The 72089-nt window shown below is 47.8% G+C and overlaps 1 long non-coding RNA gene across 1 annotated transcript; it reads left to right on the plus strand.

The window, feature by feature from the left end:
* Positions 1-6086: 6086 nt before the first annotated feature.
* Positions 6087-41036, plus strand: LOC135037950 (uncharacterized). Its single transcript, XR_010232397.1, has 3 exons — positions 6087-6208; positions 8097-8193; positions 40942-41036. It is a non-coding gene; the product is annotated as an uncharacterized LOC135037950 (long non-coding RNA).
* The last annotated feature ends 31053 nt before the right edge of the window (positions 41037-72089 follow it).

Genomic DNA, 72089 nt, shown 5'->3' on the forward strand with positions numbered 1-72089 from the left:
GCACATCTGCAGAACAAAGTTCCAATTTCGTCTTTATTATAGATACAACCATAGGATACACAACACACACATGTCGAACGACACAGATTTATATGCTTTAGTGTCAGTGAAGCAGACAGTGCAAAAACAAGATCCGTGCCATTGTATATATAAAATGTGCAAAGTTGTGAAATAAAATATAGTGCACACGTTTCTATAAGCTGACAGATATTAATACTAGTACATTGCAAAAATTTTGCTCAGCGTATACGTGTACCTGGGGTCCAGTGGTGCACGCAGAGGGGGTTCCGAGTACCTGGAACCCCCCCCCCACCCCCCCCCCGATGACCCGAATTTTATATTTTAGAGACAGAGACAGCTGTGTCTCAGTTTCAGCAAAAGCCGCTATACGTGATCGCAATCGCGGGGCCCGCATGCCTGCACATGCTCAACCACAGCAGCTCCCTCCTTGCTCTTAGTGGCGCCTGTCTCCTCTGCCATGTTACAGGCTGTGTTTGAAAAATGACAGGAGCTAGTTGGTACTTTATCTCCGTCCAATTTATCTCCATCCAAGGCTTAGGCCCTCATTCCGTGTTGATCGCTCGCTAGCTACTTTTAGCAGCTGTGCAAATGTATAGTCGCCGCGCACGGAGGAGTGTAGTTTCGCTTTGCAAGTGTGCGATCGCCTGTGCAGCCGAGCTCTGCAAAAACAGTTTGTGCAGTTTCTGAGTAGCCCTGGACTTACTCAGCGCTTGCGATCACTTCAGTCTTTTTGGTGCTGGAATTGACGTCAGACACCCGCCCTGCAAACGCTCCAACATGCCTGCATTTTCCCTACCACTCCCAGAAAACGGTCAGTTGCCACCCAAAAACGCCCTCTTCCTGTCAATCTCCTTGCGGTCGGCTGTGCGAATGGATTCTTCGCTAGATCCATTGCACAGCAACAATGCTCTTTGTACCCATACGACGCACGTGCACATGCGCAGTTTTGCCATTTTTTTAACCTAATCGCTGCGCTGTGAAAATCTGCAGCGAGCGATCAACTCGGAATGACCCGCTTAGTACACAGATCTCTGAAGCTCTTGGTCCGTAGATTTTCAGAATTATATTAGCGTTGTAATTGGATTGCTTCATTTCAAAGTTTTTTGGCAAAACATCCGCCAACCAATTACAATGCATCACCATTATGTTCTGGAATATGTGACAGTTGGTGAACTCTCCCGGAGCACCTGCTGGGTGACCTGGAATATGTGATCTGCCGCGTGATCTGGAAACTGTGACAGTTATTTGCAGCCACCCACTAAGTAGGGATTTTTTGACTCCTAAGTGGGTGAAAAGGGGTAAAACGTTGCGCCCAGCAAACCTTTGCCAGGTTGATACCGGGCACATCAGCTAGTTATACATAAATAGCACTTTTATGACAAGTAAATGAAGAACTACTATTTTTAATGATCATCGTTACTGTATTTTGCTTAGTGATTTTAATTTGTAATGATGAATTTTCTTATTTTACAGAAAGTCACCAGTCACACAAGCCGCCCCCCCCCCCCCCCCCCCCCCTCCCTTCCCCAGGACTCTCTAACATGCCCGGGTAAAGAGTACCCACTCCCCTCCGCTCTCGGCACCACTGGCAGCACTTAAAGTCATAAGTGCCGACGCAGAGATGAACGCTAGCCAGTACTGCAGATATATTTTGCATGTTTTACACGTGTGTACACAATTACTGGAGCTGTAGATAGCTCAGTTGCGCCACCACTTGCAGGTGGAGTGTAACTGGGTGGCAGGCATCTGCTCATAGGTTAAGCTTAGTAAGAGTCAACAGAATTGCGGGATTTATGCAGTTGTGCATGTGCATAAATATAACTGTTTGCAGCTGGGATGTGGTCAATTTACCTACAATCAAAATCCCGATGGTCAAAATAATGACAAGATCAAAATCCCGACATGGTCAAAATCCTGACATTTAAAATACCAACAAGGTCAAAATACCGACATTTAAAAATGTCGACTGGTCAAAAAAGTCGAAATTAGTTTTTCATGATTTTTTTTATTGAAAACGACTTGTTCATACTTAACCATACCAGTGGACATGGAGGGGGAATATAATAGTGTGCCAAGCGCAGGGAGGCACCGTACCCAAAGCATGGGGAGTGCAGCGAGCGCAGCGAGGGAACTCGGTACACTTATACGGTGTCCATGTCGACACACAATAAACAATTAAAACCTCATGTCGACTTTTTGACATGTCGACATTTTAAATGTCTGTATTTTGACCTTGTCAGTATTTTGACCATGTCGGGATTTTGACCATCGGTCAGTTGTTGTCGAATTGTGACCTTTGGGATTTTGATTGTAGGTATTTCATACTAAACCCCTGCAGATGTATTGTTTACACCAAGGGTACGGCTTAGGGTGGCCAATCCCGGGATCGGGATCGTCGGGATCCCGGGATTTGGGGACAAAAATGCCGGGATTTGAATCCCGGGATTGGAGCCTTTAAGCCCGGGATTCACGTGCGCATGCGCACTACTGATTCTTGACCGGGCAGCGCCGCTGAGCACTAGCGCTCGGCTCAGCCTCAAACGCTGCCCTGCTGTGTGCGGCGTGACGTCAGCGAGGTCACGATGCACAGCCCCTTCAGCCATGGCCGCTCCTTCCACAGCATCCGCCCTCCAATGTGCCTGCCTGCCAGCCAGCCCTCCTGCCCGCCATAATTTGAAAGTAAAGAGGACTCTAAAGCAGGTGCACTGTAAGTGATACTCACGCTGCGCTTCCCTGCTGCCTGCCTCTGGACCTCAGTGACCCCTCTACTCCATAGTGAGTATTATATATATCTATATATATATATAGAATTAATTAATGCTGCAGCACTCTGAGTCTTTTAAACATCAAAGGTGTATTGGAAGAATCACATCATGATTTTTTCAGTACACCTGTGATGTTTAAACAACTCAGAGTGCTGCAGCATTCATTTATCCCATTGCTTCCATCACTTTATTCCCTGAAGCAGAGTGCCAGGCTGTATGTACCATAATATATATATATATATATATATATATATATATATATATATTATACATACACAGTCCAATCCCGGGATTGAGCATTTTTCAATCCCGATCCCCGGGATTGGAAAAACGGCCCGGGGTTTGGCCTCCCTAGTACGGCTGGTCCACGGGGGTAATTCTGAGTTGATCGCAGCTTCAAGCTTGTTAGCAGAGCCGGCCCTAACAAATATGATGCCCTAGGCAAGATTTTGGCTGGTGCCCCCCTAGCACCACCGCTAGTTCCACCTCTGACTCTACACCCCTTTCCCAGCACCATCAGCCCCTCACCCATAGCAGTTCTTTTTTTTTTTTCCTACCTACCCCCTGTAATTTAAATAAGAACAGTGTGCACATTCGGTGCACAGCCCAAAAAGGTATGTGTTTTTTCTGGCAAGGGGCATGGGCACACAATAGTACCCCCAATTCAAATTATGCCTCACAGTAGTGCAACTTTATTCACAATTTATTATGCAATAGTGTCCCTGATTCACATCACATCAGACAGTAGTACCACTTTACATTATATACGTTACTCCTCACAGTAGTGCCCCTCATTCACATAACATCATACTAAATTGTTCCTTATTCACATTACACCACACCATATTGCTCTTTATACCACACCATATAGCTCCTTATTCACATTACACCACCCCATATTGTTCTTTATTCACATTACACCACCCCATATTGCTCTTTATTCTCATTACACCACACCATATAGCTCCTTATTCACATTACACCACACCATATTGCTCCTTATTCACATTACACCACCCCATATTGTTCTTTATGCACATTAGACCACACAGTAGTGCCCTTTCTATACGTTACGCCACACAGTAGAGCTCCTTATACACATAATGCCACACATTGGTAATGCATTTATACACAATACCACACAGTAATGCCCCTTACACATATGACACCCATTATTAATGTCCTTATAAACATAATGCACCTTACACAATATGCCAACCTTTATTAATGCCCTTATACACATAATTTCCCTTACACATATGCCGCACATTGTTAATGCCCTTATAAACATAATGACACACATAATGTCCCTTACACATATGCCGCACATTATTAGTGCCCTTATACACATAATGACACACATAGTGCCCCTTACACAGATGTTACACATTATTAGTGCCCTTCTACACATAATGACACATGTAGTTCCTGGCGTGAGTCAACTGGCAGTTCTGCTAACGCCGGGTGCCTATTTTTTATGAAAATTTATCTTATTTGCATTGCTATGTGTCTAGGGTGCACAAGCAGCTTCTGCTGATTAAAATTATATGTGGCATCCCTATATACTGTGTGCGACTGTGGCTGTATCTGCATACGAAATGCTACACACAGAATATAGGCATGCCGCATATCATTTTAATCAGCAGAAGCTGCTTGTGCCCCTAGGCATATCAGAGGCCCTAGGCAATTGCCTTGTTTGCCTATACCTAGGGCCGACTCTGCTTGTTAGCAATTGGGAAAAATGTGCAGAGAGAGTTAGATTTGGGTGGGGTGTGTTCAATCTGCAATCTAAATTGCAGTGTAAAAATAAAGCAGCCAGTATTTACCCTGCACAGAAACAAAATAACCCACCCAAATCTAACTCTCTCTGCACATGTTATATCTGCCTCCCCTGCAGTGCACATGGTTTTGCCCAACTGCTAAAAAATTTCTCCTGCTGCGATCAACTTGGAATTACCCCCCCATGTTCCTAACTGATAATGACGACAGGCATCTAACCAAGGAAACAGAAGGGGCAACTCGGCCGCAGAGATGCATAAAACTCGGCATGAAGTTCCTTGCATGTGCATGAGCAATTATACCGACTTGTGTTCACTCTGCATTATTAGGCAGTAAGTTGGCGTAGTGGTTAGCATTGCTGCCTCATAGCACTGAGGCCTTGGGTACGAATCCCACCAAGGCCCTATCTGTGTGGAGTTTGTATGTCCTACCATGTTTGCGTGGGTTTCCTCCGGGTGCTCCACTTTCTTTCACACTCCAAAAACACACTAGTAGGGCAATTGGCTCCTGACAAAGGGGGTAATTCCGAGTTGTTCGTAGCTGTGCTAAATTTAGCACAGCTACGATCATCTTCCCTGACATGCGGCGGGGACGCCCAGCACAGGGCTAGTCCGCCCCGCATGTCAGTACGCCCCTCCCCCCCCACATAAATACAAAAGCATCGCACACTGGCAATGCTTTTGTATTTCAGGAGTAACTCCCGACCAGCGCAGCTCCTGTGGCTTGCCGGGTGTTGTTTGTCGCTGCCGCTGGCCGCAGCGGCTGTGTGTGACATCACGCAGCCGCTGAGGGCCGCCCCCCATTCGGTCCGGCCACGCCTGCGTTGGCTGGACCGCGCCTACGAAACGGCAGCCAAACGCCGCCGTTTCTCCCCCTCCCACCCAGCGACGGCCTCTGCCTGTCAATCAGGCGATCACAGCGCTGCTATGGCCTTCGGCCGTCTGGCATGCACCGGCGCATTACTGGCGCATGTGCAGTAGATATCCGTTCGCTCGGCTGCGATAAACAGCAGCGAGCGAACGGGTCAGAATGACCCCCAATAAACTAACCTTAGTGTGTTCATACATGTGGTGGGGAATATAGACTGTAAGCCAGAGTTGCCTACCCTCCCTCATTCTGCAGGAGAAATAGCAGCAAGCTCCCTCACTCCCTGAATAGACCAGCAATCTCCCTGATTGCACCTTACACCCATTACGCAGCTGTTACATTCTTGGGGGGGGGGGGGGGATAAATCAGAGATATAAACATTCAAATGGAATCATCAGCGCCATTTCCCTGTATTGGTTATAAGGCACAATGACCCCCAGTGGCGGATCCAGGGGAGGGGCACACAGGCCCGTGCCCCCCCTGTCATTTCTAGCACTTTTTTTTTCTCCCAAAGGTGAGCAGCAGCAACAACACGCTGCTTTCTCCATCAGTAATATTAGAGCCGCGGCACTAAACAGCAGATCTAGAGCTCTCTATTCAGTGTAATAACGGGAGATGACTGAGGGGGAGCTGTTGCGCACATCCTACTGCAGCAACGACCTGCTCCCCTGCTACTGTACTGCGGAGCATCCTGTCTTCTCTGCCCCTACACTACAGTGGCAGTCTGGAGGAGCCTCTCACAGCCACAGGCGGTGATGTGTGGAGCAGTGACTGTGGTGAGTCATCAGATCTAATGCAAGTCAGTATAGTGAGAGAGTGTGAAGCTTTTGGTATGTCTGACTGAAAAACGTGACAGTCTGTAGTTAGTGTGTGTCTTCTGTGTGTGTGTGGGGGGGGGGGGGGGGGGGGGGTAGGTAGGTAGGGTAGTGACAGTCTGTAGTTAGAGTGTGTGTCTGGGTGAAGTGACAATCTGCAGTTAGTGTGTGTCTGAGTGGTGGGGGAGTCAGTTTTCAGTCCAAGTGTTTGTGTGGGGGTAAGAGCAGACCTAGTGAGTGCATGGGAGGGGGTAGTTTGCTGTTTGAGTGAGTGTTTGTGTTGGGGGGGGGGGGGGGGGGAGAGTGTACCACGTTGGAAATAGGCCTTTACCTATACAACACATTGTAAATGCATGTGGGTGGTCTGCATATATGTGAGTGTATAGTGTTCACTCTAGCCTTTCGCGCTCTGCCCCTTTTCTGAGTGTCACTATGCGTCCTGCCCATTTGTGCCCGCCCTGCCACCCTGCTGATTACTAAAGGACTGCCGCACCGGGCCGCACTGAAACTCCTGCCGCCACACTGCCACTCCTCTCGCAGCGCTGTCACTCCTCGCTGGCACTCCTCCCCGCTACGCTGCCGCTGCTCCCGCCGTGCTGCCACGCCTCCCTGCCGCTGCCTCAGGCTTGTCACGTGCTGCCAGTTTAATTCTGAAGTGTCTCAATCAGGTTTATATAGCAACACGTGCTGCCAGTTTAATTCCGAAGTGTCTCAATCAGGTTTATATAGCAACACGTGCTGCCAGTTTACTTCTTAAAGTGTCTCAATAGGGTTTATATAGCAATATGTGCTGTCAGTTTTTTCTGAAGTGTCTCAATAGGGTTTATATAGCAACATGTGCTGCCAGTTTAATTCTGAAGTGTCTCAATAGGATTTATATAGTTTAATAAACTATATAAACCCTATTGAGACACTTCAGAAATAAACTTTCAGCACATGAATGCTATATAAACCATTCTGGGACACCTTCGCTTCAATCTGACGGCACATTTAAATTTAATTTGCTGTCAGATTGAAGCGAGGGTGTCCCAGGATAGTTCATAAGATACAATGTGCTGCCAGTTTAAGACACCTGCATACATATTACAGTATGTACATCATTTTGCCCTTCTAAATTAAAATGTGCCCTCCCGAATCAAAAATGTGCCCTCCCCAAGGTCAGCACCCTGCCCTAAAAAAATCCTAGAGTGAACACTAAGTGTGTGTGTGTATATATATATATATATATATATATGAGAGAGATAGATAGATAGATAGATAGATAGATAGATAGATAGATAGATATTCCATCCAGGAACGGCACTTGGAGACAAATAATAGCCAGCTTGAAGTATATTTGGCTATTATTTGTCTCTGAGTGCGGTTCCTGGATGGCATTTACATGTTATATGTTCGAGTACTGGAGCAGATTGAATTATTGGAGAGTGGCAGCAGTTTGAGGATTATATATATATATATATATATATATGTAGTGTGTGTGTGTGTGTGTGTGTGTGTGTGTGTGTGTGTGTGTGTGTATATATATATATATATATATATAACATTTATACATACAGTACTTATACGGAAACCCCCTTAAAAAACCTGTGTTTGACCTCGGAAGGTGCTGCAGGGAGGGAGAGTGCTGTGGAGTTGACACTGAAGGCGCCGTGGTTGGGAGAGTATGACTGTACTGATGACATTGAAGGGGCTGTGAGAGTGCTGTGGTGTGGACATTGAAGGGACTGGTGGGGTAGGGGGTATTGTGGTTATTGAAGGGGGGTTATTGAAGGGGGAGTGCTGTGAGCTGGACATTTCTTTTTAACTATGCTGTCTCCATTTTATTTTTACAACTGACTATAATGCACAGGCTATGGAGAGGAGCCAGGCCGCCATTTCTTGGAACAGTCATCCGGAAAGGATTGGTCATCGACTAGGAGACAAAAGACCCACTGCATGGCAAGCAGGTAAGTGGAATGGCTTTGTTTTTTGTGTGTACCTCCCAGTGTGACTATAACGAGAGGTGGGGTTAATCGGGATTGCATATCTTGTGCGGCCATGCCCCTTCTAGTGAGTCCACCCCCCTTTTCTGTGAGCACGCGCGCTGAAGGTGCGTGCAAATACAACTGATACCACAGACATTCTCCTCTTCCCCTGTCATGGTGCCCCCCCTTTCATTTTTTTCTGGATCCGCCCCTGATGACCCCTATGGCTACATGCAATTTAAATAAGGTTTCTCATGGCCACTTACAGTATATGGAACCTCTTGTAAAACACAATACACAAACAAATCCTGCAAAATATCAGTGTCTTTAAAAGTAGATTTTACTAACTTTGGGTTTGACTTACATTTGGATGTAGGTCATTCCTATGTTCCGCCTCTCACATGTAGCAGTACACGTCAGCGCTCCCAGAGATGCTTTTTCAAAAGTAGGCAAGTATGCTGTAAGCTCCATTGGGCCAGTGGTGATTGGGCTATGGTATGAAACCACATCTAACAAGGTCTGGCCAAGTGATGAGATGTTACTAATACCCTTTTACACCACCAGCTAGTAACACGGGTTATTGCACATGAACGTGCATAACCCATGTTTCTGGCTGGTGTAAAAGGGCAGAGTTGGAATAATCCGGGGTCGAGTGACCCGCTATTCCAACACGGGTAGTTTGCGGGGTTGAACATGTGTTCAACCCGGCAAACTGTTCAGTGTAAACGGGAGCCAGATCGCGGGACCCAGCTTCCCGTTTACAGTGTATGAGCGGGCGGGGCTTGGAGATCATGTGACCTCCAAGAGCCGCCCACATTGCATCACCGGCAACGTAACCAACCCGGCAATATGCCGGGTTGGTGACTCCGGTCTAAATGGGGGCTGACGCAGGTCGCAGCCTGGTAGCACCCGTATCAGGTTCCCGGCTGCAACCCGCAATTTAGGTCTAAAAGCGGTATAAGACTCCATGACCGTGAAGGCAAGGATTTCCCATTCATCTATAAGTTCATGGTGAAGGCAAGGCTTTCCCGTTCATCTGTAAGTACATGGTGAAGGCAAGGATTTCCCATTCATCTATATAAGTAAGTACATGGTGATGGCAAGGATTTCCCATTCATCTATAAGTACATGGTGAAGGCAAGGATTTCCCATTCATCTATAAGTTCTTGGTGAAGGCAAGGCTTTCCAGTTCATCTATAAGTTCATGGTGAAGGAAAGGATTTCCCGTTCATCTATAAGTTCATGGTGAAGGCAAGGCTTTCCCGTTCATCTGTAAGTACATGGTGAAGGCAAGGATTTCCTATTCATCTATAAGTACATGGGGAAGGCAAGGATTTCCCATTCATCTATAAGTACATGGTGAAGGCAAGGATTTCCCATTCATCTATAAGTTCTTGGTGAAGGCAAGGCTTTCCAGTTCATCTATAAGTTCATGGTGAAGGAAAGGATTTCTCGTTCATCTATAAGTTCATGGTGAAGGCAAGGCTTTCTAGTTCATCTATAAGTTCATGGTAAAGGCAAGGATTTCCCGTTCATCTATAAGTACATGGTGAAGGCAAGAATTTCCCATTCATCTATAAGTACATGGTGAAGGCAAGGCTTTCCCATTCATCTATAAGTTAATGGTGAAGGCAAGGTTTTCCCGTTCATCTATAAGTACATGGTAAAGGCAAGGCTTTCCCGTTCATCTATAAGTTCATGGTGAAGGCAAGGCTTTCCTTTCCATCTATAAGTTCATGGTGAAGGCAAGGATTTCCTGTTTATCTATAAGTTCATGGTGAAGGCAAGGCTTTCCCATTCATCTATAAGTTCTTGGTGAAGGCAAGGCTTTCCGGTTCATCTATAAGTTCATGGTGAAGGCAAGGCTTTCCGGTTCATCTATAAGTTCATGGTGAAGGCAAGGCTTTCCAGTTCATCTACAAGTCCATTGTGAAAGCAAGGCTTTCCCGTTCATCTATACGTTCACGGTGAAGGCAAGGCTGTCATGCCAGGACACCTAATCAGGCCTCCACTAATGGTGTAGCTTGTACCACTCCTTCCCAATGTGTGAGGGCTCTCTGACAAGCACCCCGGTCCTCTTCTGAGAGACCAATATGCGATTAGTTTCGCAATGCGGTATAGGAGGCCCCCCGCGATGATGTCTGCCGGACTCGGGAGGTGACGTGTGCAGGGAATCCCCGGGCTCCTCCTCTTTCCCCCTGCAGCCAGATGGAGACAAGGCTGTGATGCGGGGGAGAAGAACAAGGGGGGGCCGCACCAGCAGCAGCTCAGGTATGCCGGGGAAACGAGAATATCCATAAGACTTTTTTGTTTTTAATTTACAGATTTTTAAAATATAAAAATATATTTTGAAACATACATATAAAACTTATTGCAATTCAAGATACAAGAATATAAACCTCTTGTTTTAAAAGAAATACTCGGGACTTCCGGTGGGCGGACCAAGCGACTGGCCACATTTTACAGAGCTCTCCGCTCCCCAGCCCACAAACACTTAATTACAGCGGGGATTAGTGCCCGAGGACGTTCCTACCGGGCACCGGAGATAGTGGTGGGAAAGAGGCTGCCATTCCCGGCTCCCCACCACCCTGCTTTCACCGGAACCAAGGCATTTAAGACGCTGCTCAGCGGGCGCCATCTTCCCGTGCCCGCTCTGATTTAGCTGTGGCCGCGATCTTCCACCCTCCTAGCAGCATACAGGAGACGAGTGGTGAGCGGTCGTACCCACAGCTCTGACCCGCCACTCTCTCCCCCTGCGTGCAGCTGCACTGCCTGTGTCGGAGCTGCGGTGCCCGAGGAGGGTGCTCCCGGCGGACATGCCGCCCTGCACCCATACCTCCCCCCCCCCCTGCACTGATACAGCCGTGTCTGGCGAACCTCACCCTCTTGGAGGGCAAACAATAAACTGGAGGTGAGTGGCTGGGTATATCACTACCCCTAGCATTATATCATCTCTCCCTCTCCATTATTGACTGCTTTACTCCGGCTGGAGTCCCACCATCTGGGAATATTATACACCACAGGCATCGTCCTGTTATTCCCCCCTACATATAATCCTACTGCCTCTTCCCTATGTGCCAAGCTGCTTTGTACCATCCTGCTTCAGCAGACACCTTAAGGGGCAGGAATTCATTCATTATCTCACAGCTTGGAGTTTTGCCCTGAGGATCCCTCCACCCGCTCACTGAGCTGCTGTGACGTGTTTAGGAGGAGTCGTGTTGATATCCTTCCTTTGATCTGCGGTGCCGGATTTCCCTCATCTGCTGTTATTAAAGCTCCAAGTCCTTACACGCCTTCCTGCGAGCCTGTATTTTCTCTACATATTTCCAAAAGATTTGGTGCCGTTTATATATTTCCTAATTATGGAGGGTTTGCAGACGGGAAAATGGGTCGTTGATCTACCTGATGTTCCCATTGTGACGCTTCTTGATGCTTTTACACGTCTTAATAAGACATTAGTATCTGCATCTTACATGGAAATGCAATACAAATTATTACACCGAGCGTATTACACCCTGAAACTACGCTTATTAATGGGCGTTTCCACTGATTCGAACTGCTTCAAATGTGCGGCACCAGATGCTGATTTATTTCACTGCATGTGGCGCTGCCCAGAAGTACATACATTTTGGGTGTTGGTGGGTCAACATATCAAAGACACATATGACATTATTATTACACTAACTCCTAAGTGGGCATTGTGGGATATATATACGTCCTCTGATAGGAATAGACCAACATTGGGACAAAGGGTGTTTCTAGCGAAATTGGCAGCGGCTGTAAAGAAAACAATATTGTCTCAATGGATTTCACCAGACCCTCTGGCGTTATCTCTACTCCTGCCTAGGGTGTCTTACCTTTTCTCAATGGATTGGCTCGAAATGTCTCAATAAAGAGAAGCGAGCTGAAACAATTTTTAATGTCTGGTTACCTCATATTCGTCCTCTGCCATTACCTGTCAAGGATTCATTGCGAAAGGCAATTTCGTCAACGTCTTGGTATAATTTGGAAATACTCGCCTCAGGCAGCCCTCCTTTCTAACTAAATGCCTATTATGCAATTGTTTATTGCTCCTCTTGTCTGTCTCTGTTTTTCTTATCCTTCTACACAAGTAAGCTCTTGATTATGCTCTACGTTAAATGAGTTATGCTGTTTGTAATGCATATTACTTTAATTTTATACCTTGCATTCCTACTGTTCATGTTTTCTGTATAACATGCATTCTCTGTTGTATAACATGTACAGTTCTCTAATAAAATATAAAAAAAAAAAAAAAAAAAAGAAATACTCGGATCCACTCCAAATTTTGTATATAGCTCATATACGTAGCTTATTTCCGTAGAACTACAAGTCCCATATTAGAAAGCACCATACTTTAGAATAGTCACATAGCAATGCGTTGCAAAAAACGTGTATAATAATAATGAATGTAGCTGGTATACTACCTGCCGCTAAATGCGGCTGTATGAGCTTTGGAGAAAAGTGGTCTGAGTCTGCACAGGATGAATGATGCAACCTGAATACCTGGTTTTTCGCCTCTCCTGATGCCGCCTCCTTCCTCACCTAGGTGAGTATGCAGTGTGACTGGTGGCTCCTGGGACTCGGCTGTCCCGTCACAACTCAAGGCTGGAGTATGGAGATTTTTGTGCCCGGTTTAGCGGCTCTACCTCCGTGCGCTGGAGCAATCTCTCTATATCACAGGTTCTCAAACTCGGTCCTCAGGACCCCACACAGTGCATGTTTTGCAGGTCTCCTCACAGAATCACAAGTGAAATAATTAGCTCCACCTGTGGACCTTTTAAAATGTGTCAGTGGGTAATTAATACACCTGTGCACCTGCTGGGTTACCTGCAAAACATGCACTGTGTGGGGTCCTGAGGACCGAGTTTGAGAACCACTGCTCTATATGCATACACGAGTCCTTACAGGCTGTAGAGGGAGGATTCCGACCACCACAATCGTATAGCGTGTAAACCTCTGCTTTTATTACATATAGCGCTGATCCATCCACTGTGGTGTGTGGGCATTTGAAGTGCACACACACACCGTTGTGTACTTTTACATTGTAATACTGTATTTCGCTAAATGATTCACATGGGTTTATACATTGACAAATCACCAACATGTATGATATATGCAGTATATATATATATATATTATTACACCTGGATAAATTTGTTATGACATAACGGTCACTATACAGGACATGTAGAATAGTAACTTTGGCATGTGATAAAAAATATACTTACCACTACCATGTGCTTCCCCCCATCACAGTCAGAGGGAAATGACGGGAGCTTCCTAAGCTTATGGTCACATGACAACAACAGTGCACAGTGCCTAGTGTCACTGACCTAGGCTGGGGGTGCTGTGAACTCGGGGGTTCTCCCGATGGTAGGGGAGAGGAACCACAGTTGGGTCGGAACAGGGATGGCTTAATATAGGTCTTCCTCATACAGGACTCTGACAGTAAAGCTTGGTGAAAATATTAAAGAACTTTATTGCAGGAAGGGAGCAACACAATGTCACATAGCAGAGAAGGAACGTATGGGGGGAATGTCCAGGCCTATAGGAGAACTTGTAAGCAATGTTAAAGATTCCAGGAAAATAAGTACTTGTTAGTGTTGGTACAAGATAATAATGACTGAAGAACTTGTAAGTGATGTTTTTAAAGATACTGATGATTTGAAGAACTGGTGAACGGTGGTTAAAGACTCTGATGATTTGTATGACTTGAGAGCGGTGATTAAAGACACTGTAGAACTTGAGAACGGTGGTTAAAGATACTGATGATTTGAAGAACTGGTGAACGGTGGTTAAAGACTCTGATGATTTGTATGACTTGAGAGCGATGATTAAAGACACTGTAGAACTTGGGAGCGGTGGTTAAAGACACTGGTAACTTGCAAAACTTGGGAGCGGTGGTTAAAGACACTGGTAACTTGCAAAACTTGGGAGCGGTGGTTAAAGACACTGATGACTTGTAGAATTTGAGAACGGTGTTTAAAGACACTGATGACTTGTAGAACTTGAGAGCAGTGATTAAAGACACTGATGACTTGTAGAACTTGAGAGCGGTGTTTAAAGACACTGATGACTTGTAGAACTTGAGAGCGGTGTTTAAAGACACTGATGACTTGTAGAACTTGAGAGCGGCGTATAGCCCGCAGCCCACGCTGACTCCAAGAAGCACTGGTGACTGGATTGCAGAGAAACACACCAGCCGCTGTATACGCTGGAACTGTGCAGCAACTGGCACCTGGAAGTGCCGGAGACACTGGGGTATGACTGCAGAGAGATTCGCCGGGAACAAGAGCACTGGCATCCACTTCAGGGAAAAAGACGATGCTCAGGCGCCGAGGCTCTGCCCGGCGTCTGCCTTTGAATCTCCCGCCTCCGCTGGATTGGCGGAACAGTCTGATGACATCACCTGCTCCCTGCCCACGTGATGCCGGGTATCATGGTGGCGCCCCTGCCCCGGGGAACCGCCGGGAGCCGCGCCAGCCAGACGCCGGAGCCCGTGGACCATCGAAGGCAGATGCCGCAACACAGACCAGCAGGCACGCAGGCGTAAGCGCGGTGAACGTTGCCTATGGCGTGTGACACCTAGATACAGGGGTGAGTCAACTTACCTCACTCTCCCCTACGTAGAGAAAACTGTAATAGCACCCCTGTGTGGGCGTGGAGTTGTAGTGTCGTACCTGCTCTTCCAGACAATGTTGGCGGATTCGGGACTTCGAATAAAGGAAATGCGAGTGGATGGTGACAACACATTTATTTAAATTCCACTAAGAAAGTCACCATCTAACGTACTCAAGGGTAGGTTAGCAAGTCAACTCTATTTCAAAAGGGCACGTTGCAGGACATCACATATCATTCGCACAATAGGCATTAGTATGATCACATATCACTTGCATAATAGGCATTAGCATGACCACATATCGGCCCTCATTCCGAGTTGATCGCAGCAGTTCATCGCATCGCAAATGGTGTAAATTCGGAAACTGCACGTGCGCGAATGCTGAACAGCGCGTGCGCAAAGGGAGCGATATGACGCTTGTGCAAAATTACTAACTGAAAATCTGCCCGTACTACACCACCGAAAACAGGGAGTGACGGAGGCGTGACAGAGGCTCGGCTTCGCTATCTAACGAAATGGGCGTGAAAGTGGGCGACTAGTGTGGGAGTATGCAACCAACAGTAGGCGTGTTTTGTGCAGAAATGCGTATCCGATGGTAAAATGTACACAACAAATGTTCGCTATCCTGTCGCAGCCGAGGAGTAAGGGGCCCTACTCACTGGCCGACCCGCCGCCGAGCTGCCCGACGACGGATACGGCCGACGAGCGACCTGGCGGCGGGGGGGCAGTGACGGGGGGAGTGAAGTTTCCTCGTCTGTCACCTCCGGGTGAGTGTACGCTGCTGTCCGACGCTTCCCTGCTCTGTTCTTCGCAGCTGCCGGGGTCTGGACAGAAACTAGTAAAGCAGAAGTGCTCACTGTCCTATGCACTTCACAACGATGACAGAGCCTGTCCGCGCTGCCATGCTCCACAGCACAGCTCCCTATCCCAATCACCTCAGCACTCTCCCCCACGGTCCAGCGGCACCCACTTTTATCACTTGTTACGTTGCACACACAGGGGAGGGTGGGGGGCTGGGGGGGTTCTGAGTTTAGAGAAGGAGACAGCTATACATAGAAACCGCGATCGCGACCGCAACCGCGACCGCAATCACAGAGGCTGCTACTGCTGCTGCAGGGAGATCTCATCGGCATAGCTCAGCCTCTGCTCAGAGGAGTGTGGAAATTGTGTCTTCCAGGTATGTGTATACTTATGTTTGTATGTGCGAGCATAGGTGTGCGCACAGGGGGTGCCTAGTGCGCACAGGGGGTGCTTAGTGCGCACAGACACCCCCCACACGCTACGCCTGCAGCTCAGTGATCGCTGTTCGTTCCTGTGCCCCCCTCGCACCAGCCAGTCAGGACGGACTAATATTTACCTCTCTCCCCTCCCGTCCGCACTCTCTCTCCCCCTCCCGTCCACGCTCTCTCTCCCCCCTACCGTCCGCACTCTCTCTCCCCGCTCCCGTACGCGCTCTCTCCCCCTCCTGTCCACGCTCTCTCTCCCCCCTATCGTCCGCACTCTCTCTCCCCCTCCAGTACGCACTCTCTCTCCCCCTCCCGTCCACGCTCTCTCTCCCCCCTACCGTCCGCACTCTCTCTCCCCCCTACCGTACGCGCTCTCTCTTCCCTTTAGTCCGCGCTCTCTCTCCCCTCCCATTTGCGCTCTCTCTCCCCCCTCTGCGCTCTTTCACCTCCCTCCCATCCACGCTCTCTTCCCCCTTCCCGTCCGTGCTCTCTCCCCCCTCCCATTTGCGCTCTCTCTCCCCCCTCTGCACTCTCTCTCCTCCTTCCCAGCCATGCTCTCTACCCCCTCCCGCCCATGCTCTCTCCCCCCTCCCGTCCACGCTCTCTCTCCCCATCCCGTAACATGCTCTCTCTCCTCCCTTCAGTCCGCGCTCACTCCCGCCTCCACGCTCTCTCTCCTCCCTCCCATCCACGCTCTCTCTCCCCTCTCCCATCCATGCTTTCTTTCCCCTCTCCCGGCCACGCTCTCTCCACCTTGGTCTGCGCTCTCTCTCCTCCTTTCAGTCCGCGCTCTCTCTCCCCCTCCCGTACATGCTCTCCCCCCCCATACGTGCTCTCTCTCCCCGTCCCATCCCCACTCTCACCCCCCTCCTGTACGCACTCTCTCCCCCCCTCCCATACGCTCTCTCTACTCCCTTCAGGCCATGCACTCTCCCCCTCCAATTCATGCTCTCTCCCCCCTCCGTGCTCTCTCACCTCCCTCCCATCCACGCTCTCTCTCTCCCCTCTTATCCACGCTCTCTCCCCCCTTCCATCCATGCTCTCTCCCCCCTTCGGTACTCGCTCTTTCTTCTCCCTTCAGTTCACGCTCTCTCCCCCCCCTCCACGCTCTCTACTCCCTCCCTTCCTTGCTCTCCCCCTCCCCTCCTGCCTGCGCTCTCCTCCCTCCCATCCGCGCTTTCTCTGCCCCTCCAGACTGTACTCTCTCCTCTTGTGCCAGTGTGCAGCTACAGCATCAGGCCAGCATTCCTCTCGGGAGGGCTCGCAGTCGGAGCCGAGTGAGACCGTAAATCACCTTATGTAATATGTGTGTTTAATATATGTTACATTTCTATTTTTTTATTACTATAGATTATTTATATCCCTCGTAATGTGTTTTACTTATATTATAACGGTGAGCACTGGGGGTATTATGGGTATCTGGCACTGCTAATGGCATACTCTGTGGCATAATGTGAATTTGGCTCATACTGTGTGGTGTAAAGTGATTATCAGCTCATACTGTGTGACGTAATGTGAATATCAGCTCATACTGTGGTGTAATGTGAATATCAGCTCATACTGTGTGGTGTAATGTTAATATCAGCTCATACTGTGTGGTGTAATGTTAATATCAGCTCATACTGTGTGGCGTAATGTGAATGTGGCTCATACTGTGTGGCGTAATGTGAATTTGGCTCATACTTTATGGCGTAATGTAAATTTTAGCTCATACTGTGTTGTGTAATGTGAATTTTCGGCTCATACCGTGTGGCATAATGTGAATTTGGCTCATACCGTGTGGCGTAATGTGATTTTCAGCTCATACTGTGTGGTATAATGTGAATTTCGGCTCAAATTGTGTGGGGTAATGTGAATTTCGGCTCATACTGTGTGGCGTAATGTGAATTTCGGCTCATACTGTGTGCCATAATGTGAATTTGGCTCATACGGTGTGGCGTAATGTGAATTTCAGCTCATACAATGTGGCTTAATGTGAATTTCGGCTCATACTGTGTGCCATAATGTGAATTTGGCTCATACTGTGTGGCGTAATGTGAATTTCAGCTCATACGGGGTTGCTTAATGTGAATTTCGGCTCATACCGTGTGGCATAATGTGAATGTTGTTACGATTCCTGTACTCCAGACTGGAGAAGATCTTATGGCAGAGATCTGAGTACAGGAATGAAATACAGGTTGTGGGAGCTGGAGAGCCTAGTAACCCCTGGCGCCCTAACTCCGTTGTCTCGCCCGTGTTATCAGAAATCCCCTGCGAGACTATGGTTGCTTGAGCCCATGGCAGCCGCGTTCGAAGGGCGGATTATGTCTGCCCAACCCCGATGCCCCCGCAGGTCTTAATGGGAGACAAGGGGAAGTCCGAGACAGGGAGATAACAAGGGGCCCTCTGACTAAGCAACCAAGCCAGGGGTTACAAGCTAACTTAACTAAATCAAAAGGTATGTGCGGACTAGCCGCCAGGGAAAAGGACAACCAAGGATCCACGGATCCGACACTCCTATCCGGCACCGCTGGACACCAGAGTGGATCTTGTGGAAGCGGAATCCTCCGCAAAGCTCCAGAACTCAAAATAAACACAATAATAAATAGTAGCGGACAAGCCGCAACACACGGCTGCGCCGCGACTCACGAACACCACCAGATGTTAAAGGTGCTCGGTCAGACTCCAGGAACAGATGGTAACTTCCGAGTACTGGATCACTGAGAACAGGAACAAACGAACAGACCGGGACTGGGAACTCTCTCTGCAGCAGAATCAGGCAAACAGGAAGCTATCACCGGCGTCTGTGAGGAGTCCTGGGAGTGCTTTTAACAGAGAGTCTTCCAATCAGCTGTTTGGAGGCTGATTGGATTAAATGCCATGCAGCTGACAAGCTGCATGGCCAGGGAAACAGATGAGTGATAATTACAACATGCCGTGCAGCTGCATGCTACACAGCCAGGAAACCAGTGATGATATAAACTTAGACCCAGCAACGGGGAACACGATCCGACAGTGGCGTCCCCGTTGCTAGGCGCCGGCCGCACTGACGAGCGGACCCTCGGCGCCTAACAGTACCCCCCCCTTGAGGAGGGGTCAAGGAACCCCTAAATCCGGGTTTCTGAGGAAATTCTTGAAAAAATGCCCTTTTGAGCCTTGGGGCATGAAGGTCCTCATCTAGGACCCACGACCTTTCCTCAGGACCATAACCTTTCCAATGCACCAAAAAATAAAGCCGACCCCGGGACAGCTTGGAATCGAGAACCTTCTCAACCACGAACTCCTGCTGACCCTGTACATTAACTGGTGATCTCCCCTGAGGTTTTTTACGAGGAAATCTGCTAGATGAAACATATGGTTTGAGCAAAGAGCAATGGAAGGTATTTCCGATTCGTAACGTTTTTGGTAGCTGTAACCGGAAAGCAACTGGATTGACTTTTTTGATAATGAGAAATGGTCCAATAAATCTAGGACCCAATCTGGCTGAGGTTTGTCGAAGTTTGATATTGCGAGTCGACAGCCACACCCTGTCTCCTACTCTAAAAGTGCACGGCCGCCGGAACCTGTCCGAAAAATCTTTTTCCTTGAAAGCTGCTTTTCTGAGAGCTATGTGCACTTTTTTCCAAATAAGTTTAAGATGAGAGGTCAGGGCCAGAGAGGAGACAGAGGAATGTTGGAAAAATGAATTAGCTCTGGGGTGGAAACCAAAAACTGCAAAAAATGGAGACACATTGGTGGAGGAATGACAGGCATTATTATAAGCAAACTCTGCCAATGGAAGAAACTCAGACCAGTCATTTTGGAGTTTGGCCGAGTACAAACGCAAATATTGTTTTAAGGATTGGTTCACTCGCTCAGTCTGTCCATTTGATTGTGGATGATAACCGGAGGTTAATGATAATTTCATTTTTAACGAAGCACAAAAAGACTTCCAAAACTGTGCAATGAATTGTGGACCCCTGTCAGAAACAATATCAGTGGGTAACCCATGGAGTCTGAAAACATGACGGAGGAACAAGACTGCCAATCCCTGGGCAGATGGCAATCGGGGAAGACCAATAAAATGAGCCATCTTACTAAAACGGTCCACTACCACCCATATGACTGTGCATCCAGCTGACAGAGGGAGATCCACCACAAAATCCATGGAGATATGCGACCATGGTCTAAGAGGAACATTCAATGGCATAAGTTGACCAATAGGCAAAGAACGGGGAACTTTATGCTGTGCACAGACCTGACACGAAAAAACAAACTCTTTAATGTCTTTAGAAAGACCAGGCCACCACACTGAGCGGGATACCAATTCAAAAGTTTTAGCGACTCCCAGATGCCCTGCAACTTTGCTATCATGAAATTCCTCCAAAACAGTTGCTCTCAAAAACTCAGGAACAAAAAGACGACCAGCAGGAGTATTTCCCGGAGCTTGATGTTGAAGCAGCTTCAATTGAGAAAAAACATCCTGTGTGAGACCTGCCTGAATGACTGAAGGCGGAAGTATGAGAGTAACAGGACTGTTGTCTTGAGCGGGAAGAAAACTGCGTGAGAGGGCATCTGCCTTGGTATTCTTGGAACCAGGTCTGAAGGTGATAATGAATTTGAAACGAGTGAAAAATAAAGCCCAACGAGCCTGTCGGGCATTCAGTCGCTTAGCTGATTCAATGTATTGAAGATTTTTGTGATCTGTCAAAACAGAAATGGTATGGGTCGCTCCTTCAAGCCAATGTCTCCACTCCTCAAAAGCCCATTTAATAGCCAGCAACTCCCGATTACCAACATCGTAGTTGGATTCAGCAGATGAGAATTTCCTGGACATAAAGGCACAAGGATGTAACTCAAGGGAATCTGGATCCTTCTGAGAAAGGATAGCCCCTACACCAACCTCCGAGGCATCTACCTCAACGATGAAAGGCAATTCTGGGTTGGGATGTCTAAGGACAGGGGCTGAGACAAAGGCTTGTTTCAAGGCCTGAAAAGATACTTTAGCTTCACATGACCAATTGGTAGGATCTGCTCCCTTCTTAGTGAGTGCCACAATGGGAGCAACTATGTCAGAGAAAGAGTGAATAAACCTTCTGTAGTAGTTCGCAAACCCTACAAAGCGCTGAATTGCTTTTAAGTTGGTGGGTTGCGCCCAACTCAGGATGGCTTGGAGCTTCTTAGGTTCCATTCGGAATCCCCGAGGAGAAATAATGTACCCTAAAAAGGATACCTCCGTGACGTGAAATTCACACTTCTCCGGTTTGGCATACAAGTGATTTTCACGTAATTTCTTAAGTACCTGACGCACCTGGGTAACATGTTGTTCTATAGAGTCAGAATAAATCAAAATGTCGTCTAAATAGACCACAACGAATCTTCCCAGAAACTCACGGAGCACATCATTTATGAGATCCTGAAAGACTGCCGGAGCGTTAGATAGGCCGAAAGGCATGACCAGATACTCATAGTGACCTGATTGAGTACTGAATGCCGTTTTCCACTCATCCCCCGATCTGATTCTAATGAGATTATATGCTCCTCTCAGGTCAATCTTGGAAAAAATAACAGCCGAACGTAGCTGATCAAAGAGGACAGAGATCAGAGGCAGAGGGTAAGTATTCTTTACTGAGATTTTATTCAGGGCTCGAAAGTCAATGCAGGGTCTGAGGGAACCATCCTTCTTCTCTACGAAGAAAAAACCTGCACTTAAAGGGGATTTAGATGGCCTGATAAACCCTTTCTCAAGACTTTCTTTCACATACTCATTCATGGCCACAGTTTCAGGACCAGACAATGCATATAACCTTCCTTTAGGCAACGTGGCACCAGGAATTAACTCAATGGTACAATCATAAGGCCTATGGGGAGGCAAAATATCCGCATTGCCCTTGGAAAACACATCCAAAAAATCTTGGTACTCTCCAGGAATATGTGCGGACCTGGCAGCAGCTACTCGGATAGGAAGTGTAATACATTCTTTATCACAGATGGTACTCCATTGTAGAATCTCCCCAGACTGCCAATCTATGATGGGATTATGAAAGGCCAGCCAAGGGTGACCCAGAACCACAGGAACTGCTGGACAATGGGTAAGAAAAAACTCAATCTTTTCAGAATGTAGAGCTCCCACCGAGAGCAAAACAGGAGGTGTACATAGAGAAATAACCCCATTGGATAAGGGACTCCCATCTAAACCATGCATGGTGATACACCTACTTAAGGTTAACTGAGGAATACCTAAGGCCTTGGCCCATGTTAAGTCCATAAAGTTTCCTGCAGCTCCACTGTCCACAAAAGCAGAGACCGAGGAACAGAGGCTGTCATAAGAAACTTTAGCAGGAACCAATAGTGAATTATTTGAGGAGATGAGCTGTAGACCAAAGTGAACCCCCTCACTATTCACTTGGTCAGGAAGTTTCCCGACTTGTTTGGGCAACTACGGGCAAAATGTCCCTTACCTCCGCAGTACAAACACAGACCAGAATTTTGCCTCCTGGTTCTTTCTTCCGGAGACAATTTGGAGAGACCAATCTGCATAGGCTCCTCCATGTCTATCGGAACGGAAGAAACACAGGGAAAAGAAACTACAGATGCCCCTTTCTCAGTCCTCCGCTCTCTGAGCCGACGATCTATTTTAATAGAGAGCTCCATGAGTTTATCAAGGTTCTCAGGAGCGGGATACTGAAGGAGGCTGTCTTTTATAGATTCAGATAAGCCGAGGCGAAACTGACTGCGCAGGGCAGGATCATTCCAGCCACAGTCGTTCGACCAACGGCGAAACTCCGTACAATAATTCTCTGCAGGATTCCTACCCTGTCTTAGAGCACGCAACTGACTTTCTGCGGATGCCTCTCTATCAGGGTCGTCATACAATAGCCCTAAAGATTTCAAAAAAGCGTCTACAGACGAAAAGGCCGGATCGTCTGTCTTTAAACCAAAAGCCCAGGTCTGAGGATCCCCCTGAAGCAGAGAAATTATAATTCCAACCCGCTGAGCCTCCGTACCTGAGGAAACTGGTCTTAAACGAAAATACAGTTTACAAGACTCTTTAAAATTAAAAAACTGTTTTCTATCCCCAGAAAAACGGTCAGGCAGATGCATTTTTGGTTCAGGGATGACCCTCGGGGAAGTCCGTAACAGATCTTCCTGTGAGCTCACCCGGAGGGACAGATCCTGAACCATCTGGGTAAGTTCCTGAATCTGACTAACCAAAAACTGGCCAGGATTTGGCCCAACACCGGTGGGATTCATGAGGCCGACAAAATTCTCCCTACTGGATAAGTGAAAAAATTAACTCCTGTTGAAATTTTTTCTTTTGTCTGGCCGGTGATAATGTTACGATTCCTGTACTCCAGACTGGAGAAGATCTTATGGCAGAGATCTGAGTACAGGAATGAAATACAGGTTGTGGGAGCTGGAGAGCCTAGTAACCCCTGGCGCCCTAACTCCGTTGTCTCGCCCGTGTTATCAGAAATCCCCTGCGAGACTATGGTTGCTTGAGCCCATGGCAGCCGCGTTCGAAGGGCGGATTATGTCTGCCCAACCCCGATGCCCCCGCAGGTCTTAATGGGAGACAAGGGGAAGTCCGAGACAGGGAGATAACAAGGGGCCCTCTGACTAAGCAACCAAGCCAGGGGTTACAAGCTAACTTAACTAAATCAAAAGGTATGTGCGGACTAGCCGCCAGGGAAAAGGACAACCAAGGATCCACGGATCCGACACTCCTATCCGGCACCGCTGGACACCAGAGTGGATCTTGTGGAAGCGGAATCCTCCGCAAAGCTCCAGAACTCAAAATAAACACAATAATAAATAGTAGCGGACAAGCCGCAACACACGGCTGCGCCGCGACTCACGAACACCACCAGATGTTAAAGGTGCTCGGTCAGACTCCAGGAACAGATGGTAACTTCCGAGTACTGGATCACTGAGAACAGGAACAAACGAACAGACCGGGACTGGGAACTCTCTCTGCAGCAGAATCAGGCAAACAGGAAGCTATCACCGGCGTCTGTGAGGAGTCCTGGGAGTGCTTTTAACAGAGAGTCTTCCAATCAGCTGTTTGGAGGCTGATTGGATTAAATGCCATGCAGCTGACAAGCTGCATGGCCAGGGAAACAGATGAGTGATAATTACAACATGCCGTGCAGCTGCATGCTACACAGCCAGGAAACCAGTGATGATATAAACTTAGACCCAGCAACGGGGAACACGATCCGACAGTGGCGTCCCCGTTGCTAGGCGCCGGCCGCACTGACGAGCGGACCCTCGGCGCCTAACAAATGTGGCTCATACTGTGTATTATAATGTGAATGTGGCTCATACTGTGTTATATTACTTGTGTTATATTGAAACTGAAATGTTTGGCTCGCTAAATCTGCCATATTTTTCAGAGTGGTCCACTCAAAATCAGGGTGTAGGTGCTGGGGGATGCAAGGGGCGGGGAGTGTGTGGGGGGCGAGGGGAGGGGAATGCATATGCACCTAGGCCCACCACTCTCTAGTTCCGCCACTGGGTCAGGGATAGGTTGGAGAAGTGTAAGCAGCAATAGGGTGTATCGGCAGCTAGGGCTCAGGGGTATGCTGTAGCAGACAGTCAGTACTGGCCGGCGGTCGCATCATCATCAAAACAATAAATATGATCACTATTGCGCTAGTCACACATGTTCAAAATATGGTTGAATTATCTTACATCAAACAATGTTTCCGGAATATTCAACCTCTTTTCCAGAGTCCCTCCCAGAATGATCTGGGTGCCGTGCGAGGTAGGACCTTGGTCAGAGATATAACCTCTTATCCTCACATATGACTCCACCACAGGGATAGATGTTACATCAAACAATGTTTCCGGAATATTCAACCTCTTTTCCAGAATCCCTCCCAGAATAATCTGTGTGCCGTACGAGGTAGGACCTTGGTTAGAGATATAACCTCTTATCCTCGCATATGGCTCCACCACAGGGATAGATGTTACCTTTAAATTTTCAAAGATAAAGCAAACATAGTGCAAGTACAGTCGAATGCAACTTTTGATTTTATGGTTTAATAAATTGCACTCACAATATACAAATGGATAAAAAGCATGTAAACCACTTATAGTGGATATGGATATTTGCCAGGCATTTGTGAAGTTACCCTCCCAGATCTCAAATAGGGTGATGTGGATCAGTGGTCCGGATACACTGTACCAACTTGTAGGGAACTGTCACCGCCAGGGATAATCCAAAGAGACACCAGTCACCACGCCTGAAGCTTTTCGGACCTCAGTCCTTCATCAGGGGCATTTTGAACATGTGTGACTAGCGCAATAGTGATCATATTTATTGTTTTGTTGACTGTTTGGGGACTTGTGAGGAGTTCTCTTTTTCACTGTAGCTGCTGTTCACAGTTGGCGCGTTATACAGAACTATTTTCCTTTTGGTCGCATCATCATGTTTCATTTTATTTCTCTGGGCATATCATATCTACATTATTATTAGGAACTAGGGAGAAATTAGATTAAGCCATGTGATTTTACTACAAGATTGTAAAATAGTTCTAATCATGTCCCTGTGTGCTGTTAAACACTTCCAAACGGTGGTGCTAGACACACCTCTCCAGCGGTGCACACTCTCCGTGTCACTCTCTACCTGACGTCACCCTCTCCCTGTCACCCATTGCTGTCACCCACTTTCTGGCATCACCCTCTCCCTGTCACCCACTGCTGTCACCCTCTCTCTGGCGTCACCCTCTCTCTGTCACCCACTGCTGTCACTCTCTCTCTGGTATCACCCTCTCCCTGTCACTCACTGCTGTCACCCACTGCTGTCACCCTCTACCTGTCGTCACCCTCTACCTGTCACCCATTGCTCTGTCACCCTCTCCCTGGCATTACCCTCTCCCACCCACTGCTGGCTATTTTGCTGTCCAGGACTTCCATTACCTTAATAGCGCCCTGCACCCAAGCCGATTTTAAGTTAATGGAAGCCTTGTACAACAAAATTGCATTCATGTCCTCGCTACTCCCTCCCCAGTCCCAAAGATTCGTTTTTATTTTTTATTTTATAAAAATGTACAATATATACAGTACGCCACCTGCTCATCACAAGTTTAATGAGTAGGCAGGCTACGGGCATTGGCATCGGCGGCATCGGACTGAGATGCGAATTAGTGGTGGGGGCCGAGGCAATGGTGGTGGTCCATTTTGTAAGCCATTGGCGGGAGTGGTGGCCATTAGTGGTGGGGGTAGTGGGCATCAGGTACAGTGGCAGTAGCAGTCATCGGCTCAGGGGCAGCAGCGCGCATTGGCTCGGTGGCGGTAGGGATCATCACCAGGACTCGGCGGACATTATGGCTGCAGTGCCTCACCAGCCACTGACCTCACCGCACGCCACTGGAACCCAGTACTATGGTAACACCATCTTCTGACAACATATGATGTTTAATATTTACTAAGTATATGTAGTGAACCCCCAGCCAGACGAAACTTTTAGGGGAACTGAGCTCGATTCTGGAACCAACACACAAACACAACTATACACAGCACGCTAGTTAGAGGAAGATGGCTCAGGTGTACACGAAAATAACTCACAGGCTACAATTTAAATAAACACAAATGTACCCTTTCACTTTGAGGGAGTTGTACATTCTGGCCACACAAGCCAAAAATATTAAAAAACATCGAGACAACATGTAAAACATGGGTGCTGCCCATCTGGAGAGACATCACTTTCTCTTCTTTTTACCCGCCTGATGTAGTTCTTCACGGCTCGGTCTGTGAAGCGACCTTCGAGGGCCCTGCCCAGTGGGATTTTCTTCCTGGGCAGGGGGAGGGGAGGGAGCAGATGTGGCTGGCTCTCTGTGGGCAAGGGAGACAGTGATGTCCTGGAGCCCTTGCAGAATGGAATTTGCACTGTCTTTGAAGGAGGAGGCGAGTTGCTCTTGGCCCTGCCTGATCTCTGCCAGACCTTGGCAGAGCTGAGCTACACCTTGCTCCACACTGGTTCTGTGCTCAGTGAGCCAGACAGGTATCTGGCTTACCTCCCAAATCATCCTGTCTTGAAAAGCATTCAGGCTCTCACCATACCTTGCTATTTCAGACAGGATGTCCGGGATAGCAGAGGGTTGGGTGGTGGTGCCAGTTGGAATCTGGATGGATGGAATTTGTGGTCCCACAGTGCCAGAGACACTACCACCCCCCCCCCCCCCCCCCCTCAGCCTCAGCCACATAACCCTCCTCTGACTCTACCTGCTCACCCACCTGTGCTGTGTTATGTTCAAATCAAAAAATAAGAATTTACTTACCGATAATTCTATTTCTCGTAGTCCGTAGTGGATGCTGGGACTCCGTCAGGACCATGGGGGGGGGATAGCGGCTCCGCAGGAGACTGGGCACAAAAGTAAAAGCTTTAGTACTACCTGGTGTGCACTGGCTCCTCCCCCTATGACCCTCCTCCAAGCCTCAGTTAGGATACTGTGCCCGGACGAGCGTACACAATAAGGAAGGATTTTTGAATCCCGGGTAAGACTCATACCAGCCACACCAATCACACCGTATAACTTGTGATCTAAACCCAGTTAACAGCATGATAACATGAGGAGCCTCCAGAAAAGATGGCTCACTACAACAAAACCCAAATTTTGGCAACAATAACTATGTACAAGTATTGCAGACAATCCGCACTTGGGATGGGCGCCCAGCATCCACTACGGACTACGAGAAATAGAATTATCGGTAAGTAAATTCTTATTTTCTCTGACGTCCTAAGTGGATGCTGGGGACTCCGTAAGGACCATGGGGATTATACCAAAGCTCCCAAACGGGCGGGAGAGTGCGGATGACTCTGCAGCACCGAATGAGAGAACTCCAGGTCCTCCTCAGCCAGGGTATCAAATTTGTAGAATTTTACAAATGTGTTTTCCCCTGACCAAGTAGCTGCTCGGCAAAGTTGTAAAACCGAGACCCCTCGGGCAGCCGCCCAAGATGAGCCCACCTTCCTGGTGGAATGGGCATTTACAGATTTTGGCTGTGGCAGGCCTGCCACAGAATGTGCAAGCTGAATTGTACTACAAATCCAACGAGCAATAGTCTGCTTAGAAGCAGGAGCACCCAGCTTGTTGGGTGCATACAGGATAAACAGTGAGTCAGATTTCCTGACTCCAGCCGTCCTGGAAACATATATTTTCAGGGCCATGACTACATCCAGCAACTTGGAGTCCTCCAAGTCCCTAGTAGCCGCAGGTACCACAATAGGCTGGTTCAGGTGAAACGCTGAAACCACCTTAGGAAGAAATTGAGGACGAGTCCTCAATTCCGCCCTATCCAAATGAAATATCAGGTAAGGGCTTTCATAGGATAAAGCCGCCAATTCTGATACGCGCCTGGCTGAAGCCAGGGCCAACAGCATTACCACTTTCCATGTGAGATATTTTAAGTCCACTGTGGCAAGTGGTTCAAACCAATGTGATTTTAGGAATCCCAAAACCACATTGAGATCCCAGGGTGCCACTGGAGGCACAAAGGGAGGCTGTATATGCAGTACCCCCTTGACAAACGTCTGAACTTCAGGAACTGAAGCCAATTCTTTCTGGAAGAAAATTGACAAGGCCGAAATTTGAACCTTAATGGACCCTAATTTTAAGCCCATGGACAGTCCTGTTTGCAGGAAATGCAGGAAACGACCTAGTTGAAATTCCTCTGTCGGGGCCTTCCTGGCCTCGCACCACGCAACATATTTTCGCCAAATACGGTGATAATGTTGTGCGGTTACATCCTTCCTGGCTTTGATCAGGGTAGGGATGACTTCATCCGGAATGCCTTTTTCCTTCAGGATCCGGCGTTCAACCGCCATGCCGTCAAAAACGCAGCCGCGGTAAGTCTTGCAACAGACAGGGTTCTTGCTGGAGCAGGTCCCTTCTTAGAGGTAGAGGCCACGGATCCTCGTGAGCATCTCTTGAAGTTCCGGGTACCAAGTCCTTCTTGGCCAATCCGGAGCCACGAGTATAGTTCTTACTCCTCTCCGTCTTATAATTCTCAGTACCTTGGGTATGAGAGGCAGAGGAGGGAACACATACACTGACTGGTACACCCACGGTGTTACCAGAGCGTCCACCGCTATTGCTTGAGGGTCCCTTGACCTGGCGCAATACCTTTCTAGTATTTTGTTGAGGCGGGACGCCATCATGTCCACCTTTGGTTTTTCCCAACGGTTTACAATCAAGTGGAAGACTTCTGGATGAAGTCCCCACTCTCCCGGGTGGAGATCGTGTCTGCTGAGAAAGTCTGCTTCCCAGTTGTCCACTCCGGGAATGAACACTGCTGACAGTGCTATCACATGATTTTCCGCCCAGCGAAGAATCCTTGCAGCTTCTGCCATCGCCCTCCTGCTTCTTGTGCCGCCCTGTCTGTTTACGTGGGCGACTGCCGTGATGTTGTCCGACTGGATCAACACCGGCTGACCCTGAAGCAGAGGCCTTGCTTGACTTAGGGCATTGTAAATGGCCCTTAGTTCCAGGATATTTATGTGAAGTGACGTTTCCATGCTTGACCACAAGCCCTGGAAATTTTTTCCTTGTGTGACTGCTCCCCAGCCTCTCAGGCTGGCATCCGTGGTCACCAGGACACAGTCCTGAATGCCGAATCTGCGGCCCTCTAGGAGATGAGCACTCTGTAACCACCACAGGAGAGACACCCTTGTCCTCGGAGACAGGGTTATCCGCTGATGCATCTGAAGATGCAATCCGGACCATTTGTCTAGCAGATCCCACTGAAAAGTTCTTGCGTGGAATTGCCGAATGGAATCGCTTCGTAAGAAGCCACCATTTTCCCCAGGACCCTTGTGCATTGATGCACTGACACTTGGCCTGGTTTTAGGAGGTTCCTGACTAGCTAGGATAACTCCCTGGCTTTCTCCTCCGGGAGAAAAACCTTTTTCTGGACTGTGTCCAGAATCATCCCTAGGAACAGCAGACGTGTCGTCGGAATCAGCTGCGATTTTGGGATATTTAGAATCCACCCGTGCTGTTGTAACACTGCTTGAGATAGTGCTACTCCGACTACTAACTGTTCCCTGGACCTTGCCCTTATCAGGAGATCGTCCAAGTAAGGGATAATTAGGACGCCTTTTCTTCGAAGAAGTATCATCATTTCGGCCATTACCTTGGTAAAGACCCGGGGTGCCGTGGACAATCCAAACGGCAGCGTCTGAAACTGATAATGACAGTTCTGTACCACAAACCTGAGGTACCCTTGGTGAGAAGGGCAAATTGGGACATGAAGGTAAGCATCCTTGATGTCCAGAGACACCATATAGTCCCCTTCTTCCAGGTTCGCTATCACTGCTCTGAGTGACTCCATCTTGAATTTGAACCTTTGTATGTAAGTGTTCAAGGATTTCAGATTTAAAATAGGTCTCACCGAGCCGTCCGGCTTCGGTACCACAAACAGCGTGGAATAATACCCCTTTCCCTGTTGCAGGAGGGGTACCTTGATTATCACCTGCTGGGAATACAGCTTGTGAATGGCTTCCAATACCGCCTCCCTGTCGGAGGGAGACGTTGGTAAAACAGACTTCAGGAACCGGCGAGGGGGAGACATCTCGAACTCCAATTTGTACCTCTGAGATACTACCTGAAGGATCCAGGGGTCCACTTGCGAGTGAGCCCACTGCGCGCTGAAATTCTTGAGACGGCCCCCCACCGTGCCTGAGTCCGCTTGTAAGGCCCCAGCGTCATGCTGAGGACTTGGCAGAAGCGGGGGAGGGCTTCTGTTCCTGGGAAGAGGCTGCCTGATGCAGTCTTTTTCCCCTTCCTCTGCCCCGGGGCAGAAATGAGGAGCCTTTTGCCCGCTTGCCCTTATGGGGACGAAAGGACTGAGCCTGAAAAGACGGCGTCTTTTTCTGCTGAGAGGCGACCTGGGGTAAAAAGTTGGATTTCCCAGCAGTTGCCGTGGCCACCAGGTCCGATAGACCGACTCCAAATAACTCCTCCCCTTTATAAGGCAATACTTCCATATGCCGTTTAGAATCCGCATCACCTGACCACTGTCGCGTCCATAACCCACTTCTGGCAGAAATGGACAGCGCATTCACTCTTGATGCCAGAGTGCAAATATCCCTCTGTGCATCTCGCATATATAGAAATGCATCTTTCAAATGCTCTATCGTCAATAATATACTGTCCCTATCCAGGGTATCAATATTTTCAGTCATGGAATCCGACCAAGCCACCCCAGCACTGCACATCTAGGCTGAGGCGATTGCTGGTCGCAGTATAACACCAGTATGTGTGTATATACTTTTTAGGATATTCTCCAGTTTTCTATCACCTGGTTCCTTGAGGGCGGCCGTATCAGGAGACGGTAACGCCACTTGTTTTGATAAGCGTGTGAGCGCTTTATCTACCCTAGGGGGTGTTTCCCAACGCGCCCTAACCTCTGGCGGGAAAGGGTATAATGCCAATAATTTTTTAGAAATTATCAGTTTTTTATCGGGGGAAACCCACGCTTCATCACACACCTCATTTAATTCATCTGATTCAGGAAAAACTACGGGTAGTTTTTTCACACCCCCCATAATACCCTTTTTGTGGTACTTGTAGTATCAGAAATGTTCAAAACCTCCTTCATTGCCGTGATCATGTAACGTGTGGCCCTACTGGAAGTCACGTTTGTCTCCTCACCGTCGACACTGGAGTCAGTATCCGTGTCTGGATCTGTGTCGACCACCTGAGGTAACGGGCGCTTTAGAGCCCCTGACGGTTTTTGAGACGCCTGGACAGGCACTAGCTGATTTGCCGGCTGTCCCATGTCGTCAACTGTCTTTTGTAAAGTGCTGACGCTATCACGTAATTCCTTCCATAAAACCATCCAGTCAGGTGTCGACTCCCTAGGGGGTGAAATCACTATTACCGGCAATTGCTCCGCCTCCACATCATTTTCCTCCTCATACATGTTGACACACACGTACCGACACACAGCACACACACCGGGAATGCTCTGATAGAGGACAGGACCCCACTAGCCCTTCGGGGAGACAGAGGGAGAGTTTGCCAGCACACACCAGAGCGCTATATATAAATATATAGGGACAACCTTATATAAGTGTTTCTCCCTTATATAGCTGCTGTATTGTTTATTATGCCAATTAGTGCCCCCCCTCTCTTGTTTTACCCTGTTTCTGTAGTGCAGGACTGCAGGGGAGAGTCAGGGAGACGTCCTTCCAGCGGAGCTGTGAGGGAAAATGGCGCTTGTGTGCTGAGGAGATAGGCTCCGCCCCCTTCTCGGCGGCCTTTCTCCCGCTTTTTGTGGAAAACTGGTAGGGGTTAAAATTCATCCATATAGCCCAGGAGCTATATGTGATGCATTTATTCGCCAGCCAAGGTGTTTCTATTGCGTCTCAGGGCGCCCCCTCCCCCCCAGCGCCCTGCACCCTCAGTGACCGGAGTGTGAAGTGTGCTGAGAGCAATGGCGCACAGCTGCAGTGCTGTGCGCTACCTTGTGGAAGACAGGACATCTTCTGCCGACGATTTTCCGGACCTCTTCTGTCTTCTGGCTCTGTAAGGGGGCCGGCGGTGCGGCTCTGGGACCGAGCTCCAAGGCTGGGCCTGTGATCGGTCCCTCTGGAGCTAATGGTGTCCAGTAGCCTAAGAAGCCCAATCCACTCTGCACGCAGGTGAGTTCGCTTCTTCTCCCCTTAGTCCCTCGATGCAGTGAGCCTGTTGCCAGCAGGTCTCACTGAAAATAAAAAACCTAAAACTAAACTTTTCACTAAGCAGCTCAGGAGAGCCACCTAGTGTGCACCCTTCTCGTTCGGGCACAAAAATCTAACTGAGGCTTGGAGGAGGGTCATAGGGGGAGGAGCCAGTGCACACCAGGTAGTACTAAAGCTTTCACTTTTGTGCCCAGTCTCCTGCGGAGCCGCTATCCCCCCCATGGTCCTGACGGAGTCCCAGCATCCACAAGGACGTCAGAGAAATAAGAATGAGTGGAAAAAGAGTTGAAAAAAACAACATGAGACTTTTTGAACCAATAAATTATTTGTTTAGGAATATGTGTGTAAACTTACCTGGCAAGTCGTGTGCATTCAGTATTTCAGGCAGGTCCGTGTCCATATGAGACACTCCAACCCCCTCCTCGTAACTCACACAGTCCATCGCCATCTGCTCAAGATCTGTGTACTCCACAGTGGCAGCTTGACCTCCCCCTGTTGCCCTCGAGGCATTCCACTCCAAAGACCTCTTGCCCTTCAGGCAGGATTTGAAATCGGCCCAACTACATATGTGATGAAAAATAGGGGCAAAGTACAGAAAAGTTATGAATACCTGCTTTCATTGATAGTACACATGTTATGTATTTGGTTGCTATAGGCAACATCACATCTAGCTAAGTTTTTAATAATACTTGGCTCAGAAAATGGTGTGTCAATATACACTTACCGTCTTCTAACTTCCTGTGATGTGCGGACTATTGACCCGACTTCATTAACAGAATCAGTGATGTCCCTCCAGATTCGCTCTTTGGATGCAGCACCCATGTTTTGGGGTCCTCGAGGAATTTTGGACATGGCCTGTGTGACCAAAACACGTAACTCCCTCTTAGTGAAGGCGGGCTGTCTTTTTTATTTTTTTGGATGTAGCCTGTGAGCTATCGTCCTGTCCCTCATCACCATCTTCCCTTTCACTAGCTGCTTGTGTACTTTGTGTTTGAGATGGTATTCCGGAATCTCCCTCAGTTACCCCAGTATCTATGTCTCCCTTAAAATAAAAAATTACACAAATCACGTTAGAATGTACAAATAGCGTTTATGACCCCACTAGCGTACGCAAACGGTACTGGGTCAAGTTACAAACTAATGCACACAATTACATGCGGTAAAATCATACTGCACATAAGCAACTAATCTTATGTGCGGAACGACCAACGGAATCGATAATTGCGGCTGCGAATTCCTTTCAGCTAGAGCTTGATGGCCTATATGGGTACTGCACCAACCCTCCTGTGGTTGTGCTTCTTGACTCTATCTATAGCGGACTTCCTAGTCTGCTGTACCTGGACCTCCTGGTCTGTGTCTACAGTAGACCTCCTGGTCTGCTATACTCTAATGCTCTAATTTCAATATTTAACAAGGGATGCCTCCCAAGCCACCACACGCCGTCACTTTCGCGGATGTCCTCACGAGAACTCGACTTCTACGTTCCAACCAAAAATGAGAAAATACTTATATATACACACACTCTTTCACCTCATATACTCTTTACTTTCGTTTCTGTACAGAAATCCCTTTCATTCAGTATCGCAGTCTAGTCCTAGAGGAGTTGCAACTAGAGAAGGATCTATTAGATTAAAATTTAGGACACTGAGATTGACTTGCGCTATTATCGCGTTGCCTCCGTATCGCCTACTAAAACAATACTATCGTGTGATTTGTATTACGTGGGCGTATCCGTACGCTCCGTTGCATAATATACGCTCCGTGCGTCGACCCTTGCGTCACGTACGCTAGTCCTGCCCTTTGTTAGGGACACGTGTACGCAGGCCAGATATGTCCACAGAAACACAACTAACACGTTTATATCAATGTAGATGATCTTTAACTGTAATCATCTACCGAGCACCACACACAGATCTTTCCTTGTATCTTTAGGCAAAGCCGTGTGTGTGTTTTACAAATTACCCCCTTACGTATTAATTTTACTTTTAACTATCAATAGCAACAACTCTTTCTCAGTACGTTATCAATGATAAAATGGCAAACAGGAAGGTGAAATGTGAAAATATACAAATGAAAAGAAATGCAGGTGTGTGCGTGCGTGCATGTGTGCGTACGCAAAACAGAAATAAACAGTTTTAAAAGACAATAGCGTATTGTTCTTACCTTCCGGTTCCGGATTCCACCAGCACTCCTACAGCGTAGCGAAACAGACGCTTATCTAGTCAGCACTACTATATCTCTCACCACCAATACGGATACGAAGGGATACTACTTTCCCGCCCTTTGCTGACAGATAAAGTCTGTGTTCGCTAGTGCGGATATGTGGAGGACGGACAAGCTCCCAATTGATAATGCAGATTATTTATCTTATAACATTCACTATATGAGGGTAAGAGACTCAGTACGCAATTGGCGTATGAGGTACTGTAAGGGTACGCACTTAGCGTAGCAGATGCTTTGCCGTGGTCGAGACGCACGAGCGGTTCGTTCGCTTGTGGCTTACGTTTGGTATCGAGCACGCTATAGGCGGCCGATTTCCGTAATGCTCCGCTACTAGCGTAGCAGAAGCTGCGCCCACGAGTGGAACACGATAAGGATTGATAAGGAATGGTCCAATAAATTTGGGTCCCAATCTAGCCGAGGGTTGTCGGAGCTTGATGTTGCGAGTTGACAACCATACCTTATCTCCCACCTTAAAAGTGCAAGGACGTCGGAGCCTATCAGAAAATGCCTTTTCTCGGAAGGCAGCTTTTCTCAAGGCAAGGTGCACCTTTCTCCAAATTGTTCTGAGATGGGAGGTTAAGGTCAACGAGGAGACTCGAGAATGAGGAAAAAAAGAGTTGGCTCTAGGATGAAAGCCAAAGACCGAAAAGAATGGGGACTCCTTGGTGGAAGAATGACAAGAGTTATTATAAGCAAATTCGGCTAAAGGAAGAAATTCAGACCAATCATTCTGGAGTTTGCCCGAATACAACAGTAAATACGGTTTTAGTGACTGGTTAACTCGTTCGGTTTGTCCGTTAGATTGTGGATGGTACCCAGATGTTAAAGAGAGTTTCATATTTAATGAGGCACAAAAATGTTTCCAGAAACGAGCAATGAATTGCGGACCCCGATCAGAGACAATATCTCTGGGCAACCCATGGAGCCTGAACACATGACGGAGAAACAAGACTGCCAACCCTTGAGCAGAGGGTAATCGGGGAAGAGCAATGAAATGAGCCATCTTACTAAAACAATCTACTACCACCCAAATGACTCGAAATCTGGCTGAAAGAGGAAGGTCCACCACGAAATCCATGGATATATGTGACCATGGCCTGAGAGGAACGGCTAAAGGTACGAGTTTCCCGATCCCCAATGAACGAGGAACATTATGCCGTGCACAAACCTGACAGGAATGGACAAATTCCCTTACATCTTTAGAAAGACTAGACCACCACACCGAGCGAGAGACTAACTCCAAGGTCTTCGTGATACCTGGATGACCAGAGACTTTGTTGTCATGAAACTCAGCTAAAACAGTGCCTCTCAGAAATTCAGGGACAAAGAGACGATCAGCAGGAGTAAGTTTAGGAGCCTGCTGTTGAAGCTGGACTAACTGAGTAAATAAATCCTGTGTGAGGCCTGCCCGGATGACAGATGATGGAACTATAGGGGTAGTAGCAGGATGGTTATTGTGAACAAGAAGAAAACAACGTGACAGGGCATCAGCTTTAGTATTTTTGGAACCGGGCCTGAAGGTGATAATAAACCTGAAATGAGTAAAAAACAATGCCCAACGTGCCTGCCGAGTATTAAGCCATTTAGCTGACTCAATATACTGCAGGTTCTTATGGTCAGTAAACACTGTAATGGCATGCCTAGCTCCCTCCAGCCAATGCCTCCACTCCTCGAAAGCCCATTTAACTGCCAGCAATTCTTGATAACCAACGTCATAGTTGGATTCTGCGGAGGAGAATTTCCTGGACATGAAGGCACAAGGGTGTAATTCCTGAGACTCCGGATCTTCCTGGGATAGGATAGCCCCCACGCCAACCTCTGAGGCATCTACCTCGACTATAAAGGGGAGCTCCGGGTTAGGGTGCCTGAGAACAGGAGCCGAGACAAAGGTCTGCTTTAAGGCCCGAAAGGCAGACTCGGCTGCAGGCGACCAATTGGAAGGGTCCGCTCCTTTTTTAGTCAATGCTACTATAGGAGCTACCAAAGCTATGAATGAACCGCCTATAATAGTTTGCAAACCCTAAAAAGCGCTGAATTGCTTTTAAATTTGTGGGTTGCGCCCAATTAAGGATGGCCTGGAGTTTTTTCAGTTCCATGAAAAATCCCTGGGGAGAAATAATATACCCCATGACGGACACTTCCGTGATGTGAAAATCGCATTTCTCTAGTTTAGCGTATAAATGATTCTCCCGTAGTTTTTGAAGAACCAGACGCACATGGGTAATATGTTGTTCCATAGACTCAGAGTAAATCAAAATGTTGTCTAAATAAACGAAAACGAACTTTCCAAGAAAGTCACGAAGAACATCATTGATGAGGTCTTGAAATACCGCAGGAGCATTTGACAGCCCAAAGGGCATCACCAGGTATTCATAATGACCCGACTGTGTGCTGAAAGCCGTCTTCCACTCATCCCCAGATTTTATACGGATGAGATTGTAAGCTCCTCTAAGAACGATTTTTGAGAAGATAATGGTAGAGCGTAACTGATCAAAAAGTACTGAAATCAAAGGCAAAGGGTAGCTGTTTTTAACAGAAATTTTATTCAGAGCCTGAAAATCAATACATGGTCTAAGCGACCCATCTTTTTTCTCAACAAAAAAGAATCCTGCACTCAAAGGAGATTTCGAGGGCCTAATGAAGCCTTTTTTCAGGCTTTCCTGGATATAATTATTCATAGCCGTGGTTTCTGGCCTGGAGAGGGCATATAATCTCCCCTTAGGTAAAGTGGCGACGGTAACTAAATCTATAGCGCAGTCATAGGACCGATGTGGAGGCGAACGTCCGCATTACCCTTGGAGAAAACATCAGCAAAATCCTGATATTCCAAAGGAATAAGTTCTGGGGTAACTGCCACAACCCGGACTGGATGGGAAATACACTCCTTAACACAAAAAGGACCCCATTGGGAAATCTCTCCAGACCGCCAATTTATGGTGGGATTATGAAAGGCAAGCCAGGGGTGACCCAAAACTACTGGAACTGCCGGACAATGTGTAAGGTAAAGTTCTATTTCTTCTGAATATAGGGCCCCCACTGTCAGCACTACTGGAGGTGTGCAGTGAGTAATAACCCCATTGGAAAGCGGACCCCCATCCAAGCCGTGCATGGTGATACGTCTATCTAAGGGTATCTGTGGAACGCCTAAAGCCTTAGCCCAAGCTAAATCCATAAAATTTCCTGCTGTTCCACTGTTGACGAAGGCCGACACCAACGAACTGAGGCTGCCAAAGGAAATCTTTACCGGAACTAATAGAGAATTATTAGAGGAGATTAACTGCAGACCCAAGTGAACCCCCTCTCAATTCACTTGGTCAGAGCGTTTCCCAGCTTGTTCGGGCAGTTACGTGCGATATGTCCCTTACCACCACAATACAAACAAAGACCAGAACTTAACCTTCTGGTTCTTTCCTCTGGGGACAACCGGGAGAGACCCATTTGCTTGGGCTCCTCAACGTCCTCAGGAAAAGTATATACACATGGATTAGGCCTAAAAGTTGTTCCTCTTTCAGCCCTCCGCTCTCGGAGACGACGATCAATTTTAATAGCGAGCTCCATGAGTTTGTCTAGAGTCTCAGGAGCGGGGTACTGAAGGAGACCGTCTTTAATAACTTCCGACAAACCGAGGCGAAACTGACTGCGCAGGGCCGGGTAATTCCAGCCACAGTCGTTCGACCAACGGCGAAATTCGGTACAATACACCTCTGCTGGATTTTTGCCTTGCTTAAGGGCACGCAGGTGACTCTCAGCTGATGCTTCTCTATCTTTGTCGTCATATAAGAGGCCTAAGAATTTAAAAAAGGCGTCTACTGATAACAAAGCAGCATCATCCCCTCTTAGCCCAAACGCCCAGGTCTGTGGATCACCCTGAAGTAGAGACATCACAATCCCGACCCACTGAGACTCGTACCAGAGGAACGGGGCCTTAAACGAAAATAAAGCTTACAAGCTTCCTTAAAATAAAAAAAAATCCTTTCGGTTACCCGAAAAACGGTCAGGTAAATGCATCTTTGGTTCCGGAACCATACTCAGGGAGGCTCGCAAAAGATCTTCCTGCGATCTCACCCGAAGAGTAAGGTCCTGAACCATCTGAGTTAATTCCTGTATTTGGTTAACCAAAAGCTGACTGGGGTTTGGCCCTAAACCTGCCGGATTCATGAGGCCGAATTTCTAGGCCCACCAATACAACGGAAAAAATTAAACCCCCTTTTTTTTTTTTTTTATGTGGGCCGGTGATAATGTTACGATCCTGATGCTCAGGACAGGGGAGATCTTATGTAGTGAGTCCTGAGCACCAAGGCGGAATGCTGGGATTGGGAAATGGGAAGGAAATAGCCCCTAGCACCCTTCCTCCGTTGTCTTACCTGTGTTATCAATTCACGTCTGAACGACTATGGTTTCTTGGGCCCATGGCAGCCGCGTTTGAAGGGCGGATTAGGTCTGCCCAACTCCGATGCCCCCTCAGGTCTTAAAGAGAGACAAGGCGTGAATTGAGACAGGGTAATAACAAGGGGACCTCTAACTGAAACAACCACGCTAGGGGCTATAAACTACCTAAAAACTAAACGTATGTGCGGCACGCCGCCAAAGGAAAAGAACTACAAAGAAACCACTGTCCACTCCCCCACACGGCACCGCAGAGTTCCGGGGAGGACAGTGAAAGCGGAAACCTCCGCAAATGCACCAATTCACAGTGAAGTAAATACTAAGCGGCATAGGCCGCAACACGCGGCAGAAGCCGCTACTCACGAAACCGGGCGAGAACCCTAGATGACAGAAACAGGTTCGCAAGGACTAGAAGGATTCCCAGAACCGTCTTTGGACCTCCAAAGTACGAGAGGGCAGGGAGCAAGATCCACCAGACACAGCTGACCAGGAACAGAGTTCTGCAAGGCAGGAACAGCATACAAGAAGCTATCACCGGCGGGGGCTGCAGTGTGCTGGCTCACATAAAAAGACCCTGCTGGCCAATAACAAGAGGGCCAGCAGGACCAGCCCCCAGACCCTAATTACTAGTTGCCGTGCAGCTGCCCTGCTGCACGAGCAACCTAATTAACTATTCTTAGCAATGGGGAACGTGGTCCACCTGTGGCGTCCCCGTTGCTATGCACCCGGCGGCCCTGCACGCAACGGCGTCCTGTGTTGCCAGGGACCCGGTGGCTATCATGCGTACGGCGTCCTGGCGTTGCTAGGCGCCGTACGGGGGACAGGGAAGGAGAGAGGCGCGGCGGCCGTGACCACTGCTCAGTCAGGGCACGGCCGAAGACCGCCGCGCCTAACAGTATGTATGGTTGTGCAATGGTCGTTTGTAGTGTTTTAAACAGGGTATTAGTATTTTGTTGGATAATGTTTTTGCATATAAATTTTATCTCATGTACTATGTAATATTTGTGTGACCTGTAATTTACATTGGCCCTCATTCCGAGTTGTTCGCTCACAAGGCGAATGTAGCAGAGTTACACACGCTAAGCCTACGCCTACTGGGAGTGTATCTTAGCTTCTTAAATGTGCGACCGATGTATTCGCAATATTGCGATCACAAACCTCGTAGCAGTTTTAGAGTAGCTTCAGACTTACTCTGCCTGTGCGATCATTTCAGTGCTTGTCGTTCCAGGTTGACGTCACAAACACACCCAGCGTTCGCCCAGGCACTCCCACCGTTTCTCCGGCCACTCCTGCGTTTTTTCCAGAAACGGTAGCGTTTTCAGCCACACGCCCATAAAACGCAGTGTTTCCGCCCAGTAACACCCATTTCCTGTCAATCACAATGCGATCGCCGGAGCGATGAAAAAGCCGTGAGTAAAAATACTATCTTCATAGCAAAGATACTTGGCGCAGTCGCAGTGCGAACATTGCGCATGCGCACTAAGCGGAATTTCACTGCGATGCGATGAAAAACACAGAGCGAACAACTCGGAATGAGGGCCATTGTGTCCGTTCTATTGTTGAGAGTGGATACTTTATTTCTTATAGTCCATTTCTCTCTCTTGTAGGTGTCTCATTAGTGGTGTTTGTCACCACATTTATTTTCTGGCCAAGTAGACAGTTTGTTTTTGTTTTTTCAGCCGAATTAGGCCGTTCATTTATTGAGCAGGTAAGTTGCATATCCCTGTGTGTCCTGGTGTGTGTTTGTTGCAAGTGTGTATCTGATTTCTTATAGGCCATTTCTCTCTCTTGTACTTTTGACAAAGTAGGGCTGATTTTTTTCAGTATTTGCTAATAAAGGACCCCCGTTTATTTTCGGATCTGTGTTTTCTGTGATGTTTTTATTTTGTTTATCAATTTAAATTAGTCATACTTATTTTGGATACAATATGTCGTTGCATTAATTATATGGGTAGGGTTGATATCTCTAATTATTTATGATTTGTGATGTTAACCTATGTTGGAGCTAATTAGCTAATTTTTGATATTTTATTTTTATCCAATTATGTGTTTTTGGTCCGTATTTAAATCTTGAAGAAATGGAGTACGCACAAGCAGTAAGTTAACACCCATAAACTTAGAATTTGATTATGGATGACAATGTGTGTTGTTTTTTATAATGCTTTTTACTAGTGATGAGCGGGTTCGGTTCCTCGGAATCCGAACCCGCCCGAACTTCAGCTTTTTTCTCACGGGTCCGAGCAGGCTCGGATCCTCCCGCCTTGCTCGGTTAACCCGAGCGCGCCTGAACGTCATCATCCCGCTGTCGGATTCTCGCGAGACTCGGATTCTATATAAGGAGCCGCGCGTCGCCGCCATTTTCACACATGCATTGAGATTGATAGGGAGAGGACGTGGCTGGCGTCCTCTCCGTTTTATAGAGAAGAGACTAGAGTAGAGAGAGACACAGTATTTAGTAATTTTGGGGAGCATTAGGAGGAGTACTACTTGCTGAAGTGATAGTGTGACTGTATATCTGACTTGTGGGGGAGACTGGGGAGCAGTTAGAGTCTGAGAGCAGGAGTACATATTAAGTACAGTGCACACTTTTGCTTCCAGAGTGCCACACTGCCATTGTAAACACACTGACCACCAGTATATTGTGATTGTCTGCTTAGGAGGAGTACTACTTGCAAGTTGCTGATAGTGTGACCAGTGACCTGACCACCAGTTTAATTAATCACCACCAGTTTAATATATATATATATATATATAATTGTATATATATATATATATATATATATAATTGTATACCACCTACCCGTGGTTTTTTTTTTTCTTTCTTCTTGATACATACTATATAGTAGCTTACTGTAGCAGTCTGCGGTGCTGAGCTGACAGTGTCCAGCAGGTCCGTCATTAGTGTCATTACATAATAAATATATATACCTGTCCGGCTGCAGTACTAGTGATATTATTATTATTATAATATATATATATATATTAATTTCATCTCATTATCATCCAGTCTATATTAGCAGCAGACACAGTACGGTAGTCCACGGCTGTAGCTACCTCTGTGTCGGCAGTCGCTCGTCCATCCATAATTGTATACCACCTACCCGTGTTTTTTTTTTTTCTTTCTTCTTTATACATACTACTATAGTAGCTTACTGTAGCAGTGTGCGGTGCTGCTGAGCTGACAGTGTCCAGCAGGTCCGTCATCAGTCATTACATAATAAATATATATACCTGTCCGGCTGCAGTACTAGTGATATTATATATATATATATATATATATATTGATTTCATCTCATTATCATCCAGTCTATATTAGCAGCAGACACAGTACGGTAGTCCACGGCTGTAGCTACCTCTGTGTCGGCAGTCGCTCGTCCATCCATAATTGTATACCACCTACCCGTGTTTTTTTTTTCTTTCTTCTTTATACATACTACTATAGTAGCTTACTGTAGCAGTGTGCGGTGCTGCTGAGCTGACAGTGTCCAGCAGGTCCGTCATCAGTCATTACATAATAAATATATATACCTGTCCGGCTGCAGTACTAGTGATATTATATAATATATATATATATATATTGATTTCATCTCATTATCATCCAGTCTATATTAGCAGCAGACACAGTATGGTAGTCCACGGCTGAAGCTACCTCTGTGTCGGCAGTCGCTCGTCCACCCATAATTGTATACCACCTACCCGTGGTTTTTTTTTTTTCTTTCTTCTTTATACATACTACTATAGTAGCTTACTGTAGCAGTGTGCGGTGCTGCTAAGCTGACAGTGTTTAGCAGGTCCGTCATGAGTCATTACATAATAAATATATATACCTGTCCGGCTGCAGTACTAGTGATATTATATAATATATATATATTGATTTCATCTCATTATCATCCAGTCTATATTAGCAGCAGACACAGTACGGTAGTCCACGGCTGTAGCTACCTCTGTGTCGGCAGTCGCTCGTCCATCCATAAGTATACTAGTATCCATCCATCTCCATTGTTTACCTGAGGTGCCTTTTAGTTGTGCCTATTAAAATATGGAGAACAAAAATGTTGAGGTTCCAAAAATAGGGAAAGATCAAGATCCACTTCCACCTCGTGCTGAAGCTGCTGCCACTAGTCATGGCCGAGACTATGAAATGCCATCAACGTCGTCTGCCAAGGCCGATGCCCAATGTCTTAGTACAGAGCATGTAAAATCCAAAACACCAAATATCAGTAAAAAAAGGACTCCAAAATCTAAAATAAAATTGTCGGAGGAGAAGCGTAAACTTGCCAATATGCCATTTATGACACGGAGTGGCAAGGAACGGCTGAGGCCCTGGCCTATGTTCATGGCTAGTGGTTCAGCTTCGCTAGAAAAAAGAAAAGACTTGCGGCAAAAGCACAGTAAAGAACTGTGCATTCTTCGAAATCACAAATCCACAAAGAGAGTCCAATTGTGTCGGTTGCGATGCCTGACCTTCCCAACACTGGACGTGAAGAGCATGCGCCTTCCACCATTTGCACGCCCCCTGCAAGTGCTGGAAGGAGCACCCGCAGTCCAGTTCCTGATAGTCAGATTGAAGATGTCAGTGTTGAAGTACACCAGGATGAGGAGGATATGGGTGTTGCTGGCGCTGGGGAGGAAATTGACCAGGAGGATTCTGATGGTGAGGTGGTTTGTTTAAGTCAGGCACCCGGGGAGACACCTGTTGTCCGTGGGAGGAATATGGCCATTGACATGCCTGGTGAAAATACCAAAAAAATCAGCTCTTCGGTGTGGAAGTATTTCAACAGAAATGCGGACAACAGGTGTCAAGCCGTGTGTTGCCTTTGTCAAGCTGTAATAAGTAGGGGTAAGGACGTTAACCACCTCGGAACATCCTCCCTTATACGTCACCTGCAGCGCATTCATCATAAGTCAGTGACAAGTTCAAAAACTTTGGGCAACAGCGGAAGCAGTCCACTGACCAGTAAATCCCTTCCTCTTGTAACCAAGCTCACGCAAACCACCCCACCAACTCCCTCAGTGTCAATTTCCTCCTTCCCCAGGAATGCCAATAGTCCTGCAGTCCATGACACTGGCAATTCTGACGAGTCCTCTCCTGCCTGGGATTCCTCCGATGCATCCTTGCGTGTAACGCCTACTGCTGCTGGCGCTGCTGCTGTTGTTGCTGCTGGGAGTCGATGGTCATCCCAGAGGGGAAGTCGTAAGACCACTTTTACTACTTCCACCAAGCAATTGACTGTCCAACAGTCCTTTGCGAGGAAGATGAAATATCACAGCAGTCATCCTGCTGCAAAGCGGATAACTGAGGCCTTGGCATCCTGGGTGGTGAGAAACGTGGTTCCGGTATCCATCATTACTGCAGAGCCAACTAGAGACTTGTTGGAGGTACTGTGTCCCCGGTACCAAATACCATCTAGTTCCATTTCTCTAGGCAGGCGATACCGAAAATGTACACAGACCTCAGAAAAAGAGTCACCAGTGTCCTAAAAAATGCAGCTGTACCCAATGTCCACTTAACCACGGACATGTGGACAAGTGGAGCAGGGCAGACTCCGGACTATATGACTGTGACAGCCCACTGGGTAGATGTATGGACTCCCGCCGCAAGAACAGCAGCGGCGGCACCAGTAGCAGCATCTCGCAAACGCCAACTCTTTCCTAGGCAGGCTACGCTTTGTATCACCGCTTTCCAGAATACGCACACAGCTGAAAACCTCTTACGGCAACTGAGGAAGATCATCGCGGAATGGCTTACCCCAATTGGACTCTCCTGTGCATTTGTGGCATCGGACAACGCCAGCAATATTGTGTGTGCATTAAATCTGGGCAAATTCCAGCACGTCCCATGTTTTGCACATACCTTGAATTTGGTGGTGCAGAATTATTTCAAAAACGACAAGGGCGTGCAAGAGATGCTGTCGGTGGCCAGAAGAATTGCGGGACACTTTCGGCGTACAGTCACCACGTACAGAAGACTGGAGCACCACCAAAAACGCCTGAACCTGCCCTGCCATCATCTGAAGCAGGAGGTGGTAACGAGGTGGTATTCAACCCTCTATATGCTTCAGAGGTTGGAGGAGCAGCAAAAGGCCATTCAAGCCTATACAACTGAGCACGATATAGGAGGTGGAATGCACCTGTCTCAAGCGCAGTGGAGAATGATTTCAACGTTGTGCAAGGTTCTGCAACCTTTTGAACTTGCCACACGTGAAGTCAGTTCAGACACTGCCAGCCTGAGTCAGGTCATTCTCCTCATCAGGCTTTTGCAGAAGAAGCTGGAGACATTGAAGGAGGAGCTAAGACAGAGCGGGACTTGTGGATGGAGCCCTTAATTCGCTTAACAAGGATTCACGGGTGGTCAATCTGTTGAAATCAGAGCACTACATTTTGGCCACCGTGCTCGATCCTAGATTTAAAACCTGCCTTGAATCTCTCTTTCCGGCACACACAAGTCTGCTGGGGTTCAAAGACCTGCTGGTGAGAAAATTGTCAAGTCAAGCGGAACGCGACCTGTCAACATCTCCTCCTTCACATTCTCCCGCAACTGGGGGTGCGAGGAAAAGGCTCAGAATTCCGAGCCCACCCGCTGGCGGTGATGCAGGGCAGTCTGGAGCGACTGCTGATGCTGACATCTGGTCCGGACTGAAGGACCTGACAACGATTACGGACATGTCGTCTACTGTCACTGCATATGATTCTCTCCCCATTGAAAGAATGGTGGAGGATTATATGAGTGACCGCATCCAAGTAGGGACGTCAGACAGTCCGTACTTATACTGGCAGGAAAAAAGAGGCAATTTGGAGGCCCTTGCACAAACTGGCTTTATTCTACCTAAGTTGCCCTCCCACAAGTGTGTACTCCGAAAGAGTGTTTAGTGCCGCCGCTCACCTTGTCAGCAATCGGCGTACGAGGTTACATCCAGAAAATGTGGAGAAGATGATGTTCATTAAAATGAATTATAATCAATTCCTCCGTGGAGACATTGACCAGCAGCAATTGCCTCCACAAAGTACACAGGGAGCTGAGATGGTGGATTCCAGTGGGGACGAATTGATAATCTGTGAGGAGGGGGATGTACACGGTGATATATCGGAGGATGATGATGAGGTGGACATCTTGCCTCTGTAGAGCCAGTTTGTGCAAGGAGAGATTAATTGCTTCTTTTTTGGTGGGGGTCCAAACCAACCCGTCATTTCAGTCACAGTCGTGTGGCAGACCCTGTCACTGAAATGATGGGTTGGTTAAAGTGTGCATGTCCTGTTTATACAACATAAGGGTGGGTGGGAGGGCCCAAGGACAATTCCATCTTGCACCTCTTTTTTCTTTAATTATTCTTTGCGTCATGTGCTGTTTGGGGAGTGTTTTTTGAAGGGCCAGCCTGCGTGACACTGCAGTGCCACTCCTAGATGGGCCAGGTGTTTGTGTCGGCCACTAGGGTCGCTTAGCTTACTCACACAGCTACCTCATTGCGCCTCTTTTTTTCTTTGCGTCATGTGCTGTTTGGGGAGTGTTTTTTGAAGGGCCAGCCTGCGTGACACTGCAGTGTCACTCCTAGATGGGCCAGGTGTTTGTGTCGGCCACTAGGGTCGCTTAGCTTACTCACACAGCTACCTCATTGCGCCTCTTTTTTTCTTTGCGTCATGTGCTGTTTGGGGAGTCTTTTTTGAAGGGCCAGCCTGCGTGACACTGCAGTGCCACTCCTAGATGGGCCAGGTGTTTGTGTCGGCCACTAGGGTCGCTTAGCTTACTTACACAGCTACCTCATTGTGCCTCTTTTTTTCTTTGCGTCATGTGCTGTTTGGAGAGTGTTTTTTGAAGGGCCAGCCGGCGTGACACTGCAGTGCCACTCCTAGATGGGCCAGGTGTTTGTGTCGGCCACTAGGGTCGCTGAGCTTACTCACACATCTACCTCATTGCGCCTCTTTTTTTCTTTGCGTCATGTGCTGTTTGGGGAGTGTTTTTTGAAGGGCCAGCCTGCGTGACACTGCAGTGCCACTCCTAGATGGGCCAGGTGTTTGTGTCGGCCACTAGGGTCGCTTAGCTTACTCACACAGCTACCTCATTGCACCTCTTTTTTTCTTTGCGTCATGTGCTGTTTGGGGAGTCTTTTTTGAAGGGCCAGCCTGCGTGACACTGCAGTGGCACTCCTAGATGGGCCAGGTGTTTGTGTCGGCCACTAGGGTCGCTTAGCTTACTCACACAGTTACCTCATTGCGCCTCTTTTTTTCTTTGCGTCATGTGCTGTTTGGGGAGTGTTTTTTGAAGGGCCAGCCGGCGTGACACTGCAGTGCCACTCCTATATGGGCCAGGTGTTTGTGTCGGCCACTAGGGTCGCTGAGCTTACTCACACAGCTACCTCATTGCGCCTATTTTTTTCTTTGCATCATGTGCTGTTTGGGGAGTGTTTTTTGAAGGGCCAGCCTGCGTGACACTGCAGTGCCACTCCTAGATGGGCCAGGTGTTTGTGTCGGCCACTAGGGTCGCTTAGCTTACTCACACAGCTACCTCATTGCGCCTCTTTTTTTCTTTGCGTCATGTGCTGTTTGGGGAGTGTTTTTTGAAGGGCCAGCCTGCGTGACACTGCAGTGCCACTCCTAGATGGGCCAGGTGTTTGTGTCAGCCACTAGGGTCGCTTAGCTTACTCACACAGCTACCTCATTGCGCCTCTTTTTTTCTTTGCGTCATGTGCTGTTTGGGGAGTCTTTTTGAAGGGCCAGCCTGCGTGACACTGCAGTGCCACTCCTAGATGGGCCAGGTGTTTGTGTCGGCCACTAGGGTCGCTTAGCTTACTCACACAGCTACCTCATTGCGCCTCTTTTTTTCTTTGCGTCATGTGCTGTTTGGGGAGGGTTTTTTGAAGGGCCAGCCGGCGTGACACTGCAGTGCCACTCCTGGATGGGCCAGGTGTTTGTGTCGGCCACTAGGGTCGCTGAGCTTACTCACACAGCTACCTCATTGCGCCTCTTTTTTTCTTTGCGTCATGTGCTGTTTGGGGAGTGTTTTTTTGAAGGGCCAGCCTGCGTGACACTGCAGTGCCACTCCTAGATGGGCCAGGTGTTTGTGTCGGCCACTAGGGTCGCTTAGCTTACTCACACAGCTACCTCATTGCGCCTCTTTTTTTCTTTGCGTCATGTGCTGTTTGGGGAGTGTTTTTTGAAGGGCCAGCCGGCGTGACACTGCAGTGACACTCCTAGATGGGCCAGGTGTTTGTGTCGGCCACTAGGGTCGCTGAGCTTACTCACACAGCTACCTCATTGCGCCTCTTTTTTTCTTTGCGTCATGTGCTGTTTGGGGAGTGTTTTTTGAAGGGCCAGCTTGCGTGACACTGCAGTGGCACTCCTAGATGGGCCAGGTGTTTGTGTCGGCCACTAGGGTCACTTAGCTTACTCACACAGTTACCTCATTGCGCCTCTTTTTTTCTTTGCGTCATGTGCTGTTTGGGGAGTGTTTTTTGAAGGGCCAGCCGGCGTCACACTGCAGTGCCACTCCTATATGGGCCAGGTGTTTGTGTCGTCCACTAGGGTCGCTGAGCTTACTCACACAGCTACCTCATTGCGCCTCTTTTTTTCTTTGCGTCATGTGCTGTTTGGGGAGTGTTTTTTGAAGGGCCAGCCTGCGTGACACTGCAGTGGCACTCCTAGATGGGCCAGGTGTTTGTGTCGGCCACTAGGGTCGCTGAGCTTACTCACACAGCTACCTCATTGCGCCTCTTTTTTTCTTTGCGTCATGTGCTGTTTGGGGAGTCTTTTTTGAAGGGCCAGCCTGCGTGACACTGCAGTGCCACTCCTAGATGGGCCAGGTGTTTGTGTCGGCCACTAGGGTCGCTTAGCTTACTCACACAGCTACCTCATTGCGCCTCTTTTTTTCTTTGCGTCATGTGCTGTTTGGGGAGTCTCTTTTGAAGGGCCAGCCTGCGTGACACTGCAGTGCCACTCCTAGATGGGCCAGGTGTTTGTGTCACCCACTAGGGTCGCTTAGCTTACTCACACAGCTACCTCATTGCGCCTCTTTTTTTCTTTGCGTCATGTGCTGTTTGGGGAGTGTTTTTTGAAGGGCCAGCTTGCGTGCCAGTGCAGTGCCACTCCTAGATGGGCCAGGTGTTTGTGTCGGTCACTAGGGTCGCTTAGCTTACTCACACAGCTACCTCATTGCGCCTCTTTTTTTCTTTGCGTCATGTGCTGTTTGGGGAGTCTTTTTTGAAGGGCCAGCCTGCGTGACACTGCAGTGCCACTCCTAGATGGGCCAGGTGTTTGTGTCGGCCACTAGGGTCGCTTAGCTTACTCACACAGCTACCTCATTGCGCCTCTTTTTTTCTTTGCGTCATGTGCTGTTTGGGGAGTGTTTTTTGAAGGGCCAGCCTGCGTGACACTGCAGTGGCACTCCTAGATGGGCCAGGTGTTTGTGTCGGCCACTAGGGTCGCTTAGCTTACTCACACAGTTACCTCATTGCGCCTCTTTTTTTCTTTGCGTCATGTGCTGTTTGGGGAGTGTTTTTTGAAGGGCCAGCCTGCGTGACACTGCAGTGCCACTCCTAGATGGGCCAGGTGTTTGTGTCGGCCACTAGGGTCGCTTAGCTTACTCACACAGCTACCTCATTGCGCCTCTTTTTTTCTTTGCGTCATGTGCTGTTTGGGGAGTGTTTTTTGAAGGGCCAGCCTGCGTGACACTGCAGTGCCACTCCTAGATGGGCCAGGTGTTTGTGTCGGCCACTAGGGTCGCTTAGCTTACTCACACAGCTACCTCATTGCGCCTCTTTTTTTCTTTGCGTCATGTGCTGTTTGGGGAGTGTTTTTTGAAGGGCCAGCCTGCGTGACACTGCAGTGTCACTCCTAGATGGGCCAGGTGTTTGTGTCGGCCACTAGGGTCGCTTAGCTTACTCACACAGCTACCTCATTGCGCCTCTTTTTTTCTTTGCGTCATGTGCTGTTTGGGGAGTCTTTTTTGAAGGGCCAGCCTGCGTGACACTGCAGTGCCACTCCTAGATGGGCCAGGTGTTTGTGTCGGCCACTAGGGTCGCTTAGCTTACTTACACAGCTACCTCATTGTGCCTCTTTTTTTCTTTGCGTCATGTGCTGTTTGGAGAGTGTTTTTTGAAGGGCCAGCCGGCGTGACACTGCAGTGCCACTCCTAGATGGGCCAGGTGTTTGTGTCGGCCACTAGGGTCGCTAAGCTTACTCACACATCTACCTCATTGCGCCTCTTTTTTTCTTTGCGTCATGTGCTGTTTGGGGAGTGTTTTTTGAAGGGCCAGCCTGCGTGACACTGCAGTGCCACTCCTAGATGGGCCAGGTGTTTGTGTCGGCCACTAGGGTCGCTTAGCTTACTCACACAGCTACCTCATTGCACCTCTTTTTTTCTTTGCGTCATGTGCTGTTTGGGGAGTCTTTTTTGAAGGGCCAGCCTGCGTGACACTGCAGTGGCACTCCTAGATGGGCCAGGTGTTTGTGTCGGCCACTAGGGTCGCTTAGCTTACTCACACAGTTACCTCATTGCGCCTCTTTTTTTCTTTGCGTCATGTGCTGTTTGGGGAGTGTTTTTTGAAGGGCCAGCCGGCGTGACACTGCAGTGCCACTCCTATATGGGCCAGGTGTTTGTGTCGGCCACTAGGGTCGCTGAGCTTACTCACACAGCTACCTCATTGCGCCTATTTTTTTCTTAGCGTCATGTGCTGTTTGGGGAGTCTTTTTTGAAGGGCCAGCCTGCGTGACACTGCAGTGCCACTCCTAGATGGGCCAGGTGTTTGTGTCGGCCACTAGGGTCGCTTAGCTTACTCACACAGCTACCTCATTGCGCCTCTTTTTTTCTTTGCGTCATGTGCTGTTTGGGGAGTGTTTTTTGAAGGGCCAGCCGGCGTGACACTGCAGTGCCACTCCTGGATGGGCCAGGTGTTTGTGTCGGCCACTAGGGTCGCTGAGATTACTCACACAGCTACCTCATTGCGCCTCTTTTTTTCTTTGCGTCATGTGCTGTTTGGGGAGTGTTTTTTGAAGGGCCAGCCTGCGTGACACTGCAGTGCCACTCCTAGATGGGCCAGGTGTTTGTGTCGGCCACTAGGGTCGCTTAGCTTACTCACACAGCTACCTCATTGCGCCTCTTTTTTTCTTTGCATCATGTGCTGTTTGGGGAGTGTTTTTTGAAGGGCCAGCCGGCGTGACACTGCAGTGCCACTCCTAGATGGGCCAGGTGTTTGTGTCGGCCACTAGGGTCGCTGAGCTTACTCACACAGCTACCTCATTGCGCCTCTTTTTTTCTTTGCGTCATGTGCTGTTTGGGGAGTGTTCTTTGAAGGGCCAGCCTGCGTGACACTGCAGTGGCACTCCTAGATGGGCCAGGTGTTTGTGTCGGCCACTAGGGTCGCTGAGCTTACTCACACAGCTACCTCATTGCGCCTCTTTTTTTCTTTGCGTCATGTGCTGTTTGGGGAGTCTTTTTTGAAGGGCCAGCCTGCGTGACACTGCAGTGCCACTCCTAGATGGGCCAGGTGTTTGTGTCGGCCACTAGGGTCGCTTAGCTTACTCACACAGCTACCTCATTGCGCCTCTTTTTTTCTTTGCGTCATGTGCTGTTTGGGGAGTCTCTTTTGAAGGGCCAGCCTGCGTGACACTGCAGTGCCACTCCTAGATGGGCCAGGTGTTTGTGTCACCCACTAGGGTCGCTTAGCTTACTCACACAGCTACCTCATTGCGCCTCTTTTTTTCTTTGCGTCATGTGCTGTTTGGGGAGTGTTTTTTGAAGGGCCAGCTTGCGTGCCAGTGCAGTGCCACTCCTAGATGGGCCAGGTGTTTGTGTCGGTCACTAGGGTCGCTTAGCTTACTCACACAGCTACCTCATTGCGCCTCTTTTTTTCTTTGCGTCATGTGCTGTTTGGGGAGTCTTTTTTGAAGGGCCAGCCTGCGTGACACTGCAGTGCCACTCCTACATGGGCCAGGTGTTTGTGTCGGCCACTAGGGTCGCTTAGCTTACTCACACAGCTACCTCATTGCGCCTCTTTTTTTCTTTGCGTCATGTGCTGTTTGGGGAGTCTTTTTTGAAGGGCCAGCCTGCGTGACACTGCAGTGGCACTCCTAGATGGGCCAGGTGTTTGTGTCGGCCACTAGGGTCGCTTAGCTTACTCACACAGTTACCTCATTGCGCCTCTTTTTTTCTTTGCGTCATGTGCTGTTTGGGGAGTGTTTTTTGAAGGGCCAGCCGGCGTGACACTGCAGTGCCACTCCTATATGGGCCAGGTGTTTGTGTCGGCCACTAGGGTCGCTGAGCTTACTCACACAGCTACCTCATTGCGCCTCTTTTTTTCTTTGCGTCATGTGCTGTTTGGGGAGTGTTTTTTGAAGGGCCAGCCTGCGTGACACTGCAGTGGCACTCCTAGATGGGCCAGGTGTTTGTGTCGGCCACTAGGGTCGCTGAGCTTACTCACACAGCTACCTCATTGCGCCTCTTTTTTTCTTTGCGTCATGTGCTGTTTGGGGAGTCTTTTTTGAAGGGCCAGCCTGCGTGACACTGCAGTGCCACTCCTAGATGGGCCAGGTGTTTGTGTCGGCCACTAGGGTCGCTTAGCTTACTCACACAGCTACCTCATTGCGCCTCTTTTTTTCTTTGCGTCATGTGCTGTTTGGGGAGTCTCTTTTGAAGGGCCAGCCTGCGTGACACTGCAGTGCCACTCCTAGATGGGCCAGGTGTTTGTGTCACCCACTAGGGTCGCTTAGCTTACTCACACAGCTACCTCATTGCGCCTCTTTTTTTCTTTGCGTCATGTGCTGTTTGGGGAGTGTTTTTTGAAGGGCCAGCTTGCGTGCCAGTGCAGTGCCACTCCTAGATGGGCCAGGTGTTTGTGTCGGTCACTAGGGTCGCTTAGCTTACTCACACAGCTACCTCATTGCGCCTCTTTTTTTCTTTGCGTCATGTGCTGTTTGGGGAGTCTTTTTTGAAGGGCCAGCCTGCGTGACACTGCAGTGCCACTCCTAGATGGGCCAGGTGTTTGTGTCGGCCACTAGGGTCGCTTAGCTTACTCACACAGCTACCTCATTGCGCCTCTTTTTTTCTTTGCGTCATGTGCTGTTTGGGGAGTGTTTTTTGAAGGGCCAGCTGGCGTGACACGGCAGTGCCACTCCTAAATGGGCCAGGTGTTTGTGTCGGCCACTAGGGTCGCTGAGCTTACTCACACATCTACCTCATTGCGCCTCTTTTTTTCTTTGCGTCATGTGCTGTTTGGGGAGTGTTTTTTGAAGGGCCAGCCTGCGTGACACTGCAGTGCCACTCCTAGATGGGCCAGGTGTTTGTGTCGGCCACTAGGGTCGCTTAGCTTACTCACACAGCTACCTCATTGCGCCTCTTTTTTTCTTTGCGTCATGTGCTGTTTGGGGAGTCTTTTTTGAAGGGCCAGCCTGCGTGACACTGCAGTGGCACTCCTAGATGGGCCAGGTGTTTGTGTCGGCCACTAGGGTCGCTTAGCTTACTCACACAGTTACCTCATTGCGCCTCTTTTTTTCTTTGCGTCATGTGCTGTTTGGGGAGTGTTTTTTGAAGGGCCAGCCGGCGTGACACTGCAGTGCCACTCCTATATGGGCCAGGTGTTTGTGTCGGCCACTAGGGTCGCTGAGCTTACTCACACAGCTACCTCATTGCGCCTATTTTTTTCTTTGCATCATGTGCTGTTTGGGGAGTGTTTTTTGAAGGGCCAGCCTGCGTGACACTGCAGTGCCACTCCTAGATGGGCCAGGTGTTTGTGTCGGCCACTAGGGTCGCTTAGCTTACTCACACAGCTACCTCATTGCGCCTCTTTTTTTCTTTGCGTCATGTGCTGTTTGGGGAGTGTTTTTTGAAGGGCCAGCCTGCGTGACACTGCAGTGCCACTCCTAGATGGGCCAGGTGTTTGTGTCGGCCACTAGGGTCGCTTAGCTTACTCACACAGCTACCTCATTGCGCCTCTTTTTTTCTTTGCGTCATGTGCTGTTTGGGGAGTCTTTTTTGAAGGGCCAGCCTGCGTGACACTGCAGTGCCACTCCTAGATGGGCCAGGTGTTTGTGTCGGCCACTAGGGTTGCTTAGCTTACTCACACAGCTACCTCATTGCGCCTCTTTTTTTCTTTGCGTCATGTGCTGTTTGGGGAGTGTTTTTTGAAGGGCCAGCCTGCGTGACACTGCAGTGCCACTCCTAGATGGGCCAGGTGTTTGTGTCGGCCACTAGGGTCGCTTAGCTTACTCACACAGCTACCTCATTGCGCCTCTTTTTTTCTTTGCGTCATGTGCTGTTTGGGGAGTCTTTTTTGAAGGGCCAGCCTGCGTGACACTGCAGTGCCACTCATAGATGGGCCAGGTGTTTGTGTCGGCCACTAGGGTTGCTTAGCTTACTCACACAGCTACCTCATTGCGCCTCTTTTTTTCTTTGCGTCATGTGCTGTTTGGGGAGTGTTTTTTGAAGGGCCAGCCGGCGTGACACTGCAGTGCCACTCCTAGATGGGCCAGGTGTTTGTGTCGGCCACTAGGGTCACTGAGCTTACTCACACAGCTACCTCATTGCGCCTCTTTTTTTCTTTGCGTCATGTGCTGTTTGGGGAGTCTTTTTTGAAGGGCCAGCCTGCGTGACACTGCAGTGCCACTCCTAGATGGGCCAGGTGTTTGTGTCGGCCACTAGGGTTGCTTAGCTTACTCACACAGCTACCTCATTGCGCCTCTTTTTTTCTTTGCGTCATGTGCTGTTTGGGGAGTGTTTTTTGAAGGGCCAGCCTGCGTGACACTGCAGTGGCACTCCTAGATGGGCCAGGTGTTTGTGTCGGCCACTAGGGTCGCTTAGCTTACTCACACAGTTACCTCATTGCGCCTCTTTTTTTCTTTGCGTCATGTGCTGTTTGGGGAGTGTTTTTTGAAGGGCCAGCCGGCGTGACACTGCAGTGCCACTCCTATATGGGCCAGGTGTTTGTGTCGGCCACTAGGGTCGCTGAGCTTACTCACACAGCTACCTCATTGCGCCTATTTTTTTCTTTGCATCATGTGCTGTTTGGGGAGTGTTTTTTGAAGGGCCAGCCTGCGTGACACTGCAGTGCCACTCCTAGATGGGCCAGGTGTTTGTGTCGGCCACTAGGGTCGCTTAGCTTACTCACACAGCTACCTCATTGCGCCTCTTTTTTTCTTTGCGTCATGTGCTGTTTGGGGAGTCTTTTTTGAAGGGCCAGCCTGCGTGACACTGCAGTGCCACTCCTAGATGGGCCAGGTGTTTGTGTCGGCCACTAGGGTTGCTTAGCTTACTCACACAGCTACCTCATTGCGCCTCTTTTTTTCTTTGCGTCATGTGCTGTTTGGGGAGTGTTTTTTGAAGGGCCAGCCTGCGTGACACTGCAGTGCCACTCCTAGATGGGCCAGGTGTTTGTGTCGGCCACTAGGGTCGCTTAGCTTACTCACACAGCTACCTCATTGCGCCTCTTTTTTTCTTTGTGTCATGTGCTGTTTGGGGAGTCTTTTTTGAAGGGCCAGCCTGCGTGACACTGCAGTGCCACTCCTAGATGGGCCAGGTGTTTGTGTCGGCCACTAGGGTTGCTTAGCTTACTCACACAGCTACCTCATTGCGCCTCTTTTTTTCTTTGCGTCATGTGCTGTTTGGGGAGTGTTTTTTGAAGGGCCAGCCGGCGTGACACTGCAGTGCCACTCCTAGATGGGCCAGGTGTTTGTGTCGGCCACTAGGGTCGCTGAGCTTACTCACACAGCTACCTCATTGCGCCTCTTTTTTTCTTTGCGTCATGTGCTGTTTGGGGAGTGTTTTTTGAAGGGCCAGCCTGCGTGACACTGCAGTGCCACTCCTAGATGGGCCAGGTGTTTGTGTCGGCCACTAGGGTCGCTTAGCTTACTCACACAGCTACCTCATTGCGCCTCTTTTTTTCTTTGCGTCATGTGCTGTTTGGGGAGTCTTTTTTGAAGGGCCAGCCTGCGTGACACTGCAGTGCCACTCCTAGATGGGCCAGGTGTTTGTGTCGGCCACTAGGGTTGCTTAGCTTACTCACACAGCTACCTCATTGCGCCTCTTTTTTTCTTTGCGTCATGTGCTGTTTGGGGAGTGTTTTTTGAAGGGCCAGCCGGCGTGACACTGCAGTGCCACTCCTAGATGGGCCAGGTGTTTGTGTCGGCCACTAGGGTTGCTTAGCTTACTCACACAGCTACCTCATTGCGCCTCTTTTTTTCTTTGCGTCATGTGCTGTTTGGGGAGTGTTTTTTGAAGGGCCAGCCGGCGTGACACTGCAGTGCCACTCCTAGATGGGCCAGGTGTTTGTGTCGGCCACTAGGGTCGCTGAGCTTACTCACACAGCTACCTCATTGCGCCTCTTTTTTTCTTTGCGTCATGTGCTGTTTGGGGAGTGTTTTTTGAAGGGCCAGCCTGCGTGACACTGCAGTGCCACTCCTAGATGGGCCAGGTGTTTGTGTCGGCCACTAGGGTCGCTTAGCTTACTCACACAGCTACCTCATTGCGCCTCTTTTTTTCTTTGCGTCATGTGCTGTTTGGGGAGTCTTTTTTGAAGGGCCAGCCTGCGTGACACTGCAGTGGCACTCCTAGATGGGCCAGGTGTTTGTGTCGGCCACTAGGGTCGCTTAGCTTACTCACACAGTTACCTCATTGCGCCTCTTTTTTTCTTTGCGTCATGTGCTGTTTGGGGAGTGTTTTTTGAAGGGCCAGCCGGCGTGACACTGCAGTGCCACTCCTATATGGGCCAGGTGTTTGTGTCGGCCACTAGGGTCGCTGAGCTTACTCACACAGCTACCTCATTGCGCCTATTTTTTTCTTTGCATCATGTGCTGTTTGGGGAGTGTTTTTTGAAGGGCCAGCCTGCGTGACACTGCAGTGCCACTCCTAGATGGGCCAGGTGTTTGTGTCGGCCACTAGGGTCGCTTAGCTTACTCACACAGCTACCTCATTGCGCCTCTTTTTTTCTTTGCATCATGTGCTGTTTGGGGAGTGTTTTTTGAAGGGCCAGCCTGCGTGACACTGCAGTGCCACTCCTAGATGGGCCAGGTGTTTGTGTCGGCCACTAGGGTCGCTTAGCTTACTCACACAGCTACCTCATTGCGCCTCTTTTTTTCTTTGCGTCATGTGCTGCTTGGGGAGTCTTTTTTGAAGGGCCAGCCTGCGTGACACTGCAGTGCCACTCCTAGATGGGCCAGGTGTTTGTGTCGGCCACTAGGGTTGCTTAGCTTACTCACACAGCTACCTCATTGCGCCTCTTTTTTTCTTTGCGTCATGTGCTGTTTGGGGAGTGTTTTTTGAAGGGCCAGCCGGCGTGACACTGCAGTGCCACTCCTAGATGGGCCAGGTGTTTGTGTCGGCCACTAGGGTCGCTGAGCTTACTCACACAGCTACCTCATTGCGCCTCTTTTTTTCTTTGCGTCATGTGCTGTTTGGGGAGTGTTTTTTGAAGGGCCAGCCTGCGTGACACTGCAGTGGCACTCCTAGATGGGCCAGGTGTTTGTGTCGGCCACTAGGGTCGCTTAGCTTACTCACACAGTTACCTCATTGCGCCTCTTTTTTTCTTTGCGTCATGTGCTGTTTGGGGAGTGTTTTTTGAAGGGCCAGCCGGCGTGACACTGCAGTGCCACTCCTATATGGGCCAGGTGTTTGTGTCGGCCACTAGGGTCGCTGAGCTTACTCACACAGCTACCTCATTGCGCCTCTTTTTTTCTTTGCGTCATGTGCTGTTTGGGGAGTGTTTTTTGAAGGGCCAGCCTGCGTGACACTGCAGTGGCACTCCTAGATGGGCCAGGTGTTTGTGTCGGCCACTAGGGTCGCTTAGCTTACTCACACAGTTACCTCATTGCGCCTCTTTTTTTCTTTGCGTCATGTGCTGTTTGGGGAGTGTTTTTTGAAGGGCCAGCCGGCGTGACACTGCAGTGCCACTCCTATATGGGCCAGGTGTTTGTGTCGGCCACTAGGGTCGCTGAGCTTACTCACACAGCTACCTCATTGCGCCTCTTTTTTTCTTTGCGTCATGTGCTGTTTGGGGAGTGTTTTTTGAAGGGCCAGCCTGCGTGACACTGCAGTGCCACTCCTAGATGGGCCAGGTGTTTGTGTCGGCCACTAGGGTCGCTTAGCTTACTCACACAGCTACCTCATTGCGCCTCTTTTTTTCTTTGCGTCATGTGCTGTTTGGGGAGTGTTTTTTGAAGGGCCAGCCTGCGTGACACTGCAGTGCCACTCCTAGATGGGCCAGGTGTTTGTGTCGGCCACTAAGGTCGCTGAGCTTACTCACACAGCTACCTCATTGCGCCTCTTTTTTTCTTTGCGTCATGTGCTGTTTGGGGAGTGTTTTTTGAAGGGCCAGCCTGCGTGACACTGCAGTGGCACTCCTAGATCGGCCAGGTGTTTGTGTCGGCCACTAGGGTTGCTTAGCTTACTCACACAGTTACCTCATTGCGCCTCTTTTTTTCTTTGCGTCATGTGCTGTTTGGGGAGTGTTTTTTTAAGGGCCAGCCGGCGTGACACTGCAGTGCCACTCCTATATGGGCCAGGTGTTTGTGTCGGCCACTAGGGTCGCTGAGCTTACTCACACAGCTACCTCATTGCGCCTCTTTTTTTCTTTGCGTCATGTGCTGTTTGGGGAGTGTTTTTTGAAGGGCCAGCCTGCGTGACACTGCAGTGCCACTCCTAGATGGGCCAGGTGTTTGTGTCGGCCACTAGGGTCGCTTAGCTTACTCACACAGCTACCTCATTGCGCCTCTTTTTTTCTTTGCGTCATGTGCTGTTTGGGGAGTGTTTTTTGAAGGGCCAGCCTGCGTGACACTGCAGTGCCACTCCTAGATGGGCCAGGTGTTTGTGTCGGCCACTAGGGTCGCTTAGCTTACTCACACAGCTACCTCATTGCGCCTCTTTTTTTCTTTGCGTCATGTGCTGTTTGGGGAGTCTTTTTTGAAGGGCCAGCCTGCGTGACACTGCAGTGCCACTCCTAGATGGGCCAGGTGTTTGTGTCGGCCACTAGGGTCGCTTAGCTTACTCACACAGCTACCTCATTGCGCCTCTTTTTTTCTTTGCGTCATGTGCTGTTTGGGGAGTGTTTTTTGAAGGGCCAGCCGGCGTGACACTGCAGTGCCACTCCTAGATGGGCCAGGTGTTTGTGTCGGCCACTAGGGTCGCTGAGCTTACTCACACAGCTACCTCATTGCGCCTCTTTTTTTCTTTGCGTCATGTGCTGTTTGGGGAGTGTTTTTTGAAGGGCCAGCCTGCGTGACACTGCAGTGCCACTCCTAGATGGGCTAGGTGTTTGTGTCGGCCACTAGGGTCGCTTAGCTTACTCACACAGCTACCTCATTGCGCCTCTTTTTTTCTTTGCGTCATGTGCTGTTTGGGGAGTCTTTTTTGAAGGGCCAGCCTGCGTGACACTGCAGTGCCACTCCTAGATGGGCCAGGTGTTTGTGTCGGCCACTAGGGTCGCTTAGCTTACTCACACAGCTACCTCATTGCGCCTCTTTTTTTCTTTGCGTCATGTGCTGTTTGGGGAGTGTTTTTTGAAGGGCCAGCCGGCGTGACACTGCAGTGCCACTCCTAGATGGGCCAGGTGTTTGTGTCGGCCACTAGGGTCGCTGAGCTTACTCACACAGCTACCTCATTGCGCCTCTTTTTTTCTTTGCGTCATGTGCTGTTTGGGGAGTGTTTTTTTAAGGGCCAGCCTGCGTGACACTGCAGTGCCACTCCTAGATGGGCCAGGTGTTTGTGTCGGCCACTAGGGTCGCTTAGCTTACTCACACAGCTACCTCATTGCGCCTCTTTTTTTCTTTGCGTCATGTGCTGTTTGGGGAGTCTTTTTTGAAGGGCCAGCCTGCGTGACACTGCAGTGCCACTCCTAGATGGGCCAGGTGTTTGTGTCAGCCACTAGGGTCGCTGAGCTTAGTCATCCAGCGACCTCGGTGCAAATTTTAGGACTAAAAATAATATTGTGAGGTGTAAGGTTTTCAGAATAGACTGAAAATTAGTGTTAATTATGGTTATTGAGGTTAATAATACTATGGGATCAAAATGACCCCCAAATTCAATGTTTTAAGGTGTTTTTTAGGGTTTTTTTTTTAAAAACACCCGAATCCAAACACACCCGAATCCGACAAAAAAAAATTGGTGAGGTTTTGCCAAAACGCATTCGAACCCAAAACACGGCCGCGGAACCGAACCCAAAACCAAAACACAAAACCCGAAAAATTTCCGGCGCTCATCACTACTTTTTACATGATTCTTACCTTCATTTTAAGTTGGTGATGTCCATTCATGTGGCAGCAGAAGCACTCCCACCACAACCCACGGAACCACTCCCACCCCAACCGGCGCAAGCCCTCCAACCCCAACTGGCTCCTCATCATCCAAGGCAACGGAGGCGTGCTAGGCCACCAATTTTCCGTACCCGTGTCCTTCTTTTTGGGAAACCTGATGATGTCGTGTTGCGCAGATACAGACTGCCACCTCATCTAATCCTAGACACTCTCTCCATAATAGAGAGTGATCTAGAACAATCCATTATGTATCCTACAGCAATACCAGCATTGACACAATTCCTTGCTGTGTTACATTTTGTTGCCACTGGGTCGTATCAGCATGTGGTGGGAGATCTGGTTGGCATGTCGCAGGGCAAGTTCAGTAAGGTCCTGTGGCATGTCAGCCAGGCTTTCATAAAAAGAGTCAAGCAATTTATATCAATGCCTTTGGATGTTGGTGCCCTGGATGTGGTGAAGCGGCAATTTCAGGAAGGTGGTAGTCGCTTCCCACACGTTATTGGGGTTGTGGATGGAACACATGTAGCTATTGTAGCAATAAGACATAATGAAGAAATTTCTAGAAACAGGAAACTGTTTCATTCTCTGAATGTAATGGTTGTTTGTGGGCCATCCCTCCAGATCCTGTCCCTGAATGCTAAGTTATCGGGGAACTCCCATGATGCACATGTCATTAGACAATCAGGGATATGGCAGAGATTAAGATCGATGGAAGGCCAAGACATGTGGTTATTGGGTGAGTTTTTTTAGTTTAAATGTTTGGAACAGTCATATTTGTGTATTTTTTATGTTATTTTACAATTATACTTTTGCTATTTTCATCTTTTCAAACAGGAGACCGTGGATATCCTTGCTCCCCCTAGCTCATGACTCCTTACAGTAAACCCAGGCCAGGACCACAGACGGCATTTAACTCCGTGCTTACTGCCACTAGACAGCTGGTGGAGTGCACAATTGGTGTCCTTAAAGGGCGCTTTCGTGTGCTCCACCGCACTGGTGGCGTCATCATTTTTCGCCGGAGATGGTAAGTAAAATTGTGGTCCTGTGCGGTATCCTACATAACAACGCTGTAAGGAGTCGCGTAGAGCTTCCTCAAATGGAGGAATTGACTGATGAGGAGCCAGGGGTTGGCCGGACAATCGGTGGGGGGAGTGTCTCCCGGCGGGGAAATGAAGTAAGGGCAAGGCTTGTCCGTGATTATTTCAGGTATTTATTTTCTGCTTCCTTTATTTTGTTTTTCCTAAGCTCTCTGTTTTTTTCGAATAATTTTGAACTGATGCCATTTAGTTAGCTTGGTAAAGTTGATAGGGTGTTGTTGTTTTTTTTTTATTTGGTTTTTAATAAAAATCAGAAATGTTCTACTTATCATGTTTTTTGGAGTAATATTGTTGTTGACAATGTTTATTCTTGTTTTTTCATTATTTTTAATTTTATTTAGGTTTATTGTGTTAATGACCATTTTAATTTTTTGTTATGTTTGGATTGTGCATCTGTTTACATTACAAATGACACAACATATGATACTAAATGTCGTACCCTTTATGACTTTGTGTAGCTGATTGTTCCCGCAAAATGTGGTGAGTAAATTTTTATTTAAATTTTTGTTTATTTGTATTTTGGTTTTTATTTGGGTTTTCTCGCTCTCTCTCTTTCTCACTCTGTCTCTGTCTCTCTCTCTATATATATATATATTGGGTAAAAGTTAAACATATATATAAAGTATGATTGAAAAAAAAAATGTAATGTAATACTAATTAAAAAAAATATATATATAGAGAGAGAGATATATATGTTTAGGATTAACAAACCAAAGAAACAGGTGTGTGTGTGTGTGTGTGTGTGTGTGTGTGTGTGTGTGTGTGTGTGTGTGTGTATATCTAACTCTATATAGGCATATTTATAAACCTACTTTGTTTTTTTTATTTTTATTTTATCATACACATCTACAATGCTAGTAATTTTAAATCCTGTATGTGGACACCAAATTTGCACCAAGAAGTGTGTGTGTGAGTGTGATTGCGATTGAGTTTGTGTGTGAATGATTTATTTCCATTTTTTAATTACACTAAATGTACGCAGATGCAAATTTCCGCTGATGCTAAATGTACACATTGTCGTGAACATTAATGTACACATATCAATAAAGTTTAATACAGATGACACCATCCCATTTCAACCAATCAAAATGCACCCCACACACTATAAATATATGTCCATGTATGGAAAACGCCATGGGCACCATGCGCGCAGCTGCCTTCTGACAATGTCTATAATATTTGTCCTATTAAAAACACGTTAAAGGTTAAAGAACACAGTACTCAATTGGCGCAAAAAGTACCGCAAGGGTACTCCCTTAACTATACCTTAAGGAATGTACTTATACTGTAAACATTTGTGCAGTGACAATGTGTAGATGTAATGCAGTGTAACCTTGTTAGCTTAAAAGCTGTATGTGCGACTATGACGCTCTGAGAAACCTTTATGCATTTATAATAACCAATCAAATACCGGTCTAAGGTTCTAACGCCTTTAGTGAGAGAATGAACGTTCAAAAAGAATAATACAATACGAGCTATACACTACCAAAATAACATAGAATATCTAACCAAGTTACTACACATAAAATACAATAATGGTACAATAATACTTTAAGAGGAAAAGAGAGAGAAAAGGGGAGAATAGAGAGAGAGAGAGAGAATGGCTAACAATAACAATAAGACAATATGGTTGCAGAGAAGCTTACACATGTGAGGAACAATCGCTGCGCAGTTAGTCAATGCTGAGAATCTTTGTTTAGAAAATACTTGAGCTTACTCATACTGGCTGTCCCTATATACACAACCCTACAATACCGCATGGGACAGAAGCTAGACTCCATTTTGGGAAAACTCCAATGATTCCAAAGACTGCAACACATGGTTGAAAGGGGGAGGGGAAAACACCCGGCAGCAGCCATTTTAGATTTCCAGGTCCAAACACATGGCACTCTCTGCTACACCACAATCACATAGCAGAAGACACAAGACTCCATTTTATTCCAAAATGTCCAAGCCTCAAAACAATACATATGTTCTGATTTTACAATTCCAAACCATCTAAATCACCTTTCACAATTTCAAGCAAACACAGTATCTCAATAACCAGAGCATATGAGCTATCACAAGACCAGACCACCAGGTACCCACAAGTATCAGCCTGCCATTGCTACAAGCACATATTCAAAAGTACTGCATGGTGGTATTCATGATTAACAAGATATATTATAACAAACCAGCACAATCTATTCTAAATCACCATAGGCAAACAAATACCACAAATACTATGCTACAGATTGTCTACTGTTCCAATTCATCACAGACTTCACAGAGTATCAACACAAACACCCAACAATCACACAACTGCCCAAACCTCGTTAACCTTAAGCCATTTGTATCTCCAAACTAACTAATCTATGCCAATCATTCTACAACTACTTTACCACAAACACATTTTTAAAACTATTCTATGCCAATCAGCCATGAGATATTGAGATTATGATACTTAGCCTTTTGTAAGGAGCCTGGTGATGATCCAGCCATGCTTGCTGTGTGTAAGGTAGCTGTGTGAGTGAGTTACAGTATATCTGTTCTCAGAGGCCCCAAGCAAACTGCCCACTGAACTCTCTTTTTGGCCAGCCACTCCCTTCCTGTTTTACCAGTCCCTGGGGGAGGGGTCGCTCTTGCTTTGTATATGCTGATCAGGTTCAGCCCTGAAAACTGGCAAAAGGGTTGGCTTGATCATTCATTGTTCTAACAAAGTGATCTTAGCTTTTATACATATAATCATATCTATCCGCTGCAATGTCCCACAACTTCACAACAAGCATCAAACTAACCCACACATCAATCTGCTTGCTTCAATACCAAACATGACGGGCGCATCTGGTTCTGTTCAAATAATACACATTCATGACATCAATTCATCAGCCAATTCTAAATCTCCATGATGTCTGGTGCCCGACATTATTATAACCATGTACTGTATGAAACAAGCGCCGAATCCATCTACGTGCCATGTCCGAGCAAATGCGTGTGTTACCATATATTGCTGTGCTCGCTGCGTATATTTGCAAGTATAGCGACTTAAATGTGTGTAGTTTGTATGTTCTCTCTATGTAATATTTTTGACTTTGACACTTCTCACGCCGGGAGCTGCGCGTGCTTGTGGCTGTGATGGACCGCCGCGTAGGCTGCGCAGGGTCCGTCATCCCAATTAGGGTTAAGCGCGAGGCCTACGCGGAGGTCCGCCACATACTGCGGAGGAACACCCGCACTCGCCGCAGCATCATTCAACTAGAGAGGCGGTGGAGCGACCTCCGCCGTTGCACGCCGAAGCTGTTGGCGGAGCTACGCCAACAAATCCGCATACGGCGTAGACGCAGTAAGTTGAACACTACATTAATTTTGATTACACTGAGATTATTTGCTGCACTTTTAAATTGTCTATAAATCACATTTACACTAAGAGGCCCTATACTTATACATTTTGGAGACTGTGTAATGACACTATTGTAGCCAAAAACTTACACAAGTTTCTACATTGTGTGTGTTTATGGTTTGCAGTACTGAGTGTGTAGCAAAGTGCTTGTGAAACTCTTAATGGCGTAGTACTGAGTTGGTACACATGCTATCGGCTATACAAAATAACTTTATATGTGTATTTAACATGATAATTAACAATGTTTTTTTAAACATGATGTTTTGTAAACAATAAAAGCCACAACCTAATTATTACATACGTCATTCTAGGGCAAGCCCAACGGTGAGCATTGGCTCGCAGAAAAATTCCTCCAACCCAAGCCCCTTATACACAAACCTCCCCTTCTGTGGCCCACTCCCCCTCTCCAGCACCCTCCCCCTCTCCAGCCCCCTCCCCCTCTCCAGCCACCTCCCCCTCTCCGGCCCACTCCCCCTCTCCAGCCACCTCCTCCTCTCCGGCCCACTCCCCCTCTCCGGCCCACACCCCCTCTCCACCACACTCCCCCTCTCCAGCCACCTCACCCTCACCGGCCACCTCACCCTCTCTGGCCAACTCCCCCTCTCCGGCCCAATCCCACTCTCTCTCCCAATCCCCCTCTCCGGCCCAAGCCCACTCTCTTTCCCAATCCCCCTCTCCCGCCCAATCACCCTCTCCGACTCAATACCCCTCTCTTTCCCAATTCCCCTCTCTGCCCCACTCCCCCTCTGTGTCCCAAACCACCTCTCCACCACCCTCACCCTATCATTATCAAACCCCCTCTGTAAGGTCCTCCCATTCCATCTTCTTACAGAAATCGACCCTCCTTCCCCATCCTGCCTCCTTCCCCCATCCAGCACCCATCCCCCATCCAGCCAACCTCACCCATGCAGGCTCCAACCTCCAGCCAGCCAACTTCGCCTACATCAGAATGGGCAGCAGAGGCCCCGGAGCCACTTGAGGGAGGTGGGCAAGTGGCAGAGGAGAGTAAGTTCACACACATTGTTTTTATTTATAAAACAGTATTTTATGACACATTCAAATAAATGCAGTGTTGTACTGTGGCCATTCTTTTGTCAAGGTTAAATGCTTGTCTTCTTCATCATGGTATGGATGATGCATTTAGATTTGTGTGAGGCACATTATATGTACAGTGTCTACATCTGCAATGTTTAGGATGGCCACTCTGGGTCGCCAATCACTATGTCGACAGGTTTGCCTGCACAACAGGGTTTGTATGTGAAACATTATATGCCAAACATTTAGACATGAGTGGTACTTTTTGTACGGTTTTACTTTTACAATTGTGCCTGGTTATTGCAATATTTGCACATTAAATTGTCAGGAGTCACTTTGTTAGGCAGGCTAAGGACACAGTGATTTGGGTTGTGAAAGTTACACTCCTACTATTTATGCATTTAACTTTTTGTAAGCTGTTAGACCTTATGTTGTAAGGCAGGCTTTCATGGAGTGTGGGCATGCTAGGATATGTGGTCCTTCTGAAGATGTGGATATGCAGTGTGATGATGCCGGACCAAAAACAACAAAGAAAAGATTGCTTCACTCCAGATGTAAATGAATCCCTGCATGGTATTACTATTTAATTTGGGATGTTGCCCATAGCAACCAAGCAGATCATACATTTCATTTATTTTGCACCTTCTACAAGATAATATGTTGAATTTGATTGGTTGCTATGGGTAACGTCCCATCTAAAATATAACTCCCATATTACTGCATGTACCCCATGGTGTCGTACACTTTGTTTTTAAAATAAAAATAAAACCTTGCTGAGCAGGCTTGTGTGTTGTTCTGCTAATGTTTTATCATTCAAACATCCATGATGTAGTCACTTTGCCATTAAAGTGTGCTTTGTGCCTTGCTTGTATAATAGGTAATGTGAGTAAGTTTGTAATGTTTATTTTGCCTCTTCATTTCAGATGTTGCAGTTGGAGATCCCACAACTTTGCCAGGAATTGTGGCCAGGCTCAAATACAATTTGCGAGCTGTGCTGGCTGACTTGGAGCAAATGGAAACATTTTTCTAATAAAAAAAATACAGGTTGAGTATCCCTTATCCAAAATGCTTGGGACCAGAGGTATTTTGGATATGGGATTTTTCCGTATTTTGGAATAATTGCATACTATAATGAGATATCATGGTGATGGGACCTAAATCTAAGCACAGAATGCATTTATGTTACATATACACCTTATACACACAGCCTGAAGGTCATTTTAGCCAATATTTTTTATAACTTTGTGCATTAAACAAAGTGTGTCTGCATTCACACAATTCATGTATGTTTCATATACACCTTATACACACAGCCTAAAGGTCAGTTAATACAATATTTTTAATAACTTTGTGTATTAAACAAAGTTTGTGTACATTGAGCCATCAAAAAACAAAGGTTTCACTATCTCACTGTCACTCAAAAAAGTACGTATTTCGGAATATTCCGTATTTCGGAATATTTGGATATGGGATACTCAACCTGTATATATATTTTGTTTGATACCAAAAATATGATTTTTCAATAAAAAAAAATAAAAAAATGTGTTGTTCAAGTTAAGCGGGTGTTGTGTTTATTAATGCTATAAAAGAACAGCAGATTGACGTGCAGAAATTGGTGACATAAAACAGTTCACACATCTTACTTAATAATAGTTTATTAAATTACACACAAAAAAAATTATGACAGTTAGGAGCTTATTGATTCGAAAAACATGTAAACACATTTATTCACACACTACACCTTTACACCAAGAAAAAAAAAATAGCATTAGACCAGGCACATTTACATCTCTTTCTTTTAAATTACAAGAAAAAATGTTGATGGTCAATTATGCCTACAAAGTGTTGTGCAGGTATTCTTTAAAGACTTAATTGGTCATGAGCATTATCAGTCATTACACTAATTGGATTCGTAATTGAGGAAGGTTTGTTGAGTTTGAACTGAAAGGTGTAATTTAACTTTAAAAAAAACACATTGCTGTGCGTTTTTTAGCAAAAGCGTGTGCAATTTTAAGAAGAATGTGTAAATCTACGATAAGTTAGGATTTTTACGATGAGGTTTGTGGTAATGCGATGGGTTCGCATTAGTGCGATGGGGGTAATTCCAAGTTGATCGCAGCAGGATTTTTGATAGCAACTGGGCAAAACCATGTGCACTGCAGGGGGGGCAGATGTAACATGTGCAGAAAGAGTTAGATTTGTGTGGGTTATATTGTTTCTGTGCAGGGTAAATACTGGCTGCTTTATTTTTACACTGCAAATTAGATTGCAGATTGAACACACCACACCCAAATCTAACTCTCTCTGCACATGTTATATCTGCCTCCCCTGCAGTGCACATGGTTTTGCCCAGTTGCTATCAAAAATCCTGCTGCAATCAACTTGGAATTACCCCCGATGTCTTTTGGCATACGCCTACTTTGTGTACTACTGCGTACAAAATAGCAAAAATACGATGGGGGCGGATATTCGCAATTTTGCAAATATGTTGTGCGAACGAAAAAAATAGCAAACAACTCGGAATCACCCCCATCATTTGCATAATAGGCAGTAGAATGACTACATATAATTTAGCAGGGTTGGTCCAAGATTGTGTAACCTGTATATTAGGGAGCCACTAGGTGGCGATGTACACTCAATTAAAAGTCTTTAACTTAAATACGATCTAAAGAGGTCCCAATATTGAGCTAGACGAATCCCAAAAGTCACTTAGCAGATAGGATTTAGGTGTAACTCAGTGGCGTAGTAATTGAAGTAGGCCAGCGTGGCAGTAGCTCAAAAGGGTAATGTCATTAGATAGATTTCTTGCAGTTCTGTTATCCCTATGGCCTGGTACAGTAGTAGCTGGAGGTAATTACAGGATAGGGTCGCTACCCGGAGGCAGTGGTGAAGCTCGTCTAGCTGGGAAGCCTTGGATTTGGATATTTGGGGGTCAGGGGCGTCCTCTTTATTCCCCAGAGGTTACAGCTGAATGACCAATCCCCACTATATCTGTATGCCTTAGTCGGGGTGAGCTGGTGCAATGGCTGCTGCTAGCAGGGGGGTTTGAGGGTACCTGCAGTGTGGCGGCGCCACTCCGTATGACGACTGGCGGGGAATTCGGTGGACCGGGTGGAAGGCGGTGTCCTCCGTTCGGTAGCTCCCTCTCTTTGAGGCGGCCCGCGGATCACTGTTAGCGGCTCCGGCCTCTTTCTGCATGCGGCTGGTAAGCGGGAGGCAGTGGACGGATCACGACTCTCTCCGGCGTGCTCCTCCTCTGCCCGTTGCGGCTATACGTTTCCCCCATCAGCGGTCACTGCAGCGGGCGGCTCAGGACTCCCTGCCTAGCGGCTGACAGGCAACCGGGGAGTGAGCAGCGAAACCCGGTCTTCCCTCTAACGCGGTGATTCTTCCAGTGGGCAGCAGCAGCGCGCCCCGTCTCACACCAGGGTCTGGCTCCTGCCTGCGGCCTCCTCTCAGTCCTTTCCACACGTCCCGTCCGTTCAGCCCGCGCGCTGCTCTTCTGCTCGTTTTTAAAAGGCCCCTCCTCTTCATTTTGCCGCGTCCCATGCAGCCAATCACCGGTGCTCCAAGAATCCCGCTCTCAGGACTCTGGCCGGATAGCCCTGGGTCTTAGTGCCCCGTCGCTCCATTCCCTCCCCGGCCCGTTGCTAGGCAACCAGATAAAGGTCTTAACCCTTAATGTCTTTCAGGCAGCGCTGACTGCTGTCTAGGACTGCAATGATATGCGCAGGGATGCCCCAATCGTGGGTATCACAAAACTCTTAGGGGGATATTCAATTGTTTGAAAAGTCAGTTGGGTGTCTGTTTTTTCCTATCTTATAGACAGGAAAAAAACTGACACCCAACCAACTGTTCAAACAATTGAATATCCCCCCTTAATTTACACTGTTTCATATAAATTACCTTATGGTCCGCTAAGAACTCTTGTTTATCTCATTGCATAATACATATGCTAATAGACAGTAGAATTGTTTTGTGCATTTGATTTTACCTGCATGTCAGTGGGTACATCTACCCCTCCGAGTGGGTTTTATCACCAGTGTTCTCCCACTCACACCCATAACCTCACTGATAGTAAGCACATGCTGCTATGTTTCGGGTTTACTCTCCTAGGGTTCTCATGTACATGTGTGTAACTCTTGCACCGGATTACGTCTAGAACAATGCAATTATTAGAATTCTGTACTAGCAGCCACACTTGTATTAATAGTAATGTATAGTTTATAGTAATTATATACATAACCGTATGTTCAGATCATCTCTGAATCCAGCGCGTTTATACCCCCCACTATTGGGGCAAAGCTACAAACCATGCCAAATTTACGTCCTAAACCCCTCCCCCTACTTTCTGTAAACGTGAGCCACCGCCATCTTTACCAGAGTGCACCGGAATATTTATTTATTTATTATTACCAGTTATTTATATAGCGCACACATATTCCGCAGCGCTTTACGAAGAATATTTGGCCATTCACATCAGTCCCTGCCCGAGTGGAGCTTACAATCTATATTCCCTACCACATGTGCACACACAGTCACGTTAGGGTTAATTTTTGTCAGGAGCCAATTAACCTACCAGTATATTTTTGGATTGTGGGAGGAAACCGGAGTACCCGGAGGAAACCCACGCAAGTACGGGGAGAATATACAAACTCCGCACAGTTAGGGCCATGGTGGGAATCAAACCCATGACCTCAGCGCTGTGAGGCAGTAATGCTAACCATTACACCATCCGTGCTGCCTGAATATGTAAGTGAAATGTTAATAAATAACCATGCTAGGTGCAGATCTGCCTGGATGTGGCATTCAGAATGTATCCGCACGACTCAGAATAGTAACTCCGGGCCTTGTGTGCATTCGCTACCCAGAAACAGCTGAGACGCAGACCACGCTGAATTGCGCCACTATTGGTGCTTTATCTGCTACCATGTAGTCCTGGTCCTACAGGTATATGGGGGGGAAGCCACGGTCGTCAGTGGGGAGATACTGTACCAGCAATACCAACGACACAAAAGCGGTTCTAGGGGGTAATTCCAAGTTGATCGCAGCAGGATATTTGTTAGCAGTTGGGCAAAACCATGTGCACTGCAGGGGAGGCAGATGTAACATGTGCAGAGAGAGTTAGATTTGGGTGTGGTGTGTTCAATCTGCAATCTAATTTGCAGTGTAAAAATAAAGCAGCCAGTATTTACCCTGCACAGAAACAAAATAACCCACCCAAATCTAACTCTCTCTGCAGATGTTATATCTGCCCCCCCTGCAGTGCACATGGTTTTGCCCAACTGCTAACAAAAATCCTGCTGCGATCAACTTGGAATTACCCCCCTAGGTGCCAGAGGTGGCCACAGGATTATAGCGTGTAAGCAGGGGTTTTTTTTAGTGTAACTTTTGTATGATATCTGCAAAATATGTTAAATCATGAATTCTCAATTTAATAAAATAACTTTATGGTTTCTAAAATAAGTAAATTTTTCTGAATGATCAGACCCTCTGAGAATGAGGGGGGGGGGGCTGGGCTTGTGGATGAGGCTCAACAACACCCACCCAAAATGGCATGGCCGGGGATATATTACGCACTTTTGTGCCCTAAGCTGGCACGCTCCCCTCTGTACATGTGATGTCATGAAGTCACGGAAGAGGGTGCTGGGAGCAGGAATCTGTGTGTCCTAAGAATGCACCAGGTAGAGTTCCGGTGGGCTGGCCCTAGCGAGCGGCCGCATTTTAGGAGAGCTCCCCCAGTCCCCCCTGCAATTACCATCTATTACCGGGGATCTGGAGCTCCTGCGGTCCCCAGTTCAGCAGCGGTGGCACCGGGCATCTAGGTCTGGCAAGGCGCATTCACTGGCACTGGCTCCCTCCCACCCTTATGTTGTATAAACAGGACATGCACACTTTAACAAACCAATCGTTTCAGCGACAGGGTCTGCCACACGACTGTGACTGAAATGACTGGTTGGTTTGAGCCCCCACCAAAAAAGAAGCAATCAATCTCTCCTTGCACAAACTGGCTCTACAG

This window comes from Pseudophryne corroboree, unplaced genomic scaffold (assembly GCF_028390025.1).
Source record: "Pseudophryne corroboree isolate aPseCor3 unplaced genomic scaffold, aPseCor3.hap2 scaffold_690, whole genome shotgun sequence".
Lineage (NCBI taxonomy): Eukaryota > Metazoa > Chordata > Amphibia > Anura > Myobatrachidae > Pseudophryne > Pseudophryne corroboree.